Source organism: Benincasa hispida, chromosome 9 (assembly GCF_009727055.1).
Source record: "Benincasa hispida cultivar B227 chromosome 9, ASM972705v1, whole genome shotgun sequence".
In the NCBI taxonomy this organism is placed as follows: domain Eukaryota; kingdom Viridiplantae; phylum Streptophyta; class Magnoliopsida; order Cucurbitales; family Cucurbitaceae; genus Benincasa; species Benincasa hispida.
In genome coordinates, this window is record NC_052357.1 from 13,402,024 (window position 1) to 13,474,112 (window position 72,089).

The 72,089-nt window shown below is 32.9% G+C and overlaps 1 protein-coding gene across 1 annotated transcript; it reads right to left on the reverse strand.

The window, feature by feature from the left end:
* Positions 1-46,662: 46,662 nt before the first annotated feature.
* LOC120085421 (zinc finger protein WIP2-like) lies at positions 46,663-50,084 on the reverse strand. Its single transcript, XM_039041382.1, has 2 exons — positions 49,431-50,084; positions 46,663-47,373 (listed from the first exon to the last, which is right to left on the reverse strand). Exons 1-2 carry the CDS (start codon positions 49,866-49,868, stop codon positions 46,921-46,923), a joined length of 891 nt encoding a protein of 296 aa, XP_038897310.1. The 5' UTR covers positions 49,869-50,084; the 3' UTR covers positions 46,663-46,920.
* Positions 50,085-72,089: the final 22,005 nt, after the last annotated feature.

Sequence of the window (72,089 nt, forward strand, 5' to 3'; positions counted from 1 at the left end):
GATGTATCTCATACATCATAGCGATTATATCATATATAATCAAAATACCTGTTGTCAATTTGAACATTTCAAATCAACACCAGGAACTGATCCTCAACTAAATCCATTGAGCTACTAAGGGGACCTTATGGACCTATAGCTCAAAGCTCCAACGGTACGTGAATAACTGACTAAACTCTTTAGTCACGGGATCCACCATCCGTTAATTACCATGTACTCCACTAAAGACTGACAGCTGAACTCTCCTTACCACAGATATATTATGTGTCCATCTTAACCAATCATTAGTGCAACAACCCTTCACAGATTGCTCGTAAGTACAACTAGGCCAATAACCGTTATGCCCCTATAGTTACATCTGTCTCCTTAAGTACCACTGATCCCTCTAATGAACATAAGTCATAATCCTACTATAACTGAGTCCTGTCTTCTAAAAAGAAATTGTGGCCACTATGTTTAAGCCCCGGAATCAGCCCTAAAGGGAGCAATCTCTCTACTTATTCCCGCTTCGGGAAAGAAGTGAATTCCATCTTGTGGATTGAGTTCCCAGCTCCTAGATCAGACAAGTCCCCAAAAAGGTAGGCATGTTGAGTTGGCAATCTGGCCACTCTCACCCATACTAATCAAAGGACCGCCCTCAAAGGTAGGAGTTCCTAAAACACTAAGGATTGAGGTCGTGTCATCTATGGTCGTTTAAGTGAGATGTAAGTCTCTAGTATCAACGGTGTTATATACAGAGTCTAGTCATCTCGTGGTCCAGGTCTTATACAAACTCTTTGTATAGGCTACCACCGCTCGCACGTCTCCACATGAATGGTCAGGATCTACTATCTATAGTAGTTTACAACACTTGCAAACCTCTACAAAGCGGGTCGTATCCGTAGTGTCACCAGGATTAGGTATCCCACCTTAATCTTTATACTACAGACCTATTTAGGTTATCACTTAAGGCATGATCCACTTGTATATCACATATACATGCTTAAGTTCACATAAGATAACCAAGGAGCTTTGTTTATTGGATACGAGTAAATGCCAGAATTAAATAACAATTATTTTATTCATCAAATAATGTGTATCTTTACAAAACAAGGAGACTCCGGGAGAATTAGGACACCAATCTCAACACTGCATAGGTGAGAGTAGTCCAATAACACTACTCAATAAGCTTCCCATTTTAGGGGTAAGACCGGATAGATAGCTGAGGACATAGTTTTGCAAGATGGAATTCACTTCTACCCGACTTAGGGTTAGTAGATAGGTTGTTCTCTTAAGCGTTGATTCCTGATCTTGAATAATGAGGCCCCACCCTCTTATGATCGAGAGGGTCATGGTTTATAAGTTGGACTAGCTATGAATATGACCAACTTGTGAAACGTCGACTTACTAATCATGGTTAAAATTGATAGAAATATATCTACAAGTGAAGAGAGTGCAACTATCGAGCTATAGTGCTGTGACCCGATAGTTAACGAATGGGGGTTAATTCGGTGTAAAGAGTTTAACTAATTAACCTCGAATCGTTGGAGCTCATGATTTGTAGGTCCATTAGGTCCCCCAACTACTCATAAACAGAATTAGCCTTAGAATAGTGAGATAAGTTAATTTGAATCGTTCAAATTTTAATTTAGGAAATTAGTAATTATATGTGATATAATTACGGGTCTAATTATGGAATTAAACGAAATTGGAGAATCAATTAATATTTAAATATGACTTAAATATTAATTTCACGAATGAGGATTCATGGTGATGGAATTGGTCATAAATTAATTTAATATTTGATATGAAATTAATAAAATTAATAAAATTGTTTAATTAATTATTAATTATTAATTTTATTTGAAAAATTAAATAATGAAGTATTTTAGTTTTAATTATAGAATTAAGAATTGAAATTTAGTTTTAATTTTGAATTCAAAATTAAAAGGAATTTGATTTTTGAAAATGAAAATTGATTTTTCATTGAAAGTGGGTTTTTCCCACTTTGTGTCATCTTTCCACTCAATCCTACCAAAATCCACCAAGTAGGAGGTGTTGTATATATATGCAATCAGATTACATGAAGTACCTGCATAAAAACACACTTCATTCAGCTGAAAAAATTCATGCAAACACTGAGATTTGGCTGAGATTTTGAACTGAAGAAGGGTTCTTCAATTTATGGAAAAACTGTGTACTTCTCTTCTAAAATTCCCTTAATCCCAGCTTGTTTAAGTCCCGTAACTCAATCTAAGGCTCCTAGAGGATAGTAGAAAAGTCCTAGTGGTGGTTCACGATCAAAAGAAAAGAAGATTGCAGCTGAATTTCAAGTTTAAGAAGATCTTCAGAGGCATGTATGAAACCCTCTTAATATCTCAGGAACATGCTTAATTCAAAGCTAAAATTGATGAATTAGAATGCTTTATGATCCTTTTTTCTTCCGCTTTGTGTTTTCTTAAACTATCAATTGGTATTAGAGCATGAGTTAAGTACTCAATTATTGTTAATTTTTACTTTGTGGGTGTTTTTCATAAGTTGTATGAAAATTGTGGACTGATATGGTTTTTCCAGTTTTGGCATTTTTTTTTCTCTTCAATTATGTTGTAATTCTTGTAATTGGCTCTTGATTGATGGGTCTTAATATATTCTTAAGTGTCTGTAATTCAATTGGAGTCATTAGAGTTGAAATTAGGGTGTAATTGAAGAAAAAAGCAACAAAGGTAAGTACCAGAAAACTAAAGTTTCAGCCACTGCCTTGCAGCGTCATGACGCTATTCATGTTCCAGCCTAGAATTGTGAAGAACAAACCGTGGCATTGCAACACTGGGATGCAGCATCGCAACGCTGTTCATCCCAGCCTTAAAGATGCGCGCGAGCCTAAACCGGCAGTCCAAGTGAATCAGTTCAGCCGGTTCGAGATAAGAAGGACCGATTCAGCCAAATTAAGTCTGGTCAACCCAATTTCTTACCCTTGTAGGTCTGATTCGAGTGGTTGGCTTTGGTTTGGGGCGGTTCGAGCGATCCGAAAGTGTTTTGGAGCCAGTTTTATTTATTATTGTAATAGTTTAGGCCTTTTGCTTGCTTTAAAATGTCAAAATTGGTCCATATTAGTATGTGTTTAATTCTTTATGATTGTGATGTATGTTATAATTAAATAAATCTTAAATTTTCATAAAGTATAGATTTAAAATCCCACCATAGGAAGCATGTTACATGCATGTGTTAAGGTTTCTAATGATTTAATATAAGTGTTATATTAAATTATGAAATGCTTGATGTATGTTATGGATGCAAAGCATGTCTAAGGTTTTATAAGTTGTTATAAAATTGGGTTAGACATTTAGAATCCATAAAGATAAACTGCATGCTCACATAGGTTAACCACATGTTTTAGCAGTTAAAATAGGTCGTTATCTTATAAAACTTGGGTTACAAACTCAACCGGTAAATAACCCTATCTAAGGTTGGGGGTATTTAAGTTGACGGTCTATGGAACACCCCCTACCTGGGGATTATAGCCGGATAATTGAGCATCTCTAACCAGTTTTATGAGCTTGAGTGAGCNTATTTAAGTTGACGGTCTATGGAACACCCCCTACCTGGGGATTATAGCCGGATAATTGAGCATCTCTAACCAGTTTTATGAGCTTGAGTGAGCGGTGTGAGGTTTAAAATTGGTTTAACACCTAGACAACATAGGTTTAAATCCAAATATAAACGTTATACTTGGATAAATCAATATAGACTTAGGTTGTTTAAAATTAGCTAAAATATACCTAAGTAAAAGAATACCAGACATTTAGAACACTTCAGTAAGAGATTAACAATATATACAATATATTATTTTTAGCTCTCATGTCCCCAAGAGTTTACACTGTGAGATCCATGCTCGACTTCATGTCGCTTTTAATACGACTGTTCCATTCGAAAAGTGTATGCATGGGTCGATAACAAGGTGAATGTGGGAAGTAGTTCATAGTAAGTGGGTGAAGGAAATGTGTCAACATATCGTACGGTTTCATCCATTAGTTTGAACCGTGAGATTTTTATGTTGCACCAACTGTCGTTTTTAGGCAACACTAGCTAACTGCGGCGATCCCTTTGGAGGGTTGTAATATAGGATTCGGAACAAGCCAAGCTTCATAAATGAATAGGGTTCTATAGTTCCGTCTTGAACATTGTCTTCCAATTTAATGGCATGTTCATACCGTTCTATAAGAGTTACTAAATGTTAGTAAAGTTCTTGATCAAAAATGGTAATCAAACAACTATAAGAATAAGAGTTATTCAGGATATAGTATTTGGTCAAGATTTTCTTGCTTCAGTGAATGAGTATTTGACTGCACCTCTGTAACATCTATTCTAACTCATTAAAGTATTATTGCAAATAAATAATGAAATATGGGTACTTTATTATTATTATTATTATTATTATTATTATTACTATTTTGCTAAAATTGGATTTAAATGCAATTTAATAGAATTTTTTTTTAATCTTCAAGCAATGTCGAACTCGATTATACAACTTCTTGCTTCTAATAAATTCAATGGAGAAGGTTACCCTAACTGGAAATCGAACATAAACACAATATTAATGGTTGGCGATCTGAGGTTTGTTGTAACAGAAGAATGTCCTCTTCTTTCCAATTCAAATGCTAACCGAAATGTTCAGGAAGCTTATGATAGATTGGTACGGGCTAATGAGAAGGCGAGAGCCTACATCTTGGCGAGCATATCTAATGTGCTCAATAAGAAACATGAAGCCATGCCCACTACTCGTGAAATCATAGTATGGTTGCAAGAAATGTTCAGGCAACCATCATCTTCACTACGTCATGAGGCTATAAAATATGTTTATAATGAAAGAAATCAAGCATGAGGATTTCCATGAGCAGCGGAAGGATTGTTCCAAATTCCATTCGAATTGAACACAAAGATTTACAGTATTAAAACAGAAACTAACAGGTCATGCACAACATGAAATTACAGCATGCTTAATGATGATACAAGGGATAGATAATGTATACCTTTGAAGAACCATTCTTCAAGAAACCCTCGTTCAATCTACAAGCGTTCACAACAACTCTCGAACGCAGTGAACAAACTGCTACCAACAACATGGCCACAGCCACCATGAATCCAATCGATCCACGAGCTGAGTGAGGACATTACCACAATGGTTACCTTGGTATTCTCGATGTGAGAATCCAGAAGTTGTGGACTCTATATCATCTTGGCTTGAGGAAGAGACTGAAGGACAACGATCGTGTAGACGATCGAGCAAGTGAGAGATAAGACATTGTCTATCATATAGACGATGTGCTCGATCGTGTAGTAAATGGCAGCCTATCGTATAGACTTAGCCACTTGATCATTTAGCTACGATTAGCTGATAAACTATCGTATAGTAAAAGCTCCATGATCGTTTAGTCTTTGCACAGCTATCGCTTAATGAAACTCTTTCACTTGATAGCTTATCACCGTGAGTTCTTTCCGAATGAGGCAACTCTAATAAATTTAGGAAAACAATTTTCCTTTTATCTCACGATTACCATAAAACCACCAATAACCTCCCACTCAATCGGTTATTAGATAACAAGAAATTAAATATCAAATAATTGATATATTATAAATAAATATGATAATCAACTTACCGTATTATATTTATAACCTATAGTTTTAATATTTCATCTCATGAAACATACAAACCATACTTCTTTTTCTATTTTATGGTACTTAATGAAAATCATATTTACATTAATTCCACCACTTGATGTATCTCATACATCTTACCAATTATATAATATATAATTGAATTTCCTCTTGTTAATTTGAACACTTCACTCTAACCCCAAGAACTGATTCTCAACTTGAACCCATTGAGCTACCAAGAACACCTTATGGACCTGTAGCTTAAAGATCCAACAGTACGTGAATAGCTGACAAAACTATTTAGCCACGAGATCCACCATCTGTTAACTGCCGGGCACTCCACTAAAGACTGACAGCTGCACTATTCTCACTACAGATATATTTCTGTGTCCATATCAATCAATCAACAGTGCGATAACCCTTCACATATCGCTAGTAATTATAGTTGGGCCAATTTATCGGTTTACCTCTGTAGTTACATCTACCTTCTTAAGTGCCACTGATTTCTCTAATGAACAATAAGCCATAGTCCTACTATGATTGGGTCTTCTCTTCCAAAGAGAGGATAGGCCACTATGTTCAAGACCCGAAATCAGTCCTTAAGGGAGCAATCTATCTACTTACCCCTGCTTCGAAGAAGGAGTGAATTCCGTCTTATGTAACTGAGTTCCCAGCTCCCTAATCAGACAAATCCCCAAAAAGGTAGGCTCGTTGAGTTGGCAATCTAGCCACTCTCACCCATACTAATCAAAGGATCGCCCTCATTGGTAGGAGTTTACAAAACACTCAGGATTATGGTCATGTCACCTATGGTCATTTTAAGTGAGATGCAAGTCTCAATTATCAACGACGTTATATAAAGAGACGAATTATCTCGTGGTCCGATCTTATACAAACTCTTTGTATAGGACACCCCCGCTCGCATGTCTACACATGAATGGTCAAGATCAAATCATCTGTAGTAGTTTACAAAACTTGCAATCCTCTACAAAGCGGGTTGTATCCGGAGTATTGTTGGGTTTTATTTCCTAAAACTCGTAGTTTTTAAAAGTGAAACATAATCTATAGTCAATAAACTTATTATTGATTCTATAAAATTGCATATGTAAAAGTCTAAATCCAATAAACTAAGATTTAAGATCCATAGCTATTATACGAATACTTGAACTTTATGCAGAGACATAGAGATGGATCAAGTTCGAGTAAATAGCCAAAACAGTATATAGTACATAATTAAGGTTAGGTACCTTATTCTGGTAACACTATTGGATACGACATACTCTGTAGTTGTTACAAATTGTTGTAAAGATATTTCAAATGAAGTGATCTAGATTCGTTTATGTATTGACATAAGGAGTGGGGGTGTCCTATGCTATGAGTTTGCATAAGATTAGACCAAGAATAAGTCACTCTTATTTTATAACGTTGTTTACTGTTTAAGACTGACTATTTCGTTTAGATGACCTAGGTAACTCGATATTAATCCTGAGCTAACTATGAACACCTGTTTATTCGGGATAATCCTTACATTTGCATGGGTGAGGGTAGGCTCAACAATGCCGACTCAATAAGCCTCCCATTTCAAGGGTAAGACCAGGTAGATAGCTAGGAACATAAAGTGCAAGACGGAATTCACGCCTATCCGATTTAGTGATAGAAGAAAGGTTGTTCTCTTAAGTTCTGAATCCAGATCTTGAACATGGGGCCCCACCCTCTCACTGGGCTGAGAGGGACGTAATTTAGTGACTGGATCACAAACCAATTATTCATTAGAGGATCAGTAAGAACTTAAGAAACAAGACATAATATCAGCGGGTAAAACAACATATTGAACCAACCATTATTATGAACAACCTGTAGAGGGTCGACTTACTAGTTATGATTAAATCATGTGGACATAATATATCTACAGTGAGGGAAGTGCCACTATGGGCTTTACTGAAGTGACCCATTAGTTAACAAATAGGATAAATTTGGTGTTATAAGTTTAGCCAATTAATCTCGGATCGTTGGAGCTCATGATCTATAGGTCCATAAGGTCCCCCTACTAGCTCGAAAATGGATTAGCTTTAGAGTAGCGTGATAAGTTAATTTGAAACGTTCAAATTACAATTAAGGGAATTGGTAATTATATGAGAAATAATTATGCGTTTAATTTTGGAACTAAACAAAATTGGAGAATTAATTAATATTTAAATATGATTTAAATATTAAATTCATAAAGGTGGAATAATTTAATATTTGATATTAAATTAATTAGAATTAATAAAAAAATTTAATTAATTATTTCTTATTAATTATATTAGAAAATTAATTTATGAAATTAATTTTGTAAAATTAATAATAATTTAAAATTTCTAAATCAAAATTCATTTTGGAAATCAATTTATAAATTAAAAAAATTGGAAAACACAAATTTGTGAAATTGTTGGACTTTTCCACTATCAACCAAGTTGCTCACACCAATCCCACTTGCTCTTGCTTCAATTCACCAAGCATGAACTGCATCTCATGAAACCTTCTTCTATGTATGAATGTCCTCTAATAAATAGAGAGGATGGAAGTGGAAATTGGTGAGGCCAGAGCTAATGAACTTACTGAAGTTTTGCTAAAAACTTGCAAGGTTAAAGAAGTGTTCTTCAAATTGCATCAGTGAGCTTCTTCCCCAAACTCCATTCATTTAAGCTTATTTTGAGTCCCACAACTCAAGCTAAAGCTCCATGAGAATAGTAGGGAAGATCTTGAGGTGGTTCACAAGAAGAATTAGAGAATATTTTCAGCTGAATTTGAGATTAAATAGGTTCTACAAAGGTATGACTTGAAACCCTCTTATTATTGTATGAGCATAATTTATATACAGTCAAGACTAATGAATTAGAATGCTTATTGATCCTTGTTGCTTCCGCTACATATTGATATACTCTTTCAATTGGTATCAGAGCATCATTTAAGCATTCAATTTGGTTTAATTTTGGTATGGTGGGTGTTTTTTCATGAGATATATGAAAATGGTACACTGATATGATTTTTTGAGATTTGACATTTATTTTCTCCTTGATTCCTTGATTAAATTTGTTATTAGCTCTTGTTTGATGAGCTTATAAGTGTGCTCAAGAGTCTATAATTTATTTGGAGTTATTAAAGTTGAAATTAAGTTGTAATTGAATAAAGAAGTAAAGAAGACTGAGCTACAGATTCCAGATCGTGAGCTTCTACCCAGGTAGCGTTGCGACATTGTCTTTAAGCGTTGCAACGCTACTCAAAGTTCCAAAGAGAGCGAGATTTTCGTTTGAAGTTCAAGCGAGATTTTTGTTCAAAACCAGTGAGAGTGAGATTTACATCAGGTAGCGTTGCAACGCTACTCACAATTCCAGCGAGATCAAATTCGAGTAGCGAGATTTGATCAAGTCTCAGGCGAGATTTCGTTTCGAGTGAGATTTTGAATCAAGTTTGAGCGAGATTTCTAGTTCGAGCGAGACTTTTAAATTGGTTTGACGAGTTTGACCCGTTGACTGAGCAAGGACCATCGAGGATTGACCGGTTAGACCGGTTTATCTTTAAACTTAACCCGGTTCACCTTCAAAAGGGTTTTGGCTGGTCTGGTTTAAGCATTTCACATCCAGTTCAAAGCTGTTTGGGTTCAGTTTGAAGCAGTTTAAGCGGTCCGAAAGCGGTTTGGAGCTATTTCTTGCTTCTTTTTTTTTTTTTTGTAATAATTAGGCATTTGTGTGCTTAAAAATAAAAAGAACTAAAACCATATCAGTATGGGTTTAATTATTTTGCATGTGATATATGTTATAATTAAATAAATCTTGTATGTGCATACAGTATGCCATGTAGATTTAAAATCCCACCATAGGAAGCATGTTACATGTATTGAAAATATATGTTATAATTTGCTATAATGTCTAGAATGCATGTTTAAGGTTTCTGTTATATAATATAACTGTTATGTTAAATTTGAATGTCTTTGTTGCATGTTGTAGATGTAAGAACATGTCTAATTTTTATAAGTTGTTATAAAATTGAGTTAGACACTAAAATCCATAACGAAGATCAGCTGCATGCTCACGTAAGTTAATCACCCATTCTAATAAGTTAAAATAGGCCGAATCTTGTAAAACCTGGTTACAAACTCAATGGGTAGATAATCCTGTTTAAGGCTAGAGGTACTTAAGTTGACGGTCTATGGAACACCTCTTACCTGGGGATTATGGTCGAATAATTGAGTGTTGTTAACCGGTTTTATAAGCATTCGTGAGCGGTGAGCTAATAAAACGGTTTATCACCTAGACATTGAAGGTTAAAATCCAATAATAAGTGTTATACTTGGATAAACCACTTAGGCTTAGGGTTGTTTTAAATAGCCAAAAAGAACCAAAGTATAATTTTACCCATATTAATAGAACACTTCAGTACGAGTTTAATAAACATATACGATACAATATTTTTAGCTCTCACGTCCCTAAGAGTTCACAATCAACATTTAAGCGGTACTTTGTGTCACCCTGGGAGTGACCTCCATACGAAAAGTATTGCATAAATATGGATTCCAGTGAATATAGGGAAGTCATTCAAACATAAATCAAATATATGATAAATAGATTTAAACTGCCATGTCTCTACATAGTTCACACCGTGAGATTCATATGACGCTTCGTGTCACCCTGAGAGTGACCTCCATTCGAAAAGTGTTTGTATGAGTCAATAATAAGGTGAATTGGGGAAGTAGTTCATAGTAAGTGGGTGAAGGATTTGTGTCAACATATCCTGCGGTCTCTTTTGTTAGCTTGGACCGTGAGATTTCTTTGTTGCACCTACTGGTTTGCTTTAGGCAACCCTTGCTAGTCATTTAAACGATGGCTATCCCCACAGAGGGTTATAACATAGAATTCAAAACAACTCAAACTCCATAAATGAATAGGATTTCTTAGGTCCATTCCCAACCTTGACTCTCCATCTCGGTAGTATAGTTAGGACTGACCTTTGATGTCTGAAAATGAAGGGTTTACATTTACAGAATTACTAAAGTGTTAGTAATTTCTAACCAAAAACAGTAACTAAACGACTATAGGAATAAGAGTTATTCTGGAGATAGTGTTTGGTCAAAATTGTTTGCTTTAGTGAAGGAGTATCTGACTGCCCCTCGGTAGCACGTATTCTGACTCACTATAGTATCGTTGCAAATAAATAATGGTTATGGGTACATTATTACTTGTTTTTCTAAAACTTAAATATGGATTTAGTTTCAATTTGCCAATTAGAATTTTTAAAAAAATTTTCCAACGTGTCTAATTCCTTTATAATACACACTTTCAAATTAGTTAACGGTAAAATCAAATCAACAAACAAACTACTAGCAGTTGATAATACCAAAAGAGTTTTAACAGAGGATTCTTCTAGAATACTCACTTCAATTCACCAAGCATGAGCTGCATCTCATGCAACCTTCTTCTATGCATGAATGTCCTGCAATAAATAGAGAAGATGGAAGTGGAAATCGGTGAGGCCAGAGCTGATGAACTTGCCAAAGTTTTGCTGAAAACTTGTAAGGTTGAAGAAGTGTTCTTCAAATTGCATCAGTGAGTTTCTTCCCCAAACTCCCTTCATTCAAGCTTATTTTGAGTCCTAAAACTCCATCTAAAGCTCTAAAAGAATAGTAGGAAAGATCTTGAGGTGGTTCACAAGAAGAATTGAAGAAGATTTGCACCTGAATTCGAGATTAAAGAGGTTCTACAAAGGTATGACTTGGAAACCCTCTTATTATTGTATGGGCATGCTTTACAGCCAAAATTAATGAATTAGAATGCTTATTGATCCTTGTTGCTTCCGCTGTATGCTGATATACTCCTTCAACTGGAGTATTAGTCCAAATGGGAGATTGTTGGGAGTGTCATAAACTCGCAGTTCGTAAATATGCTTAACATATTCTATTTATCAATAAAAGTATTGTTGAGTATTTTATAATTGTTGTTGATATTGTATTCTGTTATAAAAATCCAATAAACGAATCCATGGTTATAATTTGAATATTTTAACTTTATGTGGTGACATAAAAGCGTATCAAGTTTTAGTATATAGCCTAAATGGTCTATAAGTATATGGATGAGACTGGGTACCTCATCCTAGTGACAATGTTGGATGTGGCCTCATTTTGTATAGTGATATAAATGATGTGATCCCAAAATCATTCATGTGAAGACATGTGAATAAAGGCATCCTATGCAATGAGTTTGCATAAGACCGGACTTCGAAATAGTCATTTTTCTTTATAACGACTGTTTACTGTTAAAACTGACTATTTCAAATTCAATGACCTAGGGTAACTCGATTTTAATCCTGGGCTAACTATGAATTCCTGTTTATTCGAGATTATCCTTTGATCTGCATAGGTGAGAGTAGTCCAATAGCATTGCACAATAAGACTCCCATTTTGGGGTTAAGACCGGATAGATAGCTGGAGACATAATTCTGCAAGATGGAATTGACTCCTACCTAACTTAGGGTTAGGAGATAGGTTGTTCTCTTAAGTGCTGATTCCTGGTCTTGGACAATGGGGCCCCAACCTCTAAGGATCGAGAGGGTCATGGTTTATAAGTTGGACTATAAACCAATTATTCAATGAACGATTAATGGGAGCTTAAGGAACAAGATGTATTTATAGAGGTAAAATGGTGATTTTGACCTAGCTATGAATATGAACAACCTGTGAAGGGTCGACTTACTAATTATGGTTAAAGTGGACAAAAATATATGTACATTTGTCTTTGCCTTCTTGAGATCTCCAAATTTGAAAGGATAAGGCACCAGCCCAAGCTGAAAACTAAGTCCGGGAAAACCGCCAGCATTACACTATCCGTTCACGCAGGCCTGGAATTGTGGACACAGGGCGGAAGCAAATCCTATTTATTTCACCAATAGGCAAAGGGTCGAAGTCAAGTGAGGAGAGTGCAACTATCGAGCTATAGTGATGTGCTCCAATAGTTAACGAATGAGGGTTAATTCGGTGTAAAGAATTTAACCAATTAATCTCGAATCGTTGGAGCTCATGATCTGTAGGTTCATGAGGTCCCCCTACTACTCATAAACGGAATTAGCCTTAGAATAGTGGGATAAGTTAATTTTAATCGTTCAAATTTGAATTTAGGGAATTAGTAATAATATGTGATATAATTACACGTTTAATTATGGAATTAAATGAAATTGGAGAGTCAATTAATATTTAAATATGATTTAAATATTAATTTCATGAATGGGGATTCATGGTTATGGCAATGGTGATAAATTAATTTAATATTTGATATTAAATTAATAAAATTAATAAAATAGTTTAATTAATTATTGATTATTATTTTCATTAGAAAAATTATTTAATGAATTATTTTTTTAAAATTAATAAAATTTCAATTTTAATTATAGAATTAAGAACTGAAATGTAATTTTAATTTTGAAATGATTTTCAAAATTAAAAGGAATATGATTTTTGAAAATGAAAATTGATTTTTCATTCAAAGTGGGTTTTCCCCACTTTGTGTCATCTGAATTTCATGTTTGAAGAAGATCTTCAAAGGTATGTATGATGAATTAGAATGCTTTATGATCATGTTTTCTTTCGCTGTTTGTTTTCTTAAACTATCATAGTTTCCATTCTCTCACCAACGACCTTTAATATAAATCCCATTTATATTAAATCTATTTATATGAATAAAATTCACATAATCAATATTTGAATCATATTCAAATATTTATTTTCTCTCATGTATACTTTAGATTATAATGTATCAAATACATTATAGTAATTATATCATATATAATTAGATTCAATTAATTATATCACATATAATTAATTCCCTTAATTAATTTGAACAATTCAAATTAATCCAAAAATTGATTCTCATTAATTCTCGTTGAGCTACAAAGGGGACCTCATAGACTTATAGCTTGAAGCTCCAACTGTACGTGAATAATTAATTAAACTCTTTAATTGAAATTTCACCATCCATTAACTGTCAAGTACTCCACTAAAGACCGACAGCTACACCATTCACACTACAGATATATTTATGTGTCCATTGGATATAACCAATAAACAATATGATGACCCTTCATAAATTACTCATAAGTACAATTGGACAAAAATTACCGTTTTGTCCCTGTAGTTACATCTAACTTCTTAAGTACCATTAATCCCTCTAATGAACAATAAAACATAGTCCAACTATGATCAAACCCCTCTTGGGCCAAGAGAGGGTGTGGCAACACATTGTTCAAGCCCTGAAATCAGCCCTTAATGGAGCAATTTATCTACTTACCCCAACGTTAGAGAAGGAGTGAATTTCTATTGGTGTAGTTGTTTTCTCAACTTTCCAATCAGACAAACCCTCAAAATGGTAGGCTTGTTGAGTCGACGATCTCACCACTCTCACCCATACAAATCAAAGGACTGGCTTCATACGCAGGAGTTCACAACTCACTTAGGATTCAGTCACGTTACCTATAGTCATCTTGGTGAAATATAAGTCTCTATTATGAAAACGTTATATAATAAGACTACACATTTCGTGTTCGGTCTTATACAAACTCTTTGTATAGAGTACCTCTACTCACATGTCTTCACATGAATGATCAGGATCAGATCATTTGTAGCACTTTACAACAATTGTAATATCTATAAAGCAAGGCGTACTCGTAGTGTCACCAGGATAAGGTATCCAGTCTTATCCATCTACTATAGACCATTTAGGTTATCACTTAAACATGATCACCCGTATGTCTTCACTACATGTTTAAGCTACAAGATAACCTTGGTTGTTAGTTTATTGGTTTGTGGATTAATGCAACTAAATGTCAATTAAAACGTACATATATTATTAAACAAATAAGATGTTTGTATAATACAATTACAAACTATAGGACCTATGAGATTTAAGGAACCAACCCTAACAATCTCTCATATGACCTAAAGGCTAGTGGGGTGTATAATATAAAAGTCAAACTAACATATAAAGTACACAAACAATAAACTAGGGCATAACACAGCCAAATCTTCCAATTGCTCTAGTCTAAATGTGGGCCGTCTTATAAGGGATGGCAACGGAGTTGGGGCGGGGTGGGATGCACTCCCAATCCCATCCCCATAGAGATTTCTAATCCCCGACCCCCCCCATTCCCCATTTTGGGGGTCAGGGTTGGGGTCGAGAATCCCCGAGAGGAAAAATCCTCGCTTTTTATTATATATATAATAATAATAATAATTATTATAATTATTATTATTATTATATATATATTACATATATATTAAAAATTCAAAAAAAATCAGGATGGGGTGGGATGGGGTCGGGGTTGGGGCCGAGGACTCGATTTAAATCCCCGGTTTGAGCCCCATACCCTGTCAAACCGGAGATTCCTACCCTGACGCGAGTCGGGGACCCGACCCCGTGGGGAATTTTGCCATCCCTCGTCCTACAGACCCATACTCTGCAAGTGATACTTAAACACCTTGGTCGTGAGGCCTTTGTAAATGAATAAGCAATGTTGCTTTTAAGCTATCTGTGTGACAATCGCGTCTCCTTGATGCATAATCTCTCGATGAGATGATACTTTTGCTCTATGTCCTTCTCGCTTGTGACTTCAAAGCTCTTTGGAATTAGCCACAAACCACTATTATCACAATAAAATGTGATGGGATTTTTCCATGTCTAGAAACACTTCCAGATCAGCCAGGAATTCTGGGCCATACAACTACCTTAGCAACTTCACATGCCGCTACGTACTCCGCCTCCATGGTGGAGTCAGTAATGCACCCTGTTTGGTGCTCGTTCAGAATATTGCCCCCGTTAAGAGTGAACACTGATCTTAATGTGGATTTCCTAGAATCCTTAGCAGTCTGGAAATCAGAGTTCGTGTATCCTATAAGGACCAAATCCTTAGAACCATACTCAAGCATATAGTCCCTCGTTCTCCATAGATACTTGAGGATATTTTTAACAGTGGTTTAGTGATCATATCATGGATTAGAATGATATCTACTGACAATTCCCACCGCATAGCAGATGTCATGTGTAGTACATAACATTGCATACACTAGGTTACCAACAACTGATGCATAGGGGATCCATCTCATTTCTTCAACCTCTTGAAATGTCTTAGGACACTGTTCCATAGACAATATAACTCCATGCCTGAAAGGTAATAAACCTCTCTTGGAGTTCTGCATCAAATACTTAACAAGCATTTTGTCAATGTACGATGCTTGAGACAGAGCTAGCATTTTATTCTTTCGATCTCTAAAGATCTGAATTCCCATAATAAATTGAGTCTTTCCCAAATCTTTCATTTGGAATTGGGACGCTAGCTAGTTCGTAACTTCAGTCAGTAGACCTACATCATTCCCAATGAGTAGGATATCGTCTACATACAACACTAAAAAAGCCACTGAGCTGTTGATGATTTTCTTGTATGTACAAGGCTTATAAACATTCTGATCAAAGCCACAAGATTTGATCGCAGTATCAAATCTTATATTCTAAGTTCAAGAAGCTTGCTTTGATCCATAAATGTACAGATCAAGCCTGCATACCTTTTTCTCTTGACCTTGGGTTATAAATCCCTCAAGTTGCTGCATATAAATGGTCTCTTTAAGATGGCCATTCTGAAAGGCAATCTTAACGTCCATTTTCCAGATCTCATAGTCATAATATGAGGCAATGAATAGGAGAATTCAGATAGACTTTAACATGGCAACAGGTAAGAAAGTATCCTTATAGTCGGCTCCCTCAACCTGGGTATAACTCTTTGCCACTAGTCTAGCCTTGAAGGTTTACACATTCCCATCAGCACCCCATTTTCTCTTGTAGATCCATTACCAACCTATAGGTTTAACCCAATCAGGAAGATCTACAGGATGCCAAACAGAATTGAAGTGGATAGACTCCATTTCAAGATTCATAGCTTTGATCCACTCATCTTTGTCAACATCCTCCATTGCGTTCTTGTAAGGCAATGGATCCTTAATGTCTCCATTAGCTACCATAGCTAGGATTTTTCTAAAACCCATATAAAGAACATAAGGATTTGCATCCCTCCCATACGTCGAGGCTCCCTCAACACTTGAGGTGGATTTGACCTACTAGATGATCCAAGTTCAACAACTCTTGTTAAGGTGTTAAGCTCTTCAACAACTCTTGTTGAAGTTTCAATAGTTTCTTTCGAAATTTCATTCAACACTATTTTACTGCGGGGCTTATGCTTCTTTATGTGATCTTCTTCTATAAAAGTAACATTTATCGACACAAACACTTTATTTTCCTTAGGGTCGAAGAAGTAACCACCTCTCATTCCTTTGAGGTAGCTTATAAAAAGGCACAGTTTTGAATGAGGTTCAAGTTTCTAAGTATTTGCCTGAAGCACATGTGCTGGAAAACCCTAGATTCTGAAATGATGTAAACTAGCTTTACAACCATTCCATAACTCTAAAGGTGTTCTAGTAACACTCGTGGATGGAACACAATTCAAAATATACGCTGTAGTCTGTACTGCAATGCCATGTTTAACAGAGTTCGATTTCTCCTTTCTGATACACCATTTTGTTGATGTGTACCAGATGCTGAGAGTTTGGATACAATTTCACGCTCTATCAAATAGTTTTGAAATGTAAGATAAAAAAAACTCTCCACCCCGATCAAATCAAAATGTCTTAATTGTTCTAGTCAATGCATTTTCAACTTTGGCCTTAAACTCTTTGATTTTTTCAAAGGATTCAGACTTATATTGCATTAAATAAACATATCCATACCTTAAATTATCATTAGTAAAGGCGATGAAATATTTAAACCTTCCTCATACTTTTACATTCATTGGACCACAAAAGTCTGAATGTATTAGCTCTAAGGGTTCTTTGGCCCTGTGACATTTTCCAGTAAAAGATCTTTTAGTCATTTTGCCTTCAAGGCATGACTCACACACGGGCAAAGAATTTTCTTCTAACTTGCTTAGAAGTCCAATCTTTACCAATCTTTCAATCCTACTGAGATTGATGTGTCCTAATCTCAGGTACCAAGGTTTGGCATTTTCTTTAGGAGAAATTTTAAGTCTTTTATTTTGAGTTACCATAGTTTTAAATATTTTAGTGTTAAAAAGGGCTTTAGTTGCTAACGGTCTTAGCATATAAAGATTATTTTACAACTTAGCAGAACAAATATTAATACCATTCTTTGAAACAAACACTTTATTTATAGAGAATTAAATACAATAATATTATTCTAACAAAAACTTTACCGAAATTAAGTTCCTCTTCAAACCAGGAACAACATATACATTTTCAAGTAAAATATATTTATTCTGTAAAGTTAGTTGGAGTCCTCCTACTGCCACAACTGAGACGATGTGCCCAGTTTCAACTCGCATCATCATCTCCCCAGCTTCCAGTTACCGCCACGAACTAAATCCCTAAAATGAAGAACAAACATGTTAGTAGCGCTTGAATCAATTATCCAGGCAGAATCATCATTCTCCACTAAACAAGTCTTCAATACAAGTAAATCATATTTACCTTACTTCACCTTCTTCTTTTCTGTCAATTATTTGGGACAGTTCCTCTTTCAATGTCTCTCCTGGTTGCAATGGAAACAGATTCCCATTTCAACCTTGGCCTTCTTGCTCTTTTGGACAGCAGCTGGTGGGTTAGCTTTTCTCTTTCCACATTTCTTCTTCTTCCACATTTTGGTGTCAGAAGAAGAAGGCACAGACTTCGTCCTAGAGGTCAAACCTCTGTTGAACTTCTTAGAGGATGAAGTAACATTTGCCCCACCCTTCTGTTCCCTGGTTTTCATTAAGGACTATAAGGTTAGCCCGTGCATCTAGGTGGTCAGAATGTAGTCAATCCTATTCATAACAACATTGCTACGAAACTGTAGGAAACTTTCAGGTAAAGTTTCCACGATGAAACTAACCTGATGGCTTCATCGGTGACAAATCCATTCATCTCCATCATGTTGAGAACATGTTTTCTAACAGATGCTCCTTCTTAAATACGGGAATTGAAGATGTATTTGAGAGCGTTGTGCATGAGTTGTTCGGACAATTGTCCGAACATTCCCCTCAGGGACTCCATGATCTCACGGGTCGTGAGCATGGGCTCATGCTTCTTGGCCAAGACTTCATAAAGGCTTGTCAAGATGTACGCACGGGCCTTCCCGTTTTCCCATGTCCAATGTTCATATGCTTTTCGAACATTTTGAGCAGCATTTGGAGCTAGATAGGAGACGATCCTATATTAGGACAAACCGGAGGTTATCGATGATTAAGATAGTGTTAATTGTGTTTTCCCATGTTGTGTAATTATCGCCCGTTAGTTTGTCGGCGGTGAGTAAATTAAGAGTCGCGAAAATCATTATGTATTAATTTGCTAAAACCAAAAAAATTATTTACATTAGTATATTTGAATTAAACCACCTAGAAAAACCAATCAAGTTTAGCAAAATAATCTAATGTACCCTATGCGACATTTATTTTGCAATGATGCTTCAGTGAGAGAGAACAAACCGAAAGGTGATCAAGTGCCCCTTCACTTAAATAAGACAATCTCAACCAATAGACAGAACGACTTCTTGTTACTGTAACTATCAGTCACCATCGTTCGATCCAGAAATTGTTAAACTCACTTAATATTTTTTATAAGTGTAGCCCCTCATTTTATATTCTAGAGTTCCACCCCAATGAGTCAATCGTAGGGAAAAATTGATTGGGGCAAAAATTAAATTAACCCTTATCCATTTCTGGAGTTTGAATAAAGTGTCATGCAAAAATGTCATCCGTAGGGGGACACTCAAGGTGCCACAAGGCCATGCATGAGACTTTACTTCAAACTAATGAGAGAGACCGAGGGATGTGTTGTCACACGTCCCGTTCCCACTTACTATAAACACTCTTTTCATTAACCTTGATATTGATCTATACAAACACCATCCGTAGGGGGACACTTAAGGTGCCTCGAGATCGAGTATAGATCTCACGGTGTGAAATTTTAAGGAGAAATGTGAAGAGGATAAAATGAAGTATCATATACCCATTTTCCTCCCATTACCTAGAGTTAATTAACTTAGGAAAATCCGACTATCGATTTTAAATAAGTGATTGTTTAATTTGCCCAAAAAATAACATTTGCTTTGGATAGTTGAACAATTTTTTTTATTAAGTTTCATTAAACACTTAAACAAACGTTAATACATAATTGCATGCTTGTAACAAATCTATCTAATTCACCTTTCCAAGTAAGTTTCCAGGTAGGAGTGTTACGTTTTCGTCAACTTAAATTCCTCAGCCTAGATAGAACTAGCCTTAGATAAAAGGTCCCTTATAGATACATTTGTTACAAATTTAATCTTTTAAATAAGAATCAATTTAATCCTATTAAATTGATTAAAAGATTAAACTAAATTTCTAATCTCATTAGAAAAGTGATCTTAGGTCTATATGATTCATATTTTAAAACTATTTTAAAAAATAAATTTAACCTAAGGTTTGCATGCAATTCTGATTTATTGGTCTTAATTCTAATTTAATTTTTTTATAACAATTATAAGCAAGTGAAATAATTAAAACCATACATTGCAAGTAAAGCATACTTATGTAATATTATAACAATTATAAATTATCCTAAAGTGGTGACATTCTTCATGCAATTTCATCTCATTACTAACATACATAACAATTATATACTAACATAATGAAATTCTTAATAACATACTTCAAACATACATTCATACTATATATTATAACTCTTATATATAAATGATGCATGTATATGTTATTGATGCATGCATGCATATATTATAACATTTATACTATATGATGCATGAGCATGCTATAAAATTAAAATACGCATCTAAACATATATTATAACAATTATAATATAAATGGCGCATGAAATATGCATAACCTATGGTGGGCTTTAATACTATATGACTACAATATGACATATATATTTAATTAAAAATCATACATCAAATGCATAATTAATAAAAGAAATTTGTTGGATTGGACACTTAAAAAATTAATTAAATTAATATAACTCTTATATTAATTTAATTAATAAAAAAACTAATTATTACATAAATAAATAATCAACTGATTCGGACAAGCGAACCGGACCTTGAATCGCTCGAACCGAACCAATTAGCAATATTCTCCTACAAAACAACGATCATCCAACCCCACACCTAGCAACGATCACATAGTGCTATCACATAGCAATAAACGCCTAGTTGTATCGCATAGCAACGATTGCCTAGTGCTATCGCATGCAACCATTATCCAACACCACGCCTAGCAACGATCGGATAGTGCTATCACATAGCAACGATTATCTAATGCCACACTTAGAAACGATTGCATAGTGCTATCGCATAGCAACGATTATCCAACGGTATGTCTAGCAACGATTGCCCAGTGCTTGCTTAACGATCCCGCAGCAATCGTTCAAGCGATTTTCTTCTTTTTCCAATGTAGACGTCGATTTCTCTAGAAATGCACCTGGAACAGCATGAGTGACTTAAAACTTAAAAAAAAAAAAAAAAAAAAAAAAAAAAAAAAAAATTGTAGCAGAGATTTATGTCCCAAAACATAGGCCCCTACAAACCAAATTTTGTAATTCAAATAAATAAAACAAAGAGCCAATCCTAAAAACATCAAACAATTTTAAATACCAACATTCATCACAATCATCACATGAGTATTCATAATACTAAATCCCACTAGAAATTGTAAAACTAATTCTGAAATTTTGGAGAGCAAAAATTGGGCCAAAAACTGTCTCTCATACCAATTGAAGGAATCATAAAAGGTCCTTGAGTGGAAACAGGATCAGAACCTAAAATCCAAAATTTGTAGAATATAAATTTCACAGCAAACAAACATACAGATTATGCATTTAAGAAATAAAATTACAGCATGCTTGAAAAGATTAAAACAGGAAAAAAAAAAAAAAGGGTTTAGAAACCCTTACCTTTGAATAACCTTTCTTCAAGAAAGAAAACCCTCGAACCAAAAAGGACACCACCATGATGGAAACCTTTGTATTCTCTTGATGAGAATCCAAGAGTTTGTATGTGCTATGGCTATTTTGGAAGAGGAAAATTTGATAGGGATGAGAGGAGGAGGATGATAGTGATGAAGTTGTACTTTCAGAACGCTTCTGTAATTTTTCTTCAATAAGAAAAAGATGAAACAACCCCTTGCAAAAACGAAACTTCCCACTAACGTAGTAGAGAGAAAAGGGGGAGGGAGTATTAAAATATTTTTTATTTATAAATAAGTTTGTGTATGCATATGCGTGTGCAAGTATGTGTGTGTGTATGTGCGTGTGTGCATGTGTGCATGCGAATTGTGTGCGTGTACGAATTATGTGTGTGTGTGCGCGCACACGCATGTTTGTGTGCGAATTGTGTGCAAATTATGTGTGCGTATGTCTTTGTGTGTGCGTGTGCGCGTGTGGGGGTGTCGTGTGTCGTGTGTGCATGCATGTGTGCGTGTNGCATGCATGTGTGCGTGTGTGTGCATGCACGCATGCACGTGTGCATGTGTGTGTGTGTGTGTGTGCAAATAATTATGTGTGTGTATGTGTGTGCGTGTGTGCAAATAATTATGTGTGTGTGTGCGTGCGCACTTGCAAAAACGAAACTTCCAACTAACATAGTAGAGAGAAAATGGGGGGAGTTACAACTCCCTCCCTATGTGTGTGTGTGATATCAATTATAACATATATAACCTATAGTTTCTATATTGTATCAAATACAATATAACTTCTAGTTTCTATTCTCTCACCAATGACATTTAATATAAATCACATTTATACTAAATTTAATTATATGAATCCAATTCACATAATTAATATTTGATTCATGTTCAAATATTTATTTCCTCTCATCTATACTTTACATTATAATATATCAAATACCTTATAGTAATTTTATCATACATAATTAGATTAAATTATATAATTAATTTCCTCAATTAATTTGAACAATTCAAATTAATCCAAAATTTGATTCTCATTAATTCCCATTATGCTAGAAAGGGGACCTCATGGATCTATAACTTGAAGCTCCAACGGTACGAGAATAATTAATTAAACTTTTTAATTAAAATATTCACCATCCGTTAACTGTTGGGTACTCCACGAAAGACTAACAGTTGCACTCTTTGAGCTACAGATATATTTCTGTGTCCATTGGATATAACCAATCAACAGTACTATGACCCTTCATATATGACTCGTAAGTACAACTGGGCAAAAATTTCCATTTTACCCCTGTAGTTACATCTAACTCCTTAAGTACCACTGATCCCTTTAATGAACAATAAATCATAGTCCAACTATGACCAAACACTCTCGGGCCAGGAGAGGGTGTGGCGCCACATTGTTCAAGCCCCAAAATCAGCCCTTAAGGAAGCAATTTATCTACTTATCCCAACGTTGAGGAAAGAGTGTATTCCTTCCTTTGTAGCTATGTTCCCAACTCCCCAAACAGACAAATTCCCAAAATGGTAGGTTTGTTGAGTCGGCGATCTGGCCACTCTCACCCATAAAAATCAAAGGATCGCCTTCATAGGTAGGAGTTCACAACTCACTCAAGATTCAAGTCATGTTACCTATGGTCATCCTAGTGAAAAGTAAGTCTCGATTATAAATGACGTTATATACTAAGACTAAACATTTCGTGGTCCGATCTTATACAAACTCCTTTGTATAGAATACCTCCGCTCACATGTCACTACAGGAATGATCAGGATCAGATCATTTGTAGCACTTTACAACAATTGTAACATCTACAAAGCGAACAGTACTCATAGTATCAACAGGATAAGGTATCCAATCTTATCTATCTACTACAGATCATTTAGGTTATCAGTTAAACATGATCCACTCGTATGTCTCTACATATATGTTTAAGCTACAAGATAACCTTGGATGTTAGTTTATTGGTTTGTGGATTAATGCAACTAAATGTCAAATAAAACATCATATATTTTATTAGATAAATAAGATGTTTGTACAATACAATTACAAACTATAGGACCCTACGAGATTTAGGGCACCAATTGATTGCTCTATAAAAGAGCTATATTTCCTTTCTTAATTTGAGCTCGTTGTTGGATTTTATGTTTGTTGTGTTATTTTGTAAGTATCGAGTAATCAAGAGGTGAAATTAATCATTCGGTGAAGGACGAGGTTAATTGGAAGTGAGGTGATTTGAGTATTCGAGCTTAAAAAGAGCAAAAATTACGAAAATGTCATTATCACAAGGTTACAACGCTAGCCTGACACTTGCCTGATGCTGTAGGTAGCGTTGCAATGCTCGCCTGATGCTATAAGGAAAAATGTGCAGTGTTGCGATGCTACCTACAGCGTTGCGATGCGGCATTGATTTCTATAAATACCTCCCTTCATCTTTAGGTCAAAATATGCTTAATTTTGGGGGCTGAACTGATGGAGGCCGAAGTTAACCTTCATTCTTCTTCCTTTCCCTTCAAAATTTAGTGTCAATAGGTTAGTTTTTCTTTTTGTTTTGAGTTGTAATCGACGGATTGGATGTGTATCTCGGATTTGTCTATGAATTAAGAGATAACTCCTATCTAATCTCTTTGAGCAAGAGCCCTATGCTTAATTTTTTCAAGGATTTTTAGTTAATTTAACTGAATTGTTGTGAACTTTTTGGGATGATTTGATTGAATCTTAATGGAATTTTTTATTGAAATTCTTATTTGCAAAATCGTCATAGCCTATGCATATATTGATTGATTTAGTTGTGCATATTAGGATCGCATGTGTAAAGTTCAGACTTTTTCTGACCAAATGCATAAATGCCCTAATATAATCTTTTCCAAATAAATCATGCTATCAGATATAGCTTTTCTGGCTTGTAGCATGCCTCAACAATTGAACCCTTTCGTAATGCAATTCAATTTTAACTTGTATGTCGCTAAGAAGGAAGAGCTGTAAATTGAATTAGGGCTAATTTGGTTTAATATCGAATTTGGCTAATTGGACTATTAGATTTTCTAATAGGTTGAGGGGTTGACAGATTCAGTGTAATTAATTGATTCTTAATGAAAGAAATTGCATAGGAAACTCTCTCTTTCTCTAGAAATTAGATAAACTCAGATTCTAGATTACATTTACCTTTTTATTTAATTTCAGGCATATATCTCTTCCACACAAAACCCCCCATTTACCGCTTTAGTTAGAAAATTAACTTAATGAAACAAATCACGTTTCTCTACGGATCGACTCGGACTTACCACTGCTGCTACATTTTAGTAGTAATAGCAGTAGTTCGGTATATACAAATTTTTTTTTTTGATCAAGTTAAAGCTTATTAACGACGTATGTTTCGGGCCTGTAAAAAATGGTGTCATTGCCGATGGGGAAGCCATATATATTGGAGTATCCTTTTACTTTTGATTTGTTTTCCTTTTTGTGTCAATATTCTAAGCATGGATATATATCATCAACAAGGATGGGAACAATCGAGTGAAGCATTTCGGCTAGTGACGTGGTTCATGACCTCCGAGGTCAACTTGTTGAGTTAACTTCTTTGGTTAGTCATTTGGTTGCAAGTAACTAATGACGGGCAGAAATGTATGTTATTATAGGCCTTTTATTTAGAATTATGAGAGCTGATAAGAAGAATATGCGGTGATTATACTAAGAATTCATGAGAAAGTGAGTTTGCGTCGATCAGCAATGAAAATCTCGGCTAACCCACTATTATGCGTTATTTTGCGTCCAAATGTCTATTTTTGTAGCTATCACAGGAATCGATTGCATGCGGTGAATCTGACCATCGTAGAAGCGATTGCATACGTTCGACGGATGGATGTTGCGGCCATTAATCGCATGCGTCCATCACATAGAGGTTGCGGCTACAGAGTAATAACCATAATAGAAGGATGAATGCAAGGGTGGTGGAATGTGATGATACTTCGACAACCAAGCATGAACGCATACCTCGGGAGTATCAAAAGGTGATGTTGACATTTCACCTACCACGCCGTTAGTAGCAGAGATTTAGAGTAGGTTCATCACGTCGTTAGTAGTAGAAATTCAGAGAAGGACCATTAATGCTGTCGGCGATCAGGCTTTATAAATAGAAGCCTTAGAGCACAACTTCAAATCATCCAAGCTTCTGCCTTAAGGCAGATCCTTGTGATCGAGACGAAAGCATGAGAAGACATTCTCTGAGAGATCTTCATTCTTCCAACCATTCTGAGTGATGCCCAGAGCTTTATCGAAGATAGATCTCGAAAGAGACTACTCCACCACCCATCCATGGCACCACCGGCAGCCTTGACACACATCTGATGGAAGCAAGACATTGCCCATCTGGCCCTCCATCTCTCTTCTATCTTTGTATTATATTACACTATGGCTTAAGACATTAATACATTTTTTGATCAATGCATTTCTTTATCTCCTTCGATTCTCATTTACCATTAATACATTTTTTTATCAATGCATTTCTTTATCTCCTTTGATTCTCATTTACCTCTTCTTATCATCCTTTACTTTTATTGCAACGACTAAGTAAGATTGCTAGAGTATCACATACTTAATCATGCGGCATAGACATATGAAGCATGTAGCAAACCACCGAAAGGTGTGTGTTGCGCGAGTGTTGTAAGAAAATCCTCTTGGCTTAGTGTGAGGATGTAGCAACGCTTGTCTATGAGCGGTCATAATGCTTGTCTATAAGCAGAATCAACAGCGACTAACTGCCCGAGAGGGAAAGTAGTTGAACTCACTAAGCGAAGTAAGCAGTATTCCTAGGGATAGGAATAATCTTATGTCAACCATGCTTTATGTGATTACCTTGTCTTATGAATGCATAATTCATCATTTGGGCATACTTGGGAGAGTAGTCTAAAAACCAAATCTAGGCTTGGGAGAGTCAAATTGGATCGCATAAGCAAGAATAGAAGCTTAGGAATAAGTTCTGTTTGCTATTACACAGCGCATGTACCCTATAGATAGGATATGAAAGTATGCGGTCACACCCCATGCGTCCAGAAGTAGAATACGGTGGTATGCGGTCACCTTGTTTATGTGTGGGAGCGCGTGAGCAAGAATAGAGACTTAGATATTAGTCCTATCGACACTATCACATATACATCGAATGCATCTTAGTCAATTGTGTATAGCATAATCACATAACTTGCGTTGTCTGGGGTTACCCTTACGATCAAGCTTATTGATGCAGTGAAGTCATCCCCTCCACCATTTTATCTATTTTTCCATACATCTTATTATGCGTTAACAATTTTCGTATCTCTAACTCTCATAGTCATACTTCCATTGCTTAATCTGTTTAGTTAGGAGTAGGAGTAGTGCATAACCCTTAAACTTCAATATACTTTTATTCTTCGCTGCAACACATTACTTCACCATATTTAGCTACAAGTCCCTGAGATCAACCTCGAATTACCCGAGAAACTTGCGTTCTCGTTATACTTGGCGAGAAAGCAAGAAAACTTTAGGGGATTGACCCATTAGTTAACGAGTAGAAGTTAATACAGTGTAATGAGTTTAGCCAATTAATCTCAGATCGTTGGAGCCCATGATCTGTAAGTCCGCGAGGTCCCCCTACTAGCTCGTAAATGGATTAGCTTTAAAGTAACATGATAAGTTAATTTGAAACATTTAAATTAGAATAAGGGAATTAGTAATTATATGAGATATAGTTATACGTTTAATTTTAAGAATTAAACGGAATAGGAGAATTAATATTTAAATATATGATGGTGGATTTGTGTAAAAAATTTAATATTTTATATTAAATTAATTAGAATTATTTAAATTATTTAAATAATTATTTATTAATTTTATTAGAAAAATTAATTTTGTAAAATTAATAATATTTTTATTTTTGAAATCAAATTGATTTTTAGAATCCAAATTTGAAATTTAATCAACACAAAATGGAAAATTGGTTTTTTCCATTAAGCCTTCAAATTGCTCACATGAAAACCATTTCATCTTGGCTTCAATAACTCCAAGCATAAGCTGCATCTCATGTAGCCATCTTCTTCGCATAAAGGTCTTGCAATATATTGAGAAGATTTGAGTAAGATTAGGGCATGCAAATAAAGAGTTTTGCTGGAAAAATCGGGTTGAAGAAGTTGTTCTTCAAGTGGTGGTGACAGTGAGCTTTTCTTTATATTCCCTTCATTCAAGCTTATTTTGAGTCCCACAACTCAATCTACAGCTCCAAAAGAATAGTAGGGAAGATGTTGAGGTGGTCTACAACATGATTTAGAGAAGTTTGCAGCTGAGGATCAACAGTTGAAGAAGTTCTACAAAGGTATGGCTTGAAACCCTCTTGTTCTAGCTTGAGTATGCTTTAGTTACTGCTAAAATTAATGAATTAAAATGCTTATTGATCCTTGTTGCTTCCGCTGCTGTTGATACATTCCAACATTAGAGTGAGATTCCTATGTTCCGCCTGCTGGTTTGCTTTAAGCAGCCCTTGCTAGTCGTTTAACGATGACTATCCCCACGGAGGGTTGTAACATAGGGTTCGAAACAACTCAAACTCCAGAAATTGATAGGATTTCTTAGGTCCATTCCCAACCTTGACTCTCCATTTTGGTAGCATAGTTGGTGCCGACCTCTGACGTCTGAATACGAAGGGTTACACTTACAAAATTATTAAGAGTGTTAGTAATTTCTGACTAAAAGCAGTAGCTAAATGACTATTGGAATATGAGGTATTTTGGAGATAATATTTAGTCAAGAATGTCTTGCTACAGTACCGTTGCAAATAAATAATCATTTTGGGTACATTATTACTTATTCTGCTAAAACTTGATTATGGGTCTAGTTGCAATTTGCTAAATTAGAATTTGTTTAAATTTTATCAGCATGTCGAATCCTTCTAGAATACTCACTTCCGAAATAGATAATGATAAAATCAAATCAACAAACAAACTGCAGTTGATATCTTCAATAAAGTTTTAACAGAGGATCGTCCTCTATCTCCCAACTCATCTAAAATTTTAAATAATATAGATGAGAATGCAAAATTCGAACAACAAACTAAATGTGATTTACTTGTTATCGAAGCATGTTTAGTGGAAAACGATAAAACCTGGATAATTGATTCAGGTGCCGCTAATCATGTTTGTACTTTCTCACAGGAAACAAGTTCATGGAGACAGTTGACAAAGGGCGAAACAATCTTTAAGATAGGGACCGGGGAGGTTGTTTCAGCTAAAGCAGTGGGAGATATGAAGTTATTTATAGGAGATAAGTACATTGTTTGAAAAATGTGTATTACATTCCTTCTATGAGAAGGAATCTAATATATATCTCTTATTTGCTAGAACAAAATTATAAATTTTATTTCGAAAATGATGAAGTGTTCATCAATACTAGAAGTAAACAAATTTGTTTTGCAAAACTAGAAAATAACTTGTATATATTAAAATTGACTGAGGTTAAAGCCGTATTGAACATAAAGATGTTTAAAATTGCTGAGACTCATAAGAAAAGGAAAATTTCTCCAAATGCTTATCTTTGACACTTGAGACTGGGTCACATAAATCTCAACATGATTGAGAGATTGGTTAAGAACAGTCATCTAAATAAGTTACAAGACAGTTCATTACACCTCGTGAATCCTGTCTTAAGAGTAAAATGACAAAAATATCTTTTTCTGGAAAAGGTCTTAGAGCCAAAGAACCCTTAGAACTAATACACTCAGACCTTTGTGGTCCTCTAAATGTTAGAGCTAGAGGAGGGTATGAATATTTTATCAGCTTTATAGATTATTATTCTAGGTATGGGCATATTTACCTAATGCATCAAAAGTCTGAAACATTTGAAAAGTTCAAAGAGTATCAGGCTGAGGTTGAAAACCTATTAGGTAAAAAGATTAAAACACTTTGATCAGATCGAGGTGGTGAGTATATGGATTTAGAATTCCAGAACTATTTGATAGAACATGGAATCCAGTCTCAACTCACAGCCCCTGGCACACCTCAGCAAAATGGTGTCACAAAAAGGAGAAACAGAACTTTGTTGGACATGTTTCGTTCCATGATGAGTTATGCTCAGTTACCAAATTCTTTCTAGGCACATACACTTGAAACTGCAGTATATATTTTGAATATAGTTCCCTTGAAAAGTGTTTATGAAAAGCCTTACGAGCTTTAGAAAGGACGTTAAGGAAATTTACATCACTTCAAAATTTGGGGTTGCCCGGCACATGTGTTGGTGCAAAATCCTAAAATGTTGTAACGACGTTCAATAGTATGCCTACTTGTAGGCTACCCAAAAGAAAAAAAAAGGTGGTTTCCTTTACGATCCTCAGGAAGACAAGGTATTTGTATCAATAAATGCAATCTTCCTAGAGGAAAATCATATGAAGAATCATCAACCTCGCAGTAAGCTAGTAATAGAGAAAATGTCCAGAGAAACGACAAATGCATCAACAAAAGTTGTTGATAGAGTAGGTCCGTTAACAAGAGTTGTTGAAGAAACTGGTACTTCACATCCTGATTCCTCGTCGTAGTGGGAGGGTTGTGCAACAGCTTAATCGTTACATGGGTTTGACTGAAACTCAAGTCATCATACCATATAATGGCTTAGAGGATCCATTGCCTTTTAACCAAACGATGAATGATGTGGATAAAGACCAATGGATTAAAGCTATAGACCTTGAAATGAAATCTATGTATTTCAATTCTGTCTGGGATCTTGTAGATCAACCTGAAGGGGTAAGACCATCGGTTGCAAATGGATCTACAAGAGAAAACGAGAGAGGAAGTAGACTATAAAGAAACTTTCTATCCGGTTGCCATGATAAAGTCAATCAGCATACTTTTGCCCATAGCTACATTAAATTATGAAATATGAAAAATGGATGTCCAGACAGTCTTTCTGAATGGCTATCTTGAAGAGAGTATCTACATGTCTCAACTAGAAGGGTTTATTGAACAGGGTCAAGAGCAAAAGGTTTCAAACTTAATCGATCCATTATGGGTTGAAACAAGCATCTAGATCCTAGAATATGTGATTTGACACTGCAATCAAATCTTATTGCTTTGAATAAAATGTTGACGAATCTTGTGTGTACAAGAAAATCGTTAACAAAACTGTCGCTTTCCTGGTGTTGTATGTTCATGATATTCTACTCATAGGGAACGAAGTAGAATTCCTAGCTGACGTTGAGAGAAGGTTGGCTTCGCAATTCCAAATGAAAGATTTGGGAGAAGCACAGTATGTTCTTGGGATCCAAATAGTTTGGAATCACAAGAACAAAACATTGCAAAATTCCAAGAAACGATTGTTACCTTTCAGACATGGAATTCACCTGTCTAAGGAACAAAGTCCTAAGACACCTCAAGAGGTTGAGGACATGAATAGAATTCCATATGCATCAGTAGTAGGGAGTTTAATGTATGCAATATTGTGTACTCGTCCCGATATATGCTATGTCGTCGGAATTGTCAACAGATTTCAGTCCAATCCTAGATATGATCATTGGATTGCTGTTAAGAACATTCTCAAGTATCTTCAGAGAACGAAAGATTATATGCTTGTGTATGGTGCTAAGGGTCTGATCCTTACTGGATACACTGATTCTATCTTCCAAACCGATATTGATTCTAGGAAATCAACTTCTGGGCCAGTATTCACTCTGAATGAGGAGTAGTTGTGTGGAGAAGCATCAAGCAGAGTTTTATTGCTGACTCCATAATGGAAGCTGAGTATATATGTATTTGCAAGTGAAGTAGCAAAAGAAGAAGTATGGCTCAAAAAGTTCCTAACTGATCTGGAAGTAGTTTCTAATATGCACTTGTCTATCACTCTTTATTGTGACAAAAGTGGAGCAGTTGCAAATTCAAAAGAACTTGAAGCCATAAAAGAGGAAAGCAATCGAGCGAAAGTACCATCTCATCAGGGAGATTGTACACAGAGGAGATGCAATTGTCACGCAGATAGCTTCATAAGACAACTTAGCTGATCCATTTACAAAGGCCCTCTTGGCTAAAGTGTTTTAGGGTCACCTCGTAGGACTAGGTCTACGAGATATTCATCACTAAGGCAAATGGGAGAATTTATGGGTATTAAAATTCCCTAGTTTATTGTATTTGTATGTTTTGTTCTCTCCGTATAAACTCAACATTGTATATATTTGTACATATTGATCCAGTGAAGTTTTCGTCCAATTGGGTGTATTGTTGGGTTTTATGTCGTAAAACTCGCAGTTTGTAAGAATATAAACATTTTCTATAGTCAATAAATTTATTATTGATTTTATAAATTGCATACATAAAAGTCGAAATCCAACAAACTAAGATCCATGGCTATTATATGAATATTTGAACTTTATGTAGAGACATAAAGATGAATCAAGTTCGAGAAAATAGTAAAAATGACCTATAGTATATGATTAAGGTTGGATATCTTATTCTGGTAACACTATTGGATGCGGCCTATTCTGTAGTTGTTACAAAGAGTTGTAGAGTGCGACATACGAAGTGATCCTAATTCGTACATGTTATGACATGGGGACTGAGGGTGTCCTGCGCAAATGGATTTTGTACAAGATCGAACCAAGAAATAAGTCCCTCTTACTTTATAACGTTGTTTATTGTATAAGACTGACTACTTCACTTAGATAACCTAGGTAACTCAATCTTAATCCTGAGCTAACTATGAACTCCTATTTATTCGGGATTATCCTTAGATTTACATAGGTGAGGGTTGGCTCAATAGTGCCGGTTCAATAAGCCTCCCATTTCAGGGGTGAGATCGAATAGATAGCTAGGGTCATAGGGTGCAAGACGAAATTCACGCCTACCCGATTTAGGGATAGAAGAAAGGTTGTTCTCTCAAGTATTGAATCGAGGTCTTGAACAAGGGGCCTTACCCTCTCACTGGGCTGAGAGAGTTTTGGTTTAGTGACTGGATCACAAACTAGTTGTTCATTAGATGATCAGTAGGAACTTAAGAAACAAGATGTAATCTGGGTGTAGAACAGACATTTGACCCAGTCGTTATTACGAACAACCTATGAAGGGTCGACGTACTAATTATTGTTAAATCATGTGGACATAATATATCTATAGTGGGGGGAGTTCAACTATGGGCTTTAGTGGAGTGACCCATTAGTTAACGAATGGGGGGTTAATTCGGTGTAATGAGTTTAGCCAATTAATCTCGGATCATTGGAGCTCATGATCTGTAGGTCCAGGAGGTCCCCTACTGACTCGTAAATGAATTAGCTTTAAAGTAGTGTGATAAATTAATTTGAAACGTTCAAATTAAAATTAAGGGAATTAGTAATTATATGAGAAATAATTACACATTTAATTTTAAGAATTCAACGGAATAGGAGAATTAATATTTAAATATAATTTAAATATATGAAGGTGGATTAAAATGTAAGTTAACTTGTATGTGCTAAGACCGTTAGCATTAAGTTCCCTCTATAACATAGAGATGTTTAAAACTGTCGTAACTCAAAATAAAGAAAATTCCCAACTTTGGCAGCTTCGATTAGGGTACATCAATCTCAATAGGATTGAGAGATTGTTGAAGAATAGCCTTCTAAGGGAGTTAGAAGAAAATTCTTTACCGGTGTGCGAATCTTGCCTTGAGGGTAAGATGACTAAAAGACCTTTAACTGGAAAAGGTTATCAAGCCAAAGAGCCTCTAGAGTTAGTATATTCTGACCTCTATGGTTCTATGAATGTGCAAGCCATAGGCTATGAGTATTTCATCAGTTTTACTAATGATTACTCTAGGTATGGGTATGTTTATCTGATGCAATGGAAGTTTGAATCCTTTTAAAATTTCAGAGAGTTCAAGGCTGAAGTTGAAAATGCATTGGATAGACGGATTAAGACACATCGATCGAATTAAGGTGGAAAGTTTTTGGATTCGGGGTTCTAAGACTATTTGATAGAATATGGAACTGTTTCCCAACTCTCAATGTCGAGTACACCTCAACAGAATGGTATAGCATAAAGGAGAAACAGAACCTTGTTGGACATGGTTAATTCGATGATGAGTTACGATTCCTTACCAGACTCATTTTGAAGTTTTGCAGTGGAGACTACAGTATATACTCAACTATGTTCCTTCTAAGAGTGTTGCAAGAACACCTCTGGAGTTGTAGAACAGGCATAAAGCTAGTTTACATCACTTCTGCATATGGGGTTGCCCAGCACATGTGCTTGAGGCTAATCCAAAGAAATCGGAACGATGGTCGAAGTTGTGCCTCTTTGTAGGCTACCCCAATGGTACACGAGAGGGTTACTTTTATGATCCATTAAAAAACAGAGTGTTTGTTTCTACGAACGCTACATTCCTGGAGGAGGATCATATTAAAGAGCACAGTCCACGTAGTAAAGTCGTGTTACTTGAGCTTTTTGACGAAACTATTAGAAACTTCAACAAGGGTTGTTGAAGGGACTGCTTCATCAACAAGAGTTGTTGATGATAGTTTATCTGGTAGGTCGGTTCCACCTCAGGACTTTAGGGAACCTCGATGCAGTGGAAGGGTTGCAAACTCGCCTGTTCGATATCTGGGTTTCACAGAAATCCTGGCTTTGGTAGCCGATGGAAACATTGAGGATCCGTTGTCTTATAGAAGGCAATGGAGGATGTTGACTGGGATGAATGGGTCAAAGTCATGGATCTCGAGATGAAGTTGATGTACTTCAACTCAGTGTGGGATCTTGTAGATCACTCTGATGGGGTAAGACCTATAGGTTGTAAATGGATCTACAAGAGGAAACGGGGTGCCGATGGAAAGGTGCAAACCTTCAAGGTTCGACTTGTGGCAAAGGGTTATACCCAAGTGGAGGGAGTCGACTATGAGGAGACTTTCTCACCTGTTGCCATGTTGAAGTCGATCTACATCCTCTTGTCCATTACCGCTTATTATGATTATGAGANAAGGGTTGTTGAAGGGACTGCTTCATCAACAAGAGTTGTTGATGATAGTTTATCTGGTAGGTCGGTTCCACCTCAGGACTTTAGGGAACCTCGATTCAGGGGAAGGGTTATAACCAGGTGGAGGGAGTTGACTATGAGGAGACTTTCTCACCTGTTGCCATGTTGAAGTCGATCTACATCCTCTTGTCCATTACCGCTTATTATGATTATGAGATTTGGCAGATTGACGTCAAGACGGCTTTTCTGAATGGCAATCTTGAAGAGACCATTTATATGGTGAAGCCCGAGGGATTCATTGCCCAAGGTCAAGAGCAACAAATTTGTAAACTGAATTGGTCCGTTTATGAGCTGAAACAGGCATCTCGATCTTGGAAAATTTGGTTTGATATTGTAATCAAATCATACAGCTATGACCAAAAAGTTGATGAACTTTGTGTCTACAAAAAAATCATCAACGGTTCAGTAGTTTTCCTAGTGTTGTATGTAGATGATATCCTACTCATTAGGAATTACGTAGGACTACTGACTCCAGTTAAGAAACCCAATTTCAAATGAAAGATTTGAGAGAGGCTCAGTTTGTTCTGGGTATACAGATCTTTCGGGATCGTCAGAACAAAGTGCTAGCACTATCTCAGGCATTGTACATTGACAAGATGTTGCTCAAGTACTTGATGCAAAACTCCAAAAGGGGCCTATTGCCGTTCAGGCATGGAGTTACACTGTGTAAGGAAATGTGTCCTAAGATGCCTTAAGAGGTTGAGGAGATGAGACGGATCCCATATGCATCTACCCTTGGTAGTTTGATGTATGTGATGCTCTATACTAGGCCAAACATCTACTATGTTGTGGGAATAGTCAGTAGGTATCAGTCTAACCCAAGCCAATGTCACTGGACCGCAGTTAAGAACATCCTCAAGTATCTTCGGAGAAAGAGGGACTACATGCTCGTGTATGGAACTAGGGATTTGATCTTTACTGGATACACGGATTCTGACTTTCGGACTTATAAGAACTCTCGGAAGTCCACTTCAAGGTCAGTTTTTACTCTTAACGGAGAAGAAGTAGTGTGAGCACTAAGCAGGGGTGCATTGCCGACTCCACGATGGAGGTCGAGTACGTAGTGGCTTGCAAACCTGCTAAGGAGGCCGTTAGGCTCAGGAAGTTCCTGACAGATTTGGAAGTTGTTCCAAACATGTCTAGGCCCATCACCCTTTATTGTGGCAATAGTTATGCGGTAGTAAACTCCAAGGAGCCCAAGAGTCACAGGCGCAGCAAACACATAGAGCGGAAGTATCATCTCATCTGCGAGCTAGTGCATCAAGGGGACGTGATAGTCACAAAGATCTCTTCGGAACATAACGTTGCTGACCCATTTACGAAGGCTCTCACGGCTACAGTGTTTGAGGGTCACCTTCAGAGCATGGGTCTATTGACCTGCACCGCGGACTAAACTAGGGCAAGTGAGAGATATTTTTGTAGTGGGCCTTAGTGCCCTAGTTTATTGTTTTTGTACTAGATGCATGTACATCTCACTTGCTTTAGGACAAGTGGGAGATTGTTGGGGATAATGCCTAAACTCTTGTATCCTGTAGTTTATAAACTCAGTTTTGAACAAATGCTTGTGATGTATAATATAATGATATTTTTCTTCACTTATTGTCTATGAGCATTGGATGTTTTATTTGTTTTACCACAAACCAATAAACTAAAAATCTCTGGTTGTCGTTAGTAACTAAAGCATGATGTAGAGACATACAAGTGGATTATGTCTTAAGTGATAACCAAAATGGTCTGTAGTATATGGATATATGAGGGAACCCTTATCTTGGTAACGTTACGGATGCGGCTCAGTTTGTAGAATAGTTACAAATGTTGTGACATTCTATAGATGGTCTGATCCTAATCATTCATTTAAGGGCATGCGAGCGGGGACGTCCTGTACAAAGGTGTTTGTATAAGACCAGACCACGAAGTGTTATACTCTCGCTATATAACGTCGTTCATGACAGAGACTTCACTTTACTAGGATGACAATAGGTAACATGACCTAAAACCTGAGTGAGTTTGAACTCCTACCTTTGAGGGCGGTCCTTTGATTTGCATGGGTGCGAGTGGCTAGACCCACGACTCAAATCTACCACTTTAAGGATTCGTCTGTTTTGGGAGCTGGAACTCAGCTACACAAGATGGAATTCACTCCTTCCCCAAAGCAAGGGTAAGTAGATAGATTGCTCCCTTAAGGGCTGATTCTGGGGCATGAATGATGTGGCACCACACACCTTCTCATGGCCCGAGAGGTGTCCACACATAGTAGGACTATGTTGAATTATTCATTAGAGGGATCAATGGTACTTAAGAAGTTAGATGTAACTACAGGGGCAAAATGGTAAATTGGCCAACTTGTACTTACGAGCATCTGTGAAGGGTTATCGTACTGTTGATTGGTTATATCCGATGGACATAGAAATATATCTGTGGTAAGAAGAGTTCAACTATTGGTCTTTAGTGGAATATTTGGCAGTTAACGGATGGTGGATCTCGTCGCTAAAGAGTTTAGCCAGCTATTCACATACCGTTGAAGCTTCGAGCAATAGGTCCATAAGGTCCTCTTGGTAGCTCAATGGATTCATGATGAGAATCAATTTTGTGGTCCGTTTGAAGTGTTCAAATTGACAAGAGGGAGTTCAATTATATATGATATGATTGAGCTGGTTAATTATATATGATATGATTGATTTTATGTATGAGATACATTAATTGAAGAAAAATGATATAAATATGATTTATATTTAGTGGAGGAGAAAAGACTATGGTTTATATGTGGTATTAAACTATAAGTTAATGAATATAATATGATTATATTTATTATTTTTAATTGGAAAATTATAGAATAATTGTGCCAGCGTTTTCTCCGTAACCGTGTGATAGTGGAAGGTTTCATTTAGTTTTTCTAACTGAAGAATAAAATGAAAATCGATTTCATTTTGCAAAGGATCAAAGAATTCACTCTCGAGTTGTTTACTGCTTATCGCATAGCAAACTGAGAGCCTACATGATAGCTCAAAGTTTATACACGATCGTATACACATGCGCCTCTTTCTAAACAATCGCAAAACCAATCATCTAGCTCTTTCCTAAACGATCGCGTGCCCGAGCGTTTACTAAACGATCGTCTATACGGTCACAGCCTATTTATTAAACGATTGTGTATCACTTCCTAAACGATCAAGCATTGTCTATACGATAGACCCGATATTCTCCCACTTGCTTGGTCGTGGTATACGATCTTCTATTCCTCCTTCTCTGTACCAAATACAACAGAGCCCATAAGATGACATGACATGCAGAAATGCATGTCATCTTAGGCCTTTTATTTAGAATTATGAAGGCTTTCAAGCAGAATATGCGGCAATTATGTTAAGAATTCATGAGAAAAGAAGCTTGTGGCATTCAGCATTGAGAATCTCGGCTAACCCATTATTATGCGTTATTATGCGTTCAATTGTCTATTTTTGTAGCTAACGCAGGAAGTGGACGCAAACGAGGAAGTAAATCTACCGCATAGACGACCGCATGTGGAGAAACACTCCAACGCAAAGGCGAACAATCAATGCATGGGTGTTGTGATGATCAGCCGCAAACGTCCATTGCATAGGAGTTGCGATCATCAAGCGATTGCGGTCATCGTGTAGAGTTGCGGTATTAAGCAAATGCGATCACTGCTTGATTGCGACTACACGATAACACATAATAGAGGGATCAACGCAAGGTCTGTCTCTTATACACATCTAGATGTGTATAAGAGACAGGAGCAGTCCATTAATGTTGTCGGCGATCAAGCTCTATAAATAGAAGCCGATGAGCAGAAATTCAAATCATCCAAGGTCTTCGCCTGAGGTTCGCCTTAGGGTGGATCCTTGAGATCCAGACAAATGCGTGAGAAGAAAGCTTGAGAGTTTTTCATCTCCCTCATCCATTCCGAGTGGCGACCGGAGCTAGATCTCGAGAAAGTCAGCTCACTGCCCTTCCATGCCACTACCGGTAGCCTTGACACACATCTGCTGGAAGTAAGACATTGCTTCCAGCTGGTCATTTCATTTTCTCTTCTTTTCTTATATTGTATTGTATTACATTTTGGGATTAAGAAATTAATACATTATGTGTTCAATGCACTTCTGTGTTTCCTTCGATTCCATCTCCATCTTCTTTACTTAGCATCCTTGACTTTCATTGCATCACTTAGTGATATTGCTAGAGTGTCGCATACTTAGTCATGTGGATTATAGATATGAAGCATGTAGCAGACCACCGAGAGGTGTGCGTTGCGTGAGTGTGTGAGAAAACCTTATTTGCTTAGTGTGAAGTTGTAGCAACGCCTATCTATAGGCGGACGCAATGCTTGTCTATAAGCAAAGTCAACAACAACTAATTGCCCGGGAGGGTAAGTGGTTGGTTGCATTAAGCAATGTAAGCAAGTATTCACTAGAGATAGGAATAATCTTACGTCAGCCAAGTTTATGTGGTTACCTTGTCTTATGAGCGCATCATTCATCATTTAGGCATACTTGAGAGAGTAGTCTAAAATCCAAATCTAAGACTCAAGAGAGCGGATTGAAACGCATAAGCAAGAATGGGGAACTTAGAGATAAGCTCCGTTTGCTATAACACAGCATATGCACCCTACGGATAGGATATTGCATGCGTCCAGAAAGTAGGATACGGTGGTATGCAGCCATCACGCTCATGCGGCGAGAGCATGTGAGCGGGTTATAGAGGTTTAGGTAGGCATAGGCTTCTCAGCACTATCACATATACATCACATGCATCCTAGAATTTGGCTCAAATGTGTGTAGCATGATCGCATAGCTTGCGTTGGCTAAGGTTGCCCTTGCGGTCAAGCTCAGTGTTGTAGTGAAGACATCCCCACATTTTATCTATTTTTCCATCCACTTACTTCGCGTCAACAGTTTTCGTGTCTCTACCTCTCATGCATATTCTCATTGCGTTGTCTGTTAGTTAGGAGTAGGAGTAGTGTTAGCTTAACAACCCCTCCATCATTCTTTATTCAACTGCCGCATGCACATTACTGCATACATCTAGCTACAAGTCCCTGAGTTCGACCTTGGATCACCCGGGAAACTTGCGTTCGCGTTATACTTGGCGTGAGCACAAGAAAACTTGTGTCAGGAACGCATGGTCATCGCATACATTCGAAATGCATAGTTCTGTCTAACGCATGACCACCGAAGCATGATAATCAATGCATAACTTAAGACATGTATCACATATTGCGTTCTCGAAATTTTAGTTATCGAGTAATTGACATCTAATTTCCCGTCATCACCACACCTTCTGGATTCTTAAACCGAGAATACCGAGGGTTCTTAATGGTGATCTCATCCCCATTCTTGTGTTCATGTGGAGTCCGTTTGTGGGTAGAAGACGGTGATTTGGTGACTGACTGGAGTGGACTTTTCCAGCGAGAGCGAGAGGAGCATTCGTTTGGAGAGAACTAGTTTTCTGTAAAGAAACGTTCTTCAACTTGTACGTATTTCTTGTTCTCTTGTTGTCTAAGTTTCAAAGCATGTCGGTAATTTGTTGAATATTGCATATCTATTATGTTTGATTGTGAGTGCATTAATTCTGTCACAATGAGTTTAGAACGATCCGCTTCCGCTCAGTGATACTCTTGTATAAGAGTTCCTTCAGTATGTAGATGATATCCTACTCATTGGAAATGATGTAGGTTTACTGACTACAATTAAGAACTGGCTAGCGACCCAATTCCAAATGAATGATTTGGGAGAGGCTTAGTTTGTTATGGGTATTCAGATCTTTCGAGATCGAAAGAAAAAAAAATGCTAGTACTGTCTCAGACGTCGTATATTGACAAGATGATTGTCACGTATTCGGTGCAGAACTCCAAGAGGGCTTATTTCCTTTCAGGCACAGAGTTACATTGTTTAAGGAATAGTGTCCTAAGATACCTCAAGAAGTTGAGGATATGAGACGGATCCCCTATGCATCTGTTGTAGACAGCTTGATGTATGCAATGTTATGTACTAGACCTGACATCTGCTATGCAATGGGGATAATTAGTAGATATCAATCTAATTCAAGATTAGATCACTGGACAGTTGTTAAGAACATCCTCAAGTATTTATGGAGAACGAGGGACCACATGCTTGTGTATGGTTCTGATTTGATCCTTACGAGATGCACGAACTCTGATTTTCAGACTAATAAGGATTATAGGAAATCCATATCAGGATCAGTGTTCACTTAGTGAAGGTGCAGTAGTTTGGGAAGCACCAAGCAGGGGTGCATTGTAGACTCCACCATAGAGATTGAGTATGTAGCGGCTTGTGAAGCTGCTAAGGAAGCCGTTTGGCTCAGGAAATTCTTAACTGATGTGGAAGTTGTTCTAGACATGTCAAAGCCCATCACACTTTATTGTGATAATAGTGGTGCTGTGACTAATTCCCGAGAGCCTATGAGTCATAAGAGTGACAAGCATATAGAGCGGAAGTATCATCTCATCCGAGAGATTGTGCATCAAGGGGACGTGATTGTCACGAAGATAACTTTGGAGCACAACGTTGTTGATCCATTTACAAAGGCCCTCACAGCTACAATGTTTGAGGGTCACCTACAAAATATGGGTCTATGGGACAGATCACGTTTGGACGAGGGCAAGTGGGAGATATTGTACTGGGCGTATTATGCCCTAGTTTATTATTTATGTACTTTGTATTTTGGTTATATTGTACACCCCACCAGCTTTAGGTCAAGTTGGAGATTGTTGGGGTTGATGTCCTAAATCTCGTAGGGTCCTATAGTTTGTAAACATTGTATGAATAAACTTTTTATGTGATTAATAAAATATATGATATTTTATTCATTGTCTATAAAATATGTGATATTTTAGTTGCATTAACCACAAACCAATAAACTAACATCCAAGGTTATCTTTATAACTTAAACATATATGTGGAGACATAAAGGTAGATCATGTTTAAGTGATAACCTAAATGATCTGAAGGTTGGGTACCTTATCCTGGTGACATTAGGAGTATGACCTGCTTTATTGGTGTTACAATTGTTGTAAAGTGCTACAAATGATCTGATCCTGATCATTCATGTATTAGACATGCGAGTGAGGATATTCTATACAAAGGAGTTTGTATAAGACCGGACGACGAAATGTTTAGTCTCATTATACACCACCGTTCATAATAGAGACTTACATTTCACTAGGATAACCATAAGTAGCATGACCTGAATCCTGAGTGAGTTGTGAACTCCTGCCTATGAGGGCGGTCCTTTGATTTGTACAGGTGAGAGTTGTCAGATCGTCGACTCAATAAGCCTACCATTTTGGGGATTCGTCTTATTGGGGAGTTGGGAATACAGCTACACAAGATGGAATTCACTCAATTCCCGAAGCAGGGGTAAGTAGATAAATTGCTCCCTTAAGGGTTGATTCTGGGTTTTGAACAATGTGACGCAACACCCTCTCCTGGCTTGAGAGAGGTTTAGTCATAGTAGGACTATGATCTATAGTTCATTAAAAGGATTACTGGTACTTAAAGAGTTAGATGTTACTACAGGGGCAAAACGGTAATTTGACTCAGGTGTACTTACGAGCAATTTGTCAAGGGTCATTGTACTGTTGATTGGTTATATCCAATGGACACATAAAAATATCTATAGTACGAAGAGTGCAGTTGTCGGTCTTTAATGGAGTGCCTGATAGTTAACGGATGGTGAATAATGTAATTAAAGAGTTTAATTAATCATTCATGTACCATTGAAGCTTCAAACTACAAGTCCATGAGATCCCTTTGGTAGCTCAAAAGGATTTAGTTGGGAATCAGTCTTTGGATTAATTTGAATTGTTCAAATTAATAGAGGAATTTAATTATATATGATATAATTAAATCGTTGTAATTATATATGATATAATTGTCATAATGTATTTGATACATTACAGCTTAATAAGAGGAAATAAATATTTGAATGAGATTGAAATATATTTTCTATGAATGTAATTCATAGTTGTTAAATTTAATATAAATATGATTTATATTAAATGTCATAAAATAGAGAAAATAAACTATATTTTATATTGTATTGATACAATATTAAAACTATAGGTTATATGTTATATTTGATATAACATATAATTTAATATAAATATAATATGATAAGTTAGTTAACATATTTATTTATATTATATTATTATTTTTTGAATAATATGGAAGGGAGTTACAAATCTCTTCCCCATCTTTTCTCTCCACCCACATTAATGGGTGGTGGTTATCTTTTATGGCAAAAGAAATAAAAAGAAATTTTGTTTTTCTTTTCCTTTACGTTTGCAAGAGTGTTGAACGATTGAGAGAAATTATAGAAAAGTTATGTGAGCCTGTCTTGAGAATTCTCAATCTTCTTCCTCCTTCACCTAAACTTTCCCTCTAAACCAAAATAGTCAGAGTCCACCACTTCTGGGTTCTCACCCTGAGAATACCAAGGTAGCATTGTGGTTGTGTCCAATTTTGGTTAAAAATCTATCTTGAAGAAGGTCTTCATATTGTTCGTGACTGTTCGAGGGAAACACGAAGAAAGGTTCTTTAAAGGTGAGGTTTTTTGAAACCCATTTTCATTTAAAAAGCATGTTGTAGTTTAATTTAAATACATATCTATTTGTATGTTTACTTTAAACTTTGTATTCGAGCTTCCGCTCAAGGTTCTCCTCATACGAGTTCCTTCAAATTGTTCATTAGAGAGATCAATGGTACTTAAGGAGTTAGATGCAACTACATGGGTAAAACGATAATTTTGACCCAACTGTACTTATGAGCAATTTGTGAAGAAATGCATTATTGATTGGTTATATCCAATGGACACAGAAAATATATCTATAGTGCTAAGAATGCAGCGGTTGGTCTTTAGTGGAGTGATCGACAGTTAATGAAGGTTGATTAATTTAATTAAAGAGTTTAGTTAATTAATCAAGTATCATTGGAGCTTCAATCTATAGATCCATAAGGTCCCATTGTTATCTCAATAATAATTAATGAGAATCAAACTAATTTTGGATTAATTTAAATTGTTCAAATTAATTATAGGCAATTAATTGTATAAGATACAATTAATATAATGCATACGATAAATTATAATATAAAGTTTTAATGAGAGAAATAAATATTTGAATACGATTCAAATATTAATTATATGAATATGATTCATATAAAAACTATAGGTTAAAATTAATATGAATATGATTCATATTAATACTATAGGTTATATGAGAGAATAATTGATTATTGGTTTTATTATATGTTATATGTGATATAACATGTGGTTTGATATGATATATATTAAATTAATTAATATATATCATTATTATTTATATTTCAATTTTGAATTTTGAAAATAAAAGAAAGGGAAGGAGTTATGTTGATAACTTCCTCAACTCCTTTTTCTCTCATACACGTGAAACACAGAGTGAGGGGTTTTTTTAAGGCTCAGTTTTTCATCATTACTATCTTCTTAATCCATTTTCATCCCCGTCTCTCTGTGTAAATATCTCAACCAAGAAAACTCTCCCTTCACAAAAATCAATACAGAAAAGCCCACATCACTTTGAGAATAATGAGGAAGACGTTGTGGTGCGTCCCCATTGTTGCTGCTGTGTTCTTTGAGTTGTCGAGTTGGAGAGAGGCAGTAGAGATCTTGCTCGTGTTCATGCTGTAGAGTGGAAGCGAGAAGATGATACTACAAGGATATGTGATATCCCTTCCCTTTCCTCTTTGTATTTTCATAATAGAAGCATGTTTAAGATTAAATTGGTTTATCTTGTTAGTTTCAATCCTCTGCATTGTAATGTTCTGTAAAACGAAATTAGAGACATAACATATTCAATTGCTTCCTCTTTAGGGAATTCAAATCCCTTCATAATTAATATTATATTCATTTATATATTATATATTAATAATGTTTCAATCTTTTGGTTCACTCATACTTTAACACATATGCATGTCGATTATTTGGGAGTCATATAACCATCACATCCAACTATTGCTGCCATATTGTCTCGATGGTAATGGGATTTGGAAATCTAGATGTCGACTCATATATTTTTATGTTGTGGAGTGGCATTACCTAGATCGTCTGATGCGTCAATTTAGGATGTTGTAACAAATTCTACAACCTTGCAATACAGACACTCAACTCCATTCACACGATGTACTAGGTAGGCATGAGCGAGACTGGGTTACATATTTGGCTCCACAAATTCCAATTTGGTTGTTAATGGACCTCTTGTTGACCACGATGTAGATATTGCGCATGGATATATTGAATGATATTCCACTGTGAGTAGATGATATATAATAAAAGCAGGAGCAACCTATCGCTTGTTGGTATGAGTTTATTATTTACTAGAAATATTTAATTTTATTGCTTAGTTGCATTCCAATATAATTTTTTAAGTCATTAACTTGTTTTTCAATTCATTTTCAATCTAATTTACCAAATATGACATTATCTGTTGCAAGAGCTTTGCGTAGATATACCTCTATATATCAAGTACGATATTTTGATAGTGATGTTCCAATTGAAGAACAAGGTGGTCCAGTAAGACATCAGGATGTTTCTATCCGGCCTAATATTCAGAATGAATATCCACCAATCCTACTTGATCATTCTATACATAGTTTCATGATGTCATCCTCCTCAACGTTTGAATTTTTCCAACAACTCTTAGTACACTAAGTATGAAAGAAGCGCAAACATCACATATTCATTGAGATGTCCATGATCAATATGTGACATACCGACATCATGGCGAGGGTATACATTTTACAGAGGAGGGTCAATCATCAAGTGTAAGAAGTCGTGGTGATCATGGATTCTATGTGGCTCAACAAGATTGATTTAGGCGTAATAGAGGATCTTCTTCTAGTCATGAATAAGAACATTGTACTTGTAATCAAAGAACCTTGAAAATTATTAATGCAATGGCTGAACATTAATATCCATGTTTTTAGATAAGTTCCTAACTATTTCAAAAAAAGAAAAGGTTGGTGAAGGTATCATTGAAATATATACTTTTTTGGTTGGTTTAAAGGTATTAGTGGAGCTTTTAAAAGTTTTAAGATTATTTTTTGAACAAAATACAAATTTCATAAATATTAGCTATAACCGTTTTAAAAAAAAAATGTATATATATTGAAAAGATATTTTGGAACAAAATACAAACTTTATAAATATTAAACATTATTTTCATTATATATAAAATACAATAACAATGGTTTGTAATTAAACGAATTGAACATTATTAAAATTAATATCAAATATATCAAATTAATCAAAGAACATAAATTTTTAATCAAAGTAAGATCATTGTGTATATCAAATTAAAATGAAGTTAACATTATTTTCACTATAAAAAAACAAGGCTACTGAGATGGTTAATTTTATGTTAAAAGAATTAAAATTTTTATTGTTCAAGTTAAAATAACTAAAAATTTCGATTGTTAATTTTAGGGTTAAAAGAATTATTTTTTTTAAGAAAAAAAAAAGTCAATGTCCTTATCAATTTTTTTTCTTTTTATATTGAATGTGTCTGCTCAACAGACGTATTCATATCTTTTTTCTTTTTTTAAAAAAAAATAAATAAATTGAGTCTTCGAAAGAGACGCATTCAGTTTTTACCCCTAAAAAAATGGTAGAATGCATCTCAAGAGACTTGTTTTGATAAAGACAAAATTTTCACCCATTTTTCTTAAATAGTTTGAAATGAACTTTTTTTACTGATTAATTTTAAAAAAAACCACCTTATTTCTCCGATTAACCCCATAACAGGTTATAGTTTAATATGAAACTTTGCGGTCTTTAATTTATATAGAAGCCAAACATTACATTTTATGGAAGAGGTGGAAATATATATAATTTTATCAACCTATTAAAATTACACAACTACATGAAATAACGTTAAACGTTGTTTCGTTGTAAAAATAATATTGATCTTTGTGGAGGAAGATTTCATATTTACCATCAAACATTAAGTGTAATTCGTTCATTCATACAAACACAAAATTTAGAAAGAGCACGAGGGAGAGCCTTATAAATTGGCTTAAAAATTGACATATCCAAGAACTTTACAACTAAATCAGTATTTTAATTTGCACCTTTGTATGACAGTCCCATCTCAACTCCCTCTTCACATAACCGGTGATCATATACACAACACAATAACGACAAACACTGCATTATTTAATCACACACAACACAACAAAAAAGAACGATATACGTGATTAATGGAGGTGAACGAGGAGGCCATGTTGCGGTTGGTGCTCGGGTTCAGGAGAGGGTTCGTTATCGTCATCAAAGTAGTCAAGGCCGAGAGCACCGTGACCACGACCGAAGGCCTTGATATGGTCTTTAAGGGAGCGTTTGTGTTTGAAATCAGAGCCACAAAAGCAATACCAAATCTTGCCGCAATTCTTCTCGTGAGTTCGCCAATCGCCTTTGACGGCGAAGGCTTTGGTGCATTTTCTACAAGTGAAAGGCTTGATGCCGTGCTTGCGCTTGTAATGGGTTTGGAGGGTGCGGAAATCTTTGAGTGGGCGTGAGCGAGGGTTGTCGATGTTGTGTTTGCAGCCGGCGGCGCAGCAATAGCATGGCAGCCTTAGCATTGCGGTTGGTTGTGTTCCTTTCAGTGACTCTGGTCCTTTCCTGTATTGTGAACCATGCCCCCACATATGCATCTACATTGTACAATTTTATGATATCCATATTAGTTCAAAAGTTTAAGTTGATAAAGATTTATAACTACAATACTTAAAAAGAAAAAAAATCCATCAAAAGAAAAAGAAAAAATAAAAATTACTTTTAAAGTCAATGAATTTGGAAGAATATGTGCATTTTGCCCTTTCGTTTTCAAAATATACATTTTTAGTCTCTAGGTTTTTTAAAAGTAAGTGTGTTTAATCGCTAAGTTTAGCCCATAAATTTTTAAAAGCATGTTTAAGAGGTCTCTAAGATAGTTTTTTTTTGTTATTTTAAGTAATTATACGACATTTTTGAATTAAAAAAATAATTTTTGAGAATTATCTCTTCTATCTAATTTTTTTTCTAATTTTTAATGCAATCTAATTGTTTAGAAAATTTCTTAAAAAATACTTTGATCTTTTAAACCACTCAGTGACTAAAAAGGTATATTTTTAAAACTCAGAGACTAAATGTAACTATTCTTAAAAACTTGAGAACTAAAAAAAACACATTTTGAAAACCGAAGGATTAAACACACTTATCCTTTAAAACTTGGAGACTGAAAAGGTAATTTTTCACAAAAAAATAAATACTACTTCAGTAATTCATACTACTTTGTCGTACTTGTGGGTTCCATTTTCATTTTGGTCTCATTGTACTTTAACTATTTTTTATCCATTCAATTTCATTTTTTATTCATGTCACTTCTTCATTAATTAGATATCTTACCCTATAATGATATAAAGTCAAAGTCGAAAGTATGTGAATCGAGACGAACCAAAATAGAAGATTTAGTAATAGTGTATACTTTATTGTCATGAATAATTACTTGAATGACACATAATTAACTGTAAGTTTTAGGTTATTGTTATGAACAATAATTAATCTAATATGTATGTTTATGAGTGAATAATTATTATATATTTGTTTCTTATTGGTGAAATGGAAGACGAAAACGTGTTATTGTTATTCTTGATTTTTGTTTTATAAAGAAGACACCTTCAAGTGTTGTTATTTAAAAGTAGAAAATTGAAGAAAATGTTTAGTTAGACCTTTTCTTTAATATTATTTTGATATAATATATGAAAAATATGAGAAGATAATAAAAATAATAATATAAAAAGCAATCATCGATGTTATATTATGAAAATCTGGAAATAATGTTCTTTTTTATATTAAAATAAAAAACATTTATAGTAAAGAAAACGTGAAGAAAGAAATATATATATTAATACTTAAACATGTTCTGAAAGAACTACAAATATATATATATATTCAAGAACGATCTTAGTTTCTGCTGTCAAAAAATTAATCTTATTTACATTTTTTAAAAAATAATCTTATTTTACTAACAGCCCCTTTGGAAGTCTCACCTAGATTTCCAAACCCAGAGAAAACAACTTTTTTATTCTTTTCTTTTATTTACTAAGATTTGAAGAACTCTTTATATAATTAACTACCAAAAAAAAATGTTATTAAACAAACACAATTTCGCCAAAGCATAAATTTCAAATTAACCAAAACAAATCCATTTTACCTCTAAGAAACCAATTCCCATAAGCTCATTTATTCAATACATTTCTAATCTATACAACTCAATTCAAATATCTTAAATTCCCAAAGAAGAATTAAAAAATCCTTCATCAGTTCTTCCCCATTTAGAGAAGTTCTTAAACTTTTTTAAACACCCAAAAAAACCCTTTTCCCATAATTACTTCTCTTCACCATTCTGTCCAAAAAAAAATAAAAATAAATGTCAAACAGTTCTTTTGCAGCAGATCACTTCAAATTCTCAGACTGAAAAAGCAAATTAAACCCACACAAAAAAAGAAAAAAAGAAAAAAAAAACTCACTCACAGTCTCAATGCAATAACTCGATCTTGCAAATTAAGTACATCAGAAAGACACAAAGAACATTTCTAAAACCGTTAAATCAAAACCCCAATACACAAAATTAGAACACAAAATCATCATTAAAATTACGAATCAAACTACTTAAAAAAATGGGTTTAAAAAAATGTAAAAAAATAATTAAGAATTGAAAATTGTTTACCTGCAGATTATTGTATCTATTGAAGGCTTTAGAGCAAAGAGGGCAAGAGAACTGAGTAGGTCCGATGAGGATCTGAGATGGGGTCGGAATCCAGAACTGACCCTTGCAGGAGATCGACAAAGGATGGTCGGAAATCCTGCCGTCGAGGATTTTCCCGGTGCCGGGGTCCGGCGAGAAGGAGTCTAGATCAGAGCTAGGGCAAGAGAGGCTGAAGTCAAGAGCCAGAGCAGCAGATTCGTCATCGTAGCTGGAAGTGGTGGAGGAGGGATGATCGGCGGTATCCGGCGAAAGGGTGTTGAGGAGAGGGAGGGCTTGCGGCGGCGAGGACGGCGGAGGAGGAGGAGGAGGAGGAGGAAGAGGGCGGCGGCATTGGGAAAAGGGGAAATTTGGAGGCAGAGGGATGAAGTTGAAGGAATTGGAGTAATTTGGGTCTGTCATTGTTTTGGATGAAGGGAATTGCAAAATGGAAAAAAGGGCTTCAAGGGTTTTTTTTTTTTGCAATTTTTTTTTTTTTGGGGGTATGCTTTTTGAGTGTTAGGCTTTTGTGTACTTTGGGGAGTACAGTGTAATATATTGATAAGAAGTGAGAGAGAGAAAAGAAGAAGAGAGAGAGATGTGATGTTCTTGATGCAGGTTTAAGTTTGGTGGTTTGTCTAAACCTTGAGTTGTGTCTGTTTTAAAAGACAACAAAATCTACACGTTTTTACGATGGTATGATATTGTCAAATTGAATATTTTTATTTCATTAAAAAAAACGTCTCAAACAATCTGTTTAAAATGTTTGAGTAAAGCTTAGGGTTGATCACGATGGATTTTCGGTCGTTTTTCCAACAATCTATTTAATATTTGAAATGTGTCTATTTAGTCTATGCAATTATATCATTTTTTTAGGTTGTGCAATTTTTTTAGGTCTTTGTTCAATCCATTATTAGTTTTTTTTTTTTTTTTTTTTTTTTGAGATTAGATCTATTCTATAGATATTTTGTTTGCTTACACATATGCTTGTTGGTAGTATTATTTATGGACCTTTTTTTACATTGGGGGTTGATTAAATTTGAATTAATGGGTGGAATAAGGATTAAATTAACTAAAAATCAAATAACTAGCCTTAAATATTTATTAACAAACATGATCTCAGACAGGCAAAAATGCTTATTACAAACTTTTTAAAGTGTATTTTAATAAATAAATACAAATTTAAAATCTGTGCTTCTGTTTGATAATCATTTTTTTTTTTTTTTGTCTTCTGATTATAAAAAACTTATAAATATTATTACTTCTACATGTAATTTTATTGATTTGTCACCTACCCTTTAAAAAATAAAGTCAAATTTTGAAAACTAAAAAAAATAGTTTTTAACTTTTTTAATTGAACTTATAATTCAATTAAGTTTTCAAGTGAGTTGAAAGAACGTAACAAAAAAATCACAAGGAAACAACATATTTAAAAAATAATAATAATAAAAAATAAAAAAACAGAAAAAAATAAAAATGACAATATAATTATCAAACGGAGCTTAAAAACTAAATTCATGATCTCAATCAAAGTAAAATTATGTGTTAATTTATTTGGTAACACTGTGTGTCAAGATAATTATACAGTTAACAATAAAAGGCTAGTTATATTAAATACAAAATTGAAGGTTATGTGTTAAAAGTTACCAAAACTAAACAAACACAATAGTACTAACAAAATCCCAAAAAAAAAAATCAAACTTGAGTTCCAAACTACTATTAACATTTGAAGCAAAGGAAAGAAAGTAGAAAGCTGAGATAGACTGAGGAAAGTGAAAAATTTTACCCCCTGCAAAGTGGAAGCAAAAAAGGAAAAGGGAAAAAAAAGAGAACATAAATCACAAGGGTATTATTATTATTAAGGTTAAAATTTTCATTTTGATCCCTAAATTTGAGTTTTGTTTTGGTTTGATCTCTTTTTTTTAATTATTCAATTTTCATTTTTTATATTTTCAATCCATCTTAAAATTAGTAATAACAAGGAGTGCAATAAAAAACAAAAAATCTAACAAAACGAACTAATTCAAATTGATCAGTTAATTTTGTTTGACTTTTTAGTGCAAAATTGGACAAATTGGTTTGTCTTTGAAAAAAAAAATTATTGGATCGGTTTGATTTTTTAATTGAAAAACCAATCAAAATCGAACCGAACCAATAATATATATACACTTAAATTTTGATTGATAATGTATTATTAGTATTTCATTTGTCGGATGAATGATGGATTATATTATCACTTTTACTCTTAGTCCTTTACTTATTAGGGTGTAATTGTATATTTACTATTTAGAAAAGATCCAATTATTATCTTAAAAAAATAAAAATACCTAATTTCAATCTACAAAAAAGAAATAGCCCAGACCGAAATAAAATTGAAAAAAATGGAAGAAGAATAAGGAAAATGACCAACAGGTCCGATCCAATCAAAATCCCATACTATTGGTTTTGTTCTTTATTGAACATCGGTTTGGTTCTCTATTTTATAAAATCAATTGATTCGGTGTGGATTTTGGTTGGTTTCAAAATTGAAAAAATCGAACCGATTATCACCCGTAATAGTAATTAGGGTTAGTATTTGGTTGAAAATATTTTCCAAAAGAAATGGTTTTGTATGAACACCCATTTTAAATTAAGAAAATTGTTATTGTTTAACAAATTTCAATAAAAAATTAATGTTAAATAACTAAAGATAAGATTTATTAAAATTATATGGACTAAAATTAAACAATTAAAATTGAAAATACATGAACTAAAATAAAACAAGAAAATCTAAAATATATAATGATCAAAATGAAATTTTAATCTATTATCAATATATGCATGGTATTAAATTTTCATTGACATATTGATATTTTCATCAATATTTTTACTTCCATAGATTTAACATCGACATAAACGATAAATCAATAATCATTAAATCATAAGAAAATAAATAAAAACAATATCACTAATATAAATATAACATAAAATAAATAAACATTTTGCCTATTAATAAAATGTAAAACGTTCACATACTAATTTAAATATTCATAAATTTTATTGACGACAATTTTATAAAATTAAAATCTTGACATTTTAAACATGAAATTAACCTATTTATCGATATATATTATATGGCTGGTAATAAGTAGGAATAATAACAATAATAATAATGTAAATAAAGATAGAAGAAAAAAGCCAAAAGACAACGTCAGAGAGTACATGCTGCTTGTCCCCTGATAGATTGGGAAAGAGAGAGAGAAAAAAACAAAAAAATAAACTAATTAATTAGTTAATTAATTAATTAAGAAAGAAAGAGAGAACATTCTGTTTTAATTTAGAAAAAACACACACATATATATTAGAATTTATTTATTTCATATTTCTTATCAGCCAAATCCAATCCCAGCATTTGCTTGGATTGTCGTGTTTAATGTTTCCCACATCGATTATTATTTAAAATTCTATATTATTTTAAATTGGCCATTGTGTTTTTTTTTTTTTCATGGTTTTAGCTTTTTACATGCAAAGATTTCTGAGAGACACATTAATAGTTTTTTAAAAAAGATATTCTTTTCTGTGAAAAAAAAAAAGAAGGAAAATGGCAGGACAGAAAGAAAGAAAGGTTAAAGGTAATGAAGAGGCTTTTTTGAATTGTCAATCAATCAATCAAATTTCCCAAATCTTTTTTTTTTTTCCCCTTCTGAATTATTATTATTATTATTATTATATTTATAATCTATTTTCATGCAAATTATATTAGAGTTTTTTTTTTTTTTTTTTTAATTTTTCTTATGGGGATCCACTTTTTTGAGTTAACGAAGTGACATTGACAAGCTTCAGACATGTATTTTTATGTTAAGTCTTTTCATCCTATAATATTTTTATACCTCTTGTAGCCCATCACCTTTCTTTTCCATTCGTATGCCTTTGGATTTTTCTTTCCTTTTGCTTCTTTTAATTTTATTCAACACTTTATTTGATGAGAAATTATTTCAAATGGTAAAATTGATAAAAATATTTATAAGATATAGTAAAATTTTAGAACTATCAATGATAAATATTCTATCAGTGTCTATCATTGATAATTCTAAAATTTTATTATATTTTGTAAATATTTTGATTCTTTTTTCTATGTTTGAACACAACCCTTATCTTATTTTAAGTTTTGTCGTTGAATTTTTTATGTATTCATTGAGATGTCAAATATAAGTTTATCGTCGGTCAATTTTAATATTAACTATTAGAAATGATTAAAAGTAAATGTGAATAAGGAATTAAGGAAGAAAATTGGGACATTCGACAATTTGTTAGGTTTGATTAAATATTGTTGATTCATATTCAAAGACGTATTTGAGAATATTTATTTCGGACTTAGTTACTTCCAACATAACATACTAATTTAAATTTATAAAATGGTAGTTAAACCCAACAAAAAATAAATGTAAGAGTTAATAGAACCCGAGATTATACCCTACCATTTTGATTATTTTGGATTATCATAATTTTTAACATTTACCTTTCTAAATGTACGATCTTTTGGAAAAATTAGAAATACCTTAATCATTAAGTTATATTAGTTTGTCTAAGATAAAATTTGATAATATAATTAATTTTTGTTTACTATAGTGTGAATGCGAGTCTAGATTTAATTAAATTATGACATGTAATGTACATCGAATTACTAACATCTCTGTCATCTAGCTTGAAGATCACTACATGGATCGATGCTACCGTGTCAAATAATTTGATATTTCTTTAGTTCCTTTTTCTTTTTGTGTTACTAAAAATGTGAATTTAAATCTGAACCTCTCCAACCTTAGAAAAAAAAATATTCTTGTTGACACAGAATACTTAAAGGAATTCAAAATTTTCTCCTCTTTACTATTCGAATTATGCTCACATTTGACAATATCAAATAAAATGTTATTTAATTTATCATTATTTCCTAAAATATATAATTAGATATGTGAAAATTTGTAAGAGTTCAATTATTTCTCGCTAAAAAATGCAAAATGGCCATGGCTTTTTGTGAGAAAACAAATAAAAATCCAAAAAAAACTTTCATGGCTTTTGGTTTAGGGAATCTCTAGTAAAGCATCAATTTAAAGCTTCAACTTTAAAAACAAAAAATTGAACCTATACAGTACAGAAAGAGAACAAAATAACAATAATAATAATAATAAAATTATTATTAATTAATCATGATTAAGGATGATAGTCAACATCAAACCTAAAAATAAAACAAAAAATACTATATAGTTAACAAAATTTAATAAACAAGGAAACAAAAATAGGAAATATATATAAAATCTAACATGACTAAACTCTGATAACTACCTCTCTCTCTCTCTTCAGACTCCCATACTCATTTTCACATTTAATTTTATTCTAAACGATCACTCACTAATTTATTTTATTTTTTTTTAGTACAATTATTTTTGGTTTCATCACAGTGAAATTTATAATTGAAAGTTTCAATTACGTGACAGCCTACATGTAGATAGCTTTGAACTAATACAACATTAAAATTATTATGAAGGAAAAGCGTGCATTAAACCAAGTGGCATACTAAGGTTAAGTTGTTGTTAATTTTTTCCTGAAATTATTATTGTTACTATTTATGACCAACACAACATCAAAAGTATAAATTCAAAATCTTAAAGTACTCAATTATGTTTCATAATTATTTAGGCTGGTTTGAAAATCAATTTATTTTTCAATTTTATTTTTTAAAATAGGCCTATAAGTTATAAAAGATATTTATGTGGTTCTATCTTTAAATGTTTTTTAAAAAAACAATCTGACATTTGACTAAGAATCAAATGTTTCCTTCAAGAAAAATGAAAACTATACATATTTGTAAACAATTTGGACAAAACAAACACTGTTTTAAAAAACCATATAGTTATATATCCTACAAAACAAAGCCTAAAATATATTTTGGATTAAATTATTAATTTAATGCATAAATAATTTTACTATTTAGGTCACCATTACCAAATTATAATAAAAATTGATGTAATTGTAATGAAATTCTATTGATGGATCAATCTTGATGAATTTGAATCGCAAACATAATTGGATTGCTTTCTTATCGCGTTTATTTAGAATTACAAAATATATCACATTTATTGTTACCATTATCGTAATTAATTGACCCTAACAGTAACATAAAGGTAAGGGTAACAATAAATATGATGGTTTCATGATTTTTATACTTCTATATAACAATATATGTAACGGTAACGGTATAATGGTAAATGTAGTGAATCTCACATAATTTTCAAGCAAAATTAGATCGAACATCTTACATTCCTCAATTCAATCATGGAGTTTGATTATAGATTTGGAGGTAGACGCACAGCTCATTACAATTAAAGAATACAGGTAAACAACACAAATGTAATCAACTGGAGTCCACTTTTTACTTTACCATTGATGGATTTCGTTTTAGTTAAGGTAAACATGACCCCTCATTATCATCTATTTTAATCTATATAATTCTATCAATAAAACAAACTTTAACATTACTCAACTAATAGTCGAGATATTATAACTTTGATAAAGAGGTAAGAAATTCAAATCCTCACATCCACGCATTATTGAATTTTGAAAATACATTTGTTAAAAACAAAATTAAAAATTTCAAAGACAAATTTAAAATATTTTTAAGTACAAAATTTATATAAATCAAAACTATGGTTTAAAACACTATTGTTTGAAGTTAAAGATTCAAACCTTCAAATATATTAGAAAGTTACGTTTATCAATGCTAACAATCAAGTTATACTCGAGTTGACGTATGTGAATTTATATTTTCTCTGTAAAAAAGGAATGTTAATCAATTTTTTAATCAGTTGAACTAGGTTCAGATTCGAAACAGCGGGTAATATTAAGAAGTAAAATAACATGTCGGCTGAAGTAAAGGGAAGTCAAACAAAAGGGTTTGAAAAAGTTGGGGGGGTGCCAGAAGCGTAGAACAAGGGTACCTTTGCTTGCAGCAATGCCAAAATGAATTCTTCAAAAATGACAGCTATATTCTGAGAGTGAGTGAGAGATACAAATTAATTAGTGATTAATTATTAAGAGATAATTCAGTTGATAATTTAATTGAATACGACAAGAAAATAAATAAATAAGGCTAGAGCTTACTATAATTAAATGTGTTCCCCTTTTAATAATGTTCTGGCTGTATAAAGGCAAACCAAATCCAATCACATAGTTTATATTAAACTAACCTAAACGAACTTTAAAAAAAGAAATACAAAACTTAGAACTAATAAATAAACAGTTCGATATTTGTAAAAAATACGTATTTAGCCAAGTAAGTTAGTATTAGATTTAATGTTTAATTACTTAGTGGATGTGAAGATACATTTATAGTTCTAAAGATTGATATAGTTCCATCTTTCACTCCTATAATATATTACTTTATACTTTGTTTAAAAACTATCATTCTTTCAAAAGTTTTGTTAATATTCTTATACTTTCCAAAAAAAAAAAAACTTGGAAAAATATCTTTTTGATTTCGCTAGGTTTTGAGTGTAGTTTCTATTTGATCTATACGTTTTCAAATGTTATACATTTGGTCTTTTAAGTTTTGAGTTTTGTTTTAATTTAGCCCATGAATTTTAAAATATTATAACTTACCCTTAAGATTTGAGTTTTATTTTAATTTGGTACCTAGGTTTCAAGGTTTTACCTTCTTAGTTTTGATTTTTTATTAAATACTCATTTCAATCATTGTTCTCAATTTTTATTAATTAATTAAAAATAATTATGAAGTGAAAATTTGAATTTAATTTCAAAGTGATAACAAAGTGAAATTAATTAATTATAATTCTTTTAATAATTCTTAATTTATTAACATAAATTAATACTAAAGATAAAAAATGAGTATTCGGTGAATAATCGAGGTTAAAAGTATAAATCTTGAAACATAGGTACACATTAAAATAAAACTCAAATATGTAGCATGTTGAAAGTAGAGAATAAATTGAAACCAAACTCAAAATTTAATAACTAAATATGTAACATTTTGAAATATAGAGATTAAATATAAATAGACTTAAAATCTAGTGATCAAAAAGATCTTTCTTTTTTTAAAAAAAAAAAAAAAAAACTACGATTTATATATATGTATAGAAACTGTTTACACTTTGCTTCAAAAATATAACTTTTGTGTTAAAATGTTTTTTCTTTTTGAAGGATTGAATATTTTGATTTTTTTTCAGGTAGGTTTTAAATATTTTAATAGTCAATGTAATACTTAAATTATCTCATACAATAAGATTATTTTAACAAGCCAAGTTTAGATGTGGCAATGGTCAAGGATCATGTAGTTCAAATCCCTTAATTATCTCCATTATATATATATATATATATATATAAAAGAAAACTAGTAAAAAAAATATTTTTGAATTTAATCTTTCAACTTTGACATTTGTGTTTCTTTAACCTTTAAATTTTTGAAGGTTTCTATATTTTACTTATATCGAATAGGTTCATAAATTTTCAAATTTGTATTTCATAAGTTACTGACATATTCAAATTTAAAAAATAACCGATCTATTAAATAAAAGTTTAGATTTCTCATCAAGCTTAAACTTCAAACTGTCAATGTTTTTATTCTAAAATAAAGAAAGAAAGAAAAAAAGAACTCTAATGTTTTGGTCCATAGAGTTAAAAATTGAACGGTCAATTAAGTAAAAACCGAGTAAACTTATAAGTTAACCTAATTTTTGTCAAATTTTGCTTAGAAAAGTTAGAGGGAGAAAGAAAATGTGTAAATATAAATGCAAAGGGCGATAATTTAATGCATTCAAGACTACACGAGTGTGCATGGTAATTGGGAACTGAGTCTCTCCTTTTTTCTCTCTCTGAATTTCTGAGAGTCTGTCTCTCCCCCTCTCTCTCTCTGAATAATCTAATCTTAAATTTAATTATAAAAAAGAAAAATCTTTCTTCACATTTCATCTCTTCCAAAGCCTTTTTCAGAATTTCTTCAGAGACTTTATTATTATTATTATCATTAAACAATAATAAAAATAAATAATAAATTAGGGTTGAAGTTGAACACATAAAAGCTTTTGTCTCCCAATCTTGGAACCCACAACAAAATGGAATTGGTGATTGTTTTTTTCCAATTTTACTTTTGGTTTTATTAGCCCTCTAAATAACAACAAAATACCCTTCTCTCTGCCACAATACCATACTGTAACTTACATTATTATTATTATTATTATTATTATTATTATTATTTAGGATTAAATCCTATTTTCAATCCCTAAATTTTGAAACTTACTCTATTTTAATCCTTAAATATTAAAAAACAACCGATTTAGTTCTTAAAAAGTATTTATTTTGATTTCTATTTTGTTAAATCTATGATAAAGTTGCGTCTAGCATGTGCTTAGCAAAATAAAAGTGAAATAAAATGACAACAACCAATTAGACAAAGCCAAAATCTTAAACGCAAAATGATTTTTGAGTTCTATATAAAAATCGCTTCGCCACCTAATTCAAAATTGACACCCTATGTTTTTTTTAGTGCAACTAATTTATTTGACAACTTAATCATCTAAAAATACAAGTTATCTCATCATTTTGTTTAAAAGTTAATAAAATTTTAATAACATATATCAAAAGTAAACCCTTTTTAAAAATTTAGGATTAGATTGACTGTCTTTAGAAATTTAAGGACTAAAATATGACACGTAGTAGAGTTGGATTTAAACATATTATTTATTTATTATTATTATTCACACAAACACATAGCCTTTTCATCTCAAGGGTCCTCTTCTCCATGCCTTCTTCCCTGACCCTGACCACTGTCTCCAAAAGCCATCATTATGTGCCCTTCCTCTTCTCATTTAGGACACCCTGCCCTTAACTCTTCAATATATATTCACTCTTACACATACCCCACTTCATTACAACACATATATATGCCCAATAAATTAAGTCAAAAGGGGAATGAAATTTGTAGCCATTCCCCAACTCTTCTCTACATCATTTTAGGACAAAAACACACTACCCTTAACTTCTATCACATACCCTCACTTTGAATTTTATACATACCCACCACTTTAGGACATATATACTCAAGAAGTTAAGTGAAGGGAAGGGAAAATTAATATATGTATATACTATTGGCAAACTCTCTTCATTTAGGATACCCTGTCCTTAACTCTTCTATATATCCTATCTCTCTCAATTACCCACTTTAGGACATATTATATCTCCAAAGAAATTATTGAAGGGGAAATAAAAATATGTGATTAAGCAAAGAGACAGATTATTGTTTGTTAGAGAATTTATATGGGTTTGAGAGATTAGTGAACTTAATAAATATATTAATAAATTTCTAAACTTTTATGATCATTTTTTGTCATCCCTATACCATTAAATTTGTTATGAAATCGACAAATAAAGAAAGTGAGGAAGTGTAAACAATAAAGATCGACATAGAGATTTACTTGGTTTACTAACAATGTGGTAGTCATGTCATGAGCAGTGTGAGAGAACATTGTTTTTTGAGAGGAGTATTGGAAAAAAAAAGTTGCTTTTATTTTTGAAATTTGGCTAAAAATTCAACCATTGTATTAAGAAAAATGTAAATTATTGTAAGAAATGCGGATGAAATAGACTTAATTTTCAAAAAAAAAAAAAAAAAAAAAAACCAGATGATTACTAAACAAGACCTTAATTACACATGTGATGTTAAAATGATGAAGTTGGCAACAAGAACTAAAAATACCCACATAAAACTATAATGGCAAGGAACTTATTAGATACTTTTTTCGAGATACATAGACCAAACCGATGCAATCTCGAAAAAAGTTCAATCGCACCCCAAATTTGTAATCTTAAATCATACAAATCCATGATTTATAAAAATTAGCATATAGTATTAAAAACATATGTAGTATATATATTATGACATTAAGAATCCCATATTAGATTGCATAAAATACAAACTTGTATACACATGTAAAAGCAAAACCCTAGTTGTTATGAAGGAAATAGGGATGTGAAAGTGATGGGGGGGGGAGAAGTTGGGTAGCCAAAATGATAGGGGTAGGGTTACTTTAGGGTCAAATTGGGGAAGTTATTTATTTATTTATTTGCAAAAAAAAAAAAAAAAAAAAAAAAAAAAAAAAAAAAAAAAAAAAAAAAAAAAAAAAGTAGAATGAACAGTGAGTTTGGGGATGAGCAGATGAGATGGAGCAATTGCATGGGATGGCCAAACAGTACACTTTTTTCTATCATTGGAACTCACTGTTCACTCACATTTATGATGTCATATTTCTACCCCAAAAAAGCACTTCTATTTATTTTTCATCATTAATAAATTTGGAAGCAGAAAGAGAGAGAGAAAGATGAGTAATGATGGCCTTATCTTTCAATAGGGTTTCCTTTTATTTCATTGAAAGTTATTGAAAACTCCTCTTGTGTTCATGTTTTGCTTTCCCTTCCAATCAATGCCTTTGCTCCTTCCATTTTGTACCTTTCAAGCTTCATATCCAATTGGTTGCATATATTATTATTATTATTATTATTATTATTATTCAATTAAAAATATAACAACCAACACAAAATATTAGTAGATGTAGTACAATAAAAAATATATAAATATAGTAAAATTTACATCAAATTCTTAGAGCTTATCAATGATAGATTATAGGAATCTATTAATAATAGTCTATCTCACTATATTTACAATTTTTAAAAAATATTACTATACATTCAATTATTTGTTTTAAAAGTACTACTCAATAACTACTGTATTATTGTTTTGGCAAACAAATCTAACAACAAACTACACTAAGTGAATGATGAATAGAAGCCTATATGAAAAACCATCTTCTCGATCAAAGTTGCATATCTTTATTGTATTTGTACCGTGGTTTTTTTTTTCCCTTGGTTTGATTAGTTTCTTTTAGTGTCTTACAGATAATTATTTAATTATTTAATTTAAAAATTGGGTTTTTTTTCTTATATTTTTTTATTGTTAGTTTTTCTTTCTTAATCTTACATTTGTACTCGAATTCAAATCTTAAACATAAAAACAAAATTCTAAAATGACTTGGTAAGTTATATCTAATCAATATGGAAGGGTATATTTGAGAGTGATTTTTAAGAAAAGTTATAATCACTTTTACCATTTTTTGTTGTTTGAATAATTCACCAAAAATCAGAAATTACATAATCTTGCACTAGAGAGAATCTGAGTTCAACAACTTCACGTTATTTCCTTAAGATATTTTTACTCTAGTGTCTGAGTTTCCATGAGTAATTGTCTCCCAAGATAGAACAAGTTAACTTTTTTATGGAAGTAGCACCCCATCCACAAGATACAATGAACTACACTTTGTGGAAATAAATCAAACTTGTAAATTTATAAAAAGGGAGAAAAGATTTATGAGAGAGAAATGCTTATGAAAAAGTACACAAATGTAATTTGAAGAAGAGACAATTTGTAGACTATTCGTGGCCATTCGAATAGTTATGTTTCTTCTTCAAGTTGGTTAATTATGAAAAGACATGTTTATTTATAAAATGATACAACTCTACACGAATGGTTACTATCATTTATTCCAACCCATAAATGGTAAATTGACAATTTAAGATCAAAGAAAAGAAAACATTCATTATTTCTCAATGAAGAATCTACATCAGGATGAGTAGTAAAAACTTTGAACTTTCCATAACGAACATCAACCAAGTGGTTGATTAATGAACTTGATGCCTTGAACTGTCAACCGTTCTAGAGTAAACTAAGACAATTGAAGTCACACAGTTTCTAATTATAACAAAGTTTGTTCTCATAACTGTATTCATTTTGGACTTGAACATCGCTTAGTCTCATGGGTATTTTAGAGAATTTGTCTTAAAACTTATCATAGAAGCGATACTCATATAGGCGGTTCCTATAAAAAAAACATCATATATGCTCTTTTATTAATCAATAACTTATAGAAATCATTAAAAGCACAATGCTTACCCTAAAACCATACTTGTACTGTCTCATCATCCTTAGAATGGGTAAGAAGAACAAAAATTCAACGCAGTGCTCACAAGCTATCCAGAGGTTGGTTTGCCCGTTGAGCCCAAATCTTGGGATCTCCAGTCAACTAGGTTGAGTTGCTTCTCTGGTTAACTTTTTAAAATTAAAGGCTTTAATCTCACCCTCCTTGATGAACTTTCAACCAACTCTCTAATTAGGCCTTTTACAAGCGGATCCACAACATTATTTCCTGATCTTACAAAGTCAAATGTGACAATTCCACTAGAAACTAAAGTAGTTGTCTGATTGTATTAAGTCTTCATCATATATGTCGAGACTTATTATTATTCTCTAATTAAAGAGGTTTAGGTTATATTCACTTTAGTAATACTATACAGACATTCTGTAGCCAACTCAAATATGTCCCCACCTATAACTATAAAAGAATAAATATATATCAACTATCATGCTTATTTATTGTTTCAAATTTTAAATTATTGTGAGTAACTAAATATCTATTTTTTACTAGATTAAATGTTGGTTTAACCTTGTGAAACAATTACTTTAGAGACTTATAATAAGCGATTTGTAGTTGTTTTTCTTAGAACTTTTTTAGAGGCTGTTATTGTTGGAGAATAAAATATCTTGAGCAAAATTATTGAATGGTGTGGAATTTAGCTAGATATACATGCAATATACCCTACGCAAATTTTCCTCGATTAAAAAAAGAAGAAAACAAAAAAACAAAATCAGTAAAAGTAAAAAACAAATAAAAGTATCAATTATCAAATAAGTATTCAAAGAAACCGTGGTGGTAGTTTTCAAAACACTTTGATCACAAATATTGTTTCATGAATATATATATTAAATATCTGTATTTAGATTTACCGGATAAGTAATATCTAAAAATTAAATAAATTTGTTTAATTTGTCAATTTTAAATATAAAAACTAAAACTCAATAATTATTTAATCAACAAATCATCATAGACAAATATAATTATTTAATATGTATTTTTTGAAAGGATTACTAGAGGTTGAGGAATTAGTAGGAGTAATCGGATATCTCAACTAGGCTAACACATTTTTAGTGCTTTCATCAAGTTCGATTAAAAAATCTCATTAATAAGAAAAGAATGTACAAAGTCAAGTCAAACTACAAAAGAGATGAGAGGTTAGAGGAAAGTATTCCAATCGAGAGCATTATAAGTAGCACCATAATTATAAAATAATTTAGATTTAATATTCTATAGAGCAGCAAGGTTGAGCAGTTTATTGAATGTCGTTCTATTTAATATAGGCTAATACATACAGCATATCTTCTAGAGTAACCGGGAGGGGACTATTTGCAGCATAATTGAGTTTAGTCCATAAGAATTTGGAGTAAGGGCATTGTATGAGAAGGTGTTCAGCATAATATCAATATTTTGAGTTTAGTTATTTGTTATATTGTTATATTGATTAATATTTAATCATGTAAAATATCGATAAATGAATATTTCTTAATCAACCATTATTTAAATTATTTTTTTAATTAATATAAATTAATTAGAATATTAATAATTAATAATAAAATTTTATATTAAATAGTTAACATGGCATAAAATATCAAGGATAAATGTATCACATGAAATTTATTGAGTCTAAATAATATATTTATATTTAATAATTAATTAAAATTAATAGTAATGACTAATTGGTATTAATTTATTAATTAATCAGACTCTATTCATCTCTCAAGTATAAAAATCTCACAAGTGTGGAGTGTATTAAAAAACCAAGTCAGATGAGTTTTAAAGTTTGGATAATAATATTCTGATGGTATTGACAATCAACATACGGAAGCAATTAGAATCTTAAACACTCTAACTTCATTCATTTTAGATATTAAGCATGCATATTCAACAACATAAAAATAGGATTTCATAAATAAAGACCTTTGAAGAATCTCTTCAATATAATAATTTCTTAACTCGAATCTACTCTTCAATGTTTGTAGACTACCACTTGATTATTATTCTTTTGGTCCTTAGATTGAATTGTAGGATCCAAAATGAGAATGAAACTGAGGAAATTTTGAAGAGGTTTGATGGTTTTGGTGTCAAAGAGTTGAAGAACGCTCCATCAAAATTTTCAGAATTTCATCAATGCATGAATGAATTTCTCAGCTGAATGAATTTCATTTTATTGAAAATCATCATGCAATCATATTGCTCATCGGCTTGACACCAAAACACAACCAACTTGAGTGGATAGTGAGGTGGTTTATTGAGTGGAATAAGTGGGAATTTCCCACCAATTTTGCTCAGTCCATTTTAATTGATTTTTCTTTGAAAATCAATTTAATTTGAAAATCTAAATTTCAAATTTTAAAATGAATTTTAAATTTATAAAATATTAATTCAATAATTAATATTTACATAAAATACATTAATTTTAGTAAATATAATTCTATACTTAATTTTTTTTTAAAAAAGTAATTCTATAATTAATTTTAACTAAAATTAATTCTTAATAATTAATTAAACAATTTATTTAATTAAATGAATTTAATATCAAATATTAAATTAATAAAACACCTATTCCAAACATGAATTCCTATTCATGTAATTAATATTTAAATCATATTTAAATATTCACCAACTCTCCAATTTTATTTAATTTGATAATTAAACGTTTAATTATATCACATATAATTAATAATTCCCTTAAATCGAATTTAAACGTTTCAAACTCTCTCATCACACTATCCTAAGGTTTAATCCATTTGTGAGTTAGTAGGGAAATCTAATGGACCTATAGGTCATGAGCTCCTACAATTCGAGATAATTGGCTAAACTCTTCTAACCGAATTAATCAACATTCATTAACTACCAGGTCACTCAACTAAAGCCTAATGGCTGCACTTTTCTCACTATAGATATATTTCTGTCTACTTGATTTAACCATGATCAGGGAGTCGACCCTTCACAGGTTGCTCGTATTAATAGTTGGGTTAAAATTACTATTTTAACCCTAAAATACATCTTACTCCTTAAGTCTCCACTGATCCATTAACGAAAAATTGGTTAATGGTCCTACCAATAAATCGAGTCTCTCTCAGTCATCGAGAGGGTGGGATCCCTTGTTCAAGACTAAGAGTCAATACTTAAGGGAACAACCTATCTTCTAACCCTAAAGTGGGTGGGAGCAAATTCCATATTGCAGGACTATGTCTCCAGCTATCTACTCAGTCTTACCCCTAAAATGGGAGACTTATTGAGTGATGTCGTTGAGCCACTCTTACCCATGCAGATTGAAGGATAATTCTGAATAAATAGGAGTTTATAGTTAGCTCAGGATTAAAATCGAGTTACCTTAGGTCATCAAATTAAAATAGTTAGTTTTAACAATAAACAATGTTATAAAGAAAAGTGACTATTTCGTGGTCCAGTCTTATGCGCAAATATTTTTTGTATAGGATGCTCTATTTGCATGTCTTCACATGAACGGTTTCGGGATCATATTGTTTGTATCAAATACAAAGCGGCTCGTATCCATGGTGTCCCTAGGATAAGGTACCCAACCCTATTCTTATACTTATAAACCGTTTTGGCTATGCTATAGCCAGGTTCGCTAGTTTATTGGATTCGGTCTTTACAAGTGTAATTTACACAATCAATAATAATTTTATTGAATAAAGCTCAATAACATCTTTAAAGAGTTTTTGAGATTTTGAGAGTCCTTTGGACTTCTTCTTTTCAACCTTTTTGTATTGAATGAATAATAATAGCTACAACCCTATTTCTTTTATACATTCATTGCCCTAACATGGTTACATAATAATAAAAAAGAATAAGAATATCACACTTGGCATTATTTGATTGGTGGAGAGCAAAACCAATTCTCAACAGAATGGCGGTGACTCACCTTCTTCTTCTTCTACCTTTCCTTTTTTGTTTTCATTTTCATTTTCTACTCTAACAATCTTTATTGAACAATAGAATATGTTTAATGTCTACAATTGCGAGCTTTAGGACATACAACCCAACAAACTCCCACTTGGACTAAAAACTCCAGTGAGTTTACATATATAAAAATATGTACCATGTTGAGTATGAGAGAATAAACATAAATACAATAAACTAGAGCATCAAATACCCATGAACTCTTCCACTTGCCCTAGATTTATGAATCTCGTAGTCCTAGTCCGACTAGGTGACCTCGAATACTTTAGTCATGAGGGCTTTTATAAATGGATTAGCCAAATTGTATTTTAAGGTTATCTACATGACGATCACGTCTCTTTGGTGTACTATCTCCCTGGTGAGATGGTACTTGCTCTCAATGTGCTTCTGATGCTTATAGCTTCTCGGTTCTTTTGAATTTGCAACTGCTCCACTGTTATCACAAAAGAGTTCATATTTGGAACCACTTCCAAATCGATCAAGAACTTTCTTAGCCATACTGCTTCTTTTGTTGCACAGGCAATTACATACTCCGCTTCCATGGTGAAGTCAACAATACAACCTTGCTTTATACTCCTTCATACTATAACTCCTCTATTTAGAGTGAATACTGATTCTAAGATAGATTTCTAGAATCCACATCAGTTTGAAAATCAGAATCAATGTATCCTATAAGGATCAGATCCTATACACGAGCATATAGTCCCTCGTTCTCCGAAGATACTTGAGGATGTTCTTAATGGCAATCCAACGATCATACTCGGGACTGGACTAAAATTTGTTGACTATTCCAACTGCATAACATATGTTTGGATGTGTACACAACATGACACACATCAAACTCCCAACTGCTGATGCATAAAGAATTTGTTTCATAACTTCAACCTCTTGAGGTGTCTTAGGTCATTGTTCCATAGACAAAATGAATTCCAATATGCCTGAAAGGTAACAAATCTATCTTAGAATTTTGTATTTTGTATCTAGACAACAACTTGTCTAGTGTAAGATACCGAGATAATGCTAGCGCTCTGTTCTTGTGATTTCGAACTATTTGGATTCCAATAACATAATGTACATCTCCCAAACCCATCATTTGGTTGCGATGCTAATCATCCCTTAACGTCAACAACAAATCCTACCTCATTCCCAATAGAATATGTTTATTGCCTATAAATTACGAGTTTTAGGACATACAACTCAACATATTTTGAATTTTAAAGAGTGAGAGCATATAAAACAAATAAGATATTAAATGTCTATCTGATGACAATATTTGAAATAAACAAGTCTTGAGGGATTTTTTTTTCTACTTTTTAAAACAGCCATTTTCAGATTTTATTTTTACATCACAGTTTAAATATCATTTGGGTTAGTTCTATTATTGTCAATTTCCTATTATCTACTATGTTATTTAAATAAATCTTAAATTTAATCATTCTGAAATATTTTTTTTTTGGTTGAAAAGGATCACATATATATTTTAATATATTTTCAACATTGATAAAAAAGATGCTTAAGAGAAACTAATTTCTTTTTTTTAAAAAAAAAAATCAAATTAATAGCAAAAGACTATTTTTAAAATTTATTAAAACATATGGATTAAAATTAAATATTTAAAATTATACGAACTGAAATGAAGTGAAATAATACGAAATTCAAAATGATATTTTAATCAACAATTTTGAAAGTTCTTGAAAGGGGGAGAAAATCTTTGTAAGTCATTAAAAAACAGAGGCACAATGTAACTTGGGTACAATACTCGCAGTACCCAATAACAATTTGTCATAAAACATTTTTTTTTTTTTTTTTAACTTTTTAGTTTATAAGAAAGAGAGAAACATAAAATTAATTAGATGCAACCTAGATTATACTATTCTTTAATAAATTTTTTATTTTTAAAAATTAAGTTCATAAACACCACTTACATCATGAATATATATGGGTTTTGTAATTCACTTTCTACGCATGTTTTCAAAAATCAAGTTAAATTTTAAGAAGTAAAATTTGATTAAGAAGGTGAAAACCAGGAAATAAGCATAAATTTTAACAATAAGAACTGTTTAGGGAACTGGGTTAGAGATATGATATATAGAGTTCATATATAGTGAATATGTCTATGTTTGGAGTGCAAATTATCTAGTCTGAGTTTATATGTCTATGTTTGTGGTGCAAAATTGAGTTCATATGTATGTGATATCTGGTGCCATTTTTGTAGCTCTAAATAATCTACTTTTATAATGACTATTTTTGTTTTGAAACTTTTTTATTCAATAATTTTACCCATATTTGTGTTGAATGAAATATGGATTGCAAATTATGTTCTTCTAATTTTTAAAGTTTTTTTCTTGTCTTCTTACTTTTTTTTTTTTTTTTTTTTTTTTTTTTGTTGTTGTTGTTTGGTAATGAACAATAATTAATTCACTACATTTCTTACAGGAATATAATTAAATAAAATGGAAAACCAAAGAGAAATCAGAACTTTTGATTCCTAATACTTTTCCATGAATTTCATCATCATCTTCTTTTTCTTCTTCTTCCTATTGTTATTTTGTATTTTTGCTTTGTCATGAATTTCTTTAATTGAATCTCCTTTATCATCTTAGCAGCCAATGGAATGTCACCACATTTCTTCAACAACTTCACTTTTAACTCTTCCAAATTTTGAGGATCATTACCGAACAAATCTTTATTTTTCACTAATTCTTGTAAGAAAATTTTCTAGAAAAAATATCATTTTATGGTTTTTTTTTTTTTTTTTTGTTATGTGTTACATACATACTTTTCCAAATATTATTAATATTNCATTTTTGTAGCTCTAAATAATCTACTTTTATAATGACTATTTTTGTTTTGAAACTTTTTTATTCAATAATTTTACCCATATTTGTGTTGAATGACATAACAAATCTTCATTTTTCACTATTTTTTGTTAGAAAATGTTCCAAAGAGAAATACTTCATTTTTTTTTTTTTTTTGTTATGTGTTACATACATACTTTTCCAAATATTATTAATATTCATTGATATGTGAATTTAATTAAATAAAAAAGAAATTTTACAAATTTTTATATATAAATATTGTACTTAGTGTAGACAAAATAGTATTATTTATATAATCAAGATAGTATGATTTATATAATCAACAACCCTACAACATATTTTCACAGTCATCGGTCTTATAGTAGTCGAAAGTGGTTGTTGAAGTTGATTATCAAAGATGATTTTTGCTAGAGTCTGTAGTTCGAGGTGGTTGCCGGAGCCTGAAGTTGTTCGCATGAAGGTGGTATTGGAGTTGATAGTTGGAGTTTGTCGTCGAAGATGGTTTTTAGAGCTCGAAGTTGGTCAAGCGAAGGTGGTCGTCGAAGTTGATCATCGAAAATGATTTTTGCTGGAATTTGTAGTCATATATGGTTGTCGAAGCTCAAAGTTGGTCGCATGAAGGTACTATTAAAATTTGTTATTAGAGTTTTGTCATCGGAGGTTATTGTCGAAGCCCGGAGTTGATCGTTGGAGTTGCTCGCTCGAAGGTGGTAAAGGTGATTTCCATCGAAGTTTGTAGTCAGAAGTGATTGTCGAAGTTGTTCATCAAAATTTTGTCGGATGTGGTTGTCGGAACCCAAAATTAGTCGTCGGAGTTGGTCATGCGAAGGTAGTCATCAGAGTTGGATCACCGGAGTTTTCATCGGAGGTTGTTGCTGGAGTCTGAAATCGGTCGTTGGAGTTGTCATCAAAGATAGTTGTCAGAGCCTAGAGTTGGTTCTCAGAGTGTGGCAGCGATAGTTACCAATAATAGTCAATAGGTGTAGCCATTGAATATATTGGAAGAATGGAGAGTTGGGGTGAGTTGGTAAATATACCAACTCAACTCCACCAACATTTAAAATTAGTGGGTGAAATATTGAGTTAGTATATTATACCAACTCAACTCATATTAAGGAGTCAAATACTCTCTGTTGTGTTAAACATCTCTAAGAGTGTTATCAGACGGAGAATTTAGAATTTTGTTTTTTTACCCATTTTTGATGCCCCATTGATTCACTGCCAAAGTTTTAGATCTAAAAAAAATATGGGGAAAAAACAAAAATAAATGTGTAGAAAATTTTTTAAACCCTTTTTTTGGGGAGGGTTGTATGAAGAAAAAAAAAAAAAAAAAACCTCCAAATCAAACATAATTTCTGAGGACAGTGACTTCTTATCTCCCACTACACCACAGTTTCATTTTCACATACCCAAAGGATATAGGATACCTTATAGTTTTGTGGCACAAAATGGATCTAAAATCTTTACCAATAGTCCCACATATTATTGCATAACTTTCTTTTTAATAACATTTTTTTTTTTTTTGGAATTCAGTTATATATGGAGAGCTCATCTTGACGAAACCGAAAACAAATCTATGTAGATTTATACTCGCTATCGTAAGAATGTAAAAGGACTTATTTTCTATTGGAGATTATTTGAGCTCTAGAAGTCTATAAATTGATATTCATAATGAAACTAAAAGAAATTAGTTTAGTGTACTTATCATATGTGATATATTAGTTTAAAAGGTTTTGTTTTAATAAACCGTTCATATATCAATTATATGAAAATCAGCATCTTAAATTTTTTTAAAAAAATTAAATAACATAGTAAGAAATATTATTGATCAAATTTAAATTAAATTTTAGAGGAAAAAAAGTGAAACGTTTTAAAATATAAAGATCAATATCATAAAAACACAATCAGGAATTGGATAAAAAGAATCAACCTTCATCAATAATAAAAAAAAAAAAAAAAATGGTGGTACCATGATTGAGATTAGTTGGTGAAATGATTTGGAAATGATATTAATGGGGGGAACAAAAAAATGATATTCAAGGTGAGATTGATTAAAGCTAATCATTGAATTTGGAAAGTTTCTAAATTAACTACAAATAATTCAATTTGTCACTTGTACCAATGTACATAAAGTTTAATTAATGAGCATTCTCAAAATAATAGTTGCAAAAAGTTAAAGAATAGATGGTCCAAATTACTTATGTGTAGTATATTCTTCTCATCACATACTTGCATATCTAAAATTTATTATTATTATTATTTTTTTGTTTTCTTGTCCAATACAATATTTTAAATAGAAAAATTTAAATATTATCGATGACATATATTTTAATCATTTGAACTATGTTTATGTTGACATCTAAAAATTGTTTTTAAAATTTTTATTTTAGATTTTTTTAAAGTGAGATTGAGCATAGTGCAAAACTGGAATAAAGTTCGAACTCTTTACAATAAGGTTAGAAGTTCAAATCTTTCAAAAAAAAAATTAAAAATTTAAAAATTTCTCACTCATGATATTATTAAACTGAGAAAAAATAACAAAAAAAGTAATATGGACTAAAAGTTTAGGACTAAATTTAAATTCAACGTTGAATTAAAAGAAAAAGAAGCATTAATTAAACTATACTTACAACTTTCTCCAAGGAAAATATTAGTACTTCTTTTAATTTTTCAGGTTTTTTTAAGTAGAGCAACTACATGGATTGGTATCGAACTTTTAATTTCTAGGGAGAAGGTCAATTATTTTTTTTTAAAAAAATTTAATTTTAATTTTAGATAGGAGAACTTTCTCTTTATTTTCATTTTGTTTATTCTCTAAATAAACTTTTTGAATTACATCGCTCTTGATAATCAAACTATAATTTAAATGAAAAAAAAAAATCAAAACT

What these genes read in the sequence shown, in the direction of transcription:
- LOC120085421 (XM_039041382.1), bottom strand. Translation starts at nt 49,868, where the DNA reads ATGACAGACCCAAATTACTCCAATTCCTTCAACTTCATCCCTCTGCCT. An exon ending in ATAGATACAATAATCTGCAG is followed by an intron (nt 47,374 to 49,430) that starts GTAAACAATTTT and finishes TGTACAATGTAG; the next exon opens with ATGCATATGTGGGGGCATGG.